This window comes from Oratosquilla oratoria, chromosome 12, assembly GCF_046742065.1.
Source record: "Oratosquilla oratoria isolate Oo_2021 chromosome 12, ASM4674206v1, whole genome shotgun sequence".
NCBI lineage: Eukaryota > Metazoa > Arthropoda > Malacostraca > Stomatopoda > Squillidae > Oratosquilla > Oratosquilla oratoria.
Window position 1 is genome coordinate 65,705,685 of NC_134788.1, and position 72,089 is coordinate 65,777,773.

Genomic DNA, 72,089 nt, shown 5'->3' on the forward strand with positions numbered 1-72,089 from the left:
AACTACAGATGCCATTAAATCCTTAAAGAATAATAAAGCGCCCGGCCCGGACGGCCTGCCCTCACAATTGTACAAAGAAGGCGGTTATTTCCTACATCTAAAGATACATGAGCTCATTTGGAACTCTGAAATAGTTCCAGCTGAATTTCTGAAATCAGACATCATAACAATACACAAAAAGAAAGGCGATCGAGCACATTGTGAAAACAGCAGAGGAATCTCTCTTTTGGTAGTAGCCTCCAAGATTTTGACAAGAATTATGATGATCAGATTATGCCAGTATATATCCGAGAGCACATTACCAGAAACACAATGCGGGTTTCGCAAAGATCGCAGCACATGCGACATGATATTCTGCGCAAGGCAACTACAGGAGAAATGCAACGAGCAAAATAAAGACCTATACATAGCTTTCATCCATCTCCAGGAAGCCTTTGACACCGCCAATAGGGAGTTGCTATGGACTGTTTTAGAAAAGTTTGGTACCCCTCCAAAATTTCTCTCAATACTAAAGAAACTACATGATAATATGTCAGCTACAGTGCTTGCCTCAGGAGAAAGATCCAGTAATTTTTAGTATTTTCATATCTACCATCACCATACTCAGTCAACGTGCAATTCCTATGGAGGATAAAGTCGCGATCCCATTCCGACTTGATGGAAGCCTTTTTAATCTAAGACTTCAAGCCCACACAAAAAATGTGACCAAACATATTTTGGAACTTCAGTATGCAGACGACTGTGCGTGGTCACACACACACCTCAAGCTCTACAAAGATCCCTCAATGTCGTAGCTGGCCTCTACGAAGCGATGGGTCTGAAAATGAACGTTAGTAAGACAGAAATACTAATTCAAAGAAAGAATCCAGAACCCCATCTCACATTCTACATCAATGGTGATGAAATTAAACAGGTAACAAACTTTAAATATTTAGGAAGCATCGTCTCCGAAAAACATAGTATAGACGAAAAGATGTGCAACAGAATAAACCAAGCCTCTGCAGCCTTTGGAAAACTGTCCTCAAGGGTCTTTTTTAATGATAACCTCAGACTAGACACGAAGATGGCAGTTTATACTGCTGTATGTATATCAACCCTACTTTACAGTGCCGAAACATGGACTGCTTACAGAAAGCATATAAAACAATTAGAAGCATTTCATATAAGCAGCCTGCAAAAGATCCTTCAACTATCATGGAAAGACAAGATTCCCCACACTGAAATCCTTCAACGTGCCAGCACAACCACAATTGAAACAATGCTAGCAAAAAGGCAATTGCGATGGTCAGGGCACATCATTCGCATGAGCGATGACAGACTACCCCGACAAATCTTATATGGCCAACTCCCCCAAGGACATCGTAAACAAGGGGCACCGATGAAACGTTATAAAGATCAAATAAAGACAACTCTAAAAAGATGTCAAATTGACCATCAAGCACTTGAAGGCAAAGCCAGTGATCGTCCAGCTTGGAGGTCAACATGTAAGGAAGTTCTGTCACACCTAGAGGAGCCCATCTTTAATGAGAGAGAGGCGAGAAGACAACGACGCCGCAATCCAACAGTTCAACAACCAAACAACCCTGGAATAGAATGTCATCTATGTAGAAGAGTGTGTGCATCACGCAAGTATATGTAAAAGTAAGTCCGGTACTAATTCTCAATTTTATGTCTACCTCCTAACTTCTTATTTCTCCTCTCTTTTGTTTTCGGCATTCACACACTCTTTATACACATCTAAATTAATTGAATTTCCATATAATTTGTAGCTTATATGAACTTATCCAAATGACATTCTCCTAAACAGTGTCTAAGTTTGTTTTTTATTCAATTCATTGGACTAAATCCTCACCCACAGTCTGCACTAGAGACAAGAAAGGCTCCTCCAATATCCATAAACTTTTCCAAGTCTCAGAACTTCATACTGAAGAGCAACTAATACCATTATTTTGTGTTAAATTTTAAATAATCTTGTATTGATTTGCAACATCAAACTAAATATTTCTGTAGCATCAGCAAGAAAATCATGATGGTTAAGACAAAGGGCAGTAACATGTCCACTACCAGATGAAAAATCACATTGACCATTTTTGTACCTCATCCTCAGGGAAACTGTCCTGTAAATGGGTGGAACATTTTTCATTATTTCATCCAGCCATTCACTTGCAGTTCTTTTTCACTTCACACCCTTTGCTTCATTTGAATCTGACAAAATCCACCAATTCTATGCAATTCTGTTATTTGTATATATTTTCTTAACATTTGTAAATCTAAAAATAGCTACAGATTACAGAATACAACCATGTCTGTGTGCACTACTTACCGAACATAGTTGTTGCCTTGTTTTGTTTCCTGTTGCTTACTTTTACTTTTCAATTGAAGTACAAAGTTGGGATGGATCTTTTATCTTAATTATTATGATTTTTGCTTTGGTATTGTTTCAATGTTCCTCTATTATTCCAATGACTTGTAGTAGCCATTTTTTTCATCAGTATATTCTTTGCTCCTTTTGTTATTCTTGAAATGTAGGTTTCTGCAGGAGATAACAGTGATTTTCTTTTCCAAATGGAATTTGAAACAAAAAAATACATTGAGATTGTGTCAAGTATTCAGACTTTTTAATTTGAGGGTACAAAACTGAGAACATCTTTCTAGATTTATTTCATTGGATTGAACTAGTACTGGTGATGTATAACTGCTGAACATACAAAAGATCTCAAAACTATGTGCAAAATTATGAAATTGTACACTTATATTTCAAAGGTCATTGACAGATTCTCAAAATCACATTAATTTTGTTTTGAATTCATTATCATGAAATTAAAGCATCAGTATCTTTAATTAAAATATTCTAATTTCATTTTCAAAACCTTATGCACACACTTTTTTTCCTTTGTACGCTAGTTGTGAAATGTGTGCACAAACACATGCACAAATCTTACAGGGTATATTTTTCATCACACAGCCGTCACACTGGAATGGCTTTTTTCCAGTATGAGTTACCATGTGATGATTGAGATACCTCTTTTGTGAGAGAGTAGAATCACCCAGATCACACTGTAAAGGCTACTGTCCTGTATTTACCTAATTGTATTTTATGGGAAGAGAGCTAAGCTCATAGTGACCCGCTTTTGTATCTTTCAGCATCCAGTTTGATTCTAAATTCTTCTGAATTTTTTTTGCACTCCCTGTTTCTTCATTCAGTTTATTTCAGATATCTATCACTCTGTGTGGGAAGCTATTCTTTTTCAGATCCCTTCTGTAACTATCCTTTTTAAGTTTCTTTTCATGTCCTCTGGTTTTTCTTCTATCCCACTTTAATGTCATCTCTATCAAGGACTTCTATCCCTTTCATAGTTCTGAATATGGTTAGCAGGTCTCCTCTTTCTCTTTTTTTGTTCCAGGGTATGAGGGAACCCTTTACTGAGAAAACAAAATTGCACAACTCACACTGGAAAGGCTGCCCATCTGCATGGGTTTTGTGTGAGAACCCTTTAATAAGAAACAAGGATTCACAAAGGTCATACTGGAAAGGCTTTTCTCCTGTGTGGATCATATGTTCTTTGAGGGGATTATTTTCTGAGAAAGCTGCATCGCACAGGTAGCATCACAACGGCTTCTCTCCAGTGTGGGTCCTCATCTCTTTTGTGAGAAACCAGAACCACACAGATCACATTGGAAAGTCTTCTCTCACGTGTGGGCCTCATATGCCTTGTGAGATAACCCTTTCATGAGAAAGCAGAATCATACATCATAAAGGAATTGTTTCATTCCTGTGGATCGTCACATGATATTTGAGGTAATTCTTTTGTGAGAAAGCTTCTTCACAAAGGTCACACTGGAAAGGCTTCTCTAGTGTGGGTCCTCGTATGCTTTGTGAGATTAATCTTTTTTGAGAAAGCAGAATTGCACAGGTTACACTGAAATGGCTTCTCTCCTGTGTGGGCCCTCATATGTTTTACGAGATGACCCTTATGTGAGAAAGCAGAATTACAGAGGTCACACTGAATAGATTTCTCTCCTGAGTGTGTTTGAGATTACCCTTATGTAAGAAATCAAATCCACACAGGTCACACTGGATAGGTTTCTCTTCTGTGTGGATCATCATATGTTATATTACCATTTTCTGAGAAAACAGAATCCCAAATGTCGCACTAGAAAGGCTTCTCTCCTGTGTGGTTCTTCATATGCTGTATGAGATTACTCTTATATGAGAAAACAGAACCACAAAGGTCACACTGGAAAGGCTTCTCTCCTGTGTGGATCCTCATATGCTGTTTGATAGAACCCTTTCGTGAGAAAGCAGAATCACAAAGGTCACACTGGAAAGGCTTCTCTCCTGTGTGGGTCTTCATATGCTGTGTGAGAGCACTCTTTTGTGAGAAAGCAGAATCACACAGGCCACACTGGAAAGGCTTCTCTCCTGTGTGGGTCCTTATATGCTCTGTGAGATGACCCTTTTGTGAGAAAGCAGTTTCACACAGGTCACACTGGAAAGGCTTCTCTCCTGTGTGGGTCATTATATGCTTAGTGAGAGAACCCTTCTGTGAGAAAGCAGAATCACACAGGCTACACCGGAAAGGCTTTTCTCCTGTGTGGGTCCTCATATGACGTGCAAGAGAATGCTTTTTTGAGAAAGCAGAATCACACAGGCCACACTGGAAAGGCTTCTTTCCTGTGTGAGTCCTCATATGACATGCAAGAGAATGCTTTTCTGAGAAAACAGAATCACACAGGTCACACTGGAAAGGCTTCTCTCCCGTGTGGCTCGTCATATGCCGTGTGAGAGCACCCTTATGTGAGAAAGCAGAACCACAGAGGTCACACTGGAAAGGCTTCTCTCTTGTGTGGGTCCTCATATGCCGTGCAAGAGAATGCTCTTGTGAGAAGGCAGAATCACACAGGCCACACTGGAAAGGCTTCTCTCCTGTGTGGGTCCTCATATGCTGTGTGAGATGACCCTTTTTTGAGAAAGCAGAATCACACAGACCACACTGGAAAGGCTTCTCTCCTGTGTGGGTCCTCATATGCTCTGTGAGGTGACCCTTTTCCCAGAAAGCAGAAACACATAGGTCACACTGGAAAGGCTTCTCTCTTGTGTGCCTCCTTGCATGCTTTATGAGAGCATCATTTTTTGATGGCTTCTCTTCTGTGTGGGCCATCAAGTGATTTTTAAGGTGACAGTTTTGTGTGAAAGCTTTATCACACAGGTCACACTGGAATGGCTTTTCTCCAATGTGGGTTATCATATGAAATTTGAAGATGTCACACTTGTTTCTTTTCATCGTACGACAAGTATGAAATCTTTAGATAGCTCTTCCAAAGAAGTGATGATATTTACCCTCATCCTGAAAAAAATTAATTATATTATTGACATCTATCTCTGAATGTGTGCAATACATTCTAATAGGACACTGGAAGTTTTGTGCACAAACTCTTTCATACTCAAGTTTGTACCTAAACCAACCATTCATACATGCCATGACCTATCATAAAATAGGGTGAAACACTAACAAATATGGAGCTATCATATATTCCATTCTACTTTTTCATTACAAATATGAAAATCATCATATAGCTACATGCATACTCATTCCCCCACACTCAAATAAGTTATACAAGTCACAGACAAGAATTTAAGAACAAACTAAAGGCTGCGGGATACAAAGAGAGGTCACTACAAGTATAGTTCCCCTTCCCGTATAATACAACTAGGTAAATAAATACACTGGTAGGTAGTGTACCTGTGTTATTAGTCTGAACAAAATGTGATATTGATCTAGGAAACTGTAGGGGTATTATCCATATCTTTTCTTGTCACATTTAATAAAATACCTGTTTGTATAAAACACTTTTACCCCACAGGTCATTTAAACATAGAAGAATTATACATACATACCTGGTTGTCTTTCAGGAAGCCTGTGACATCTCCATTTCTGGTTGTGACACTTGTGATAATAAAGGGGAAGGAAAAAATCCTAATTCTATTTGTGGAACTTTTATTTGATATTAGTACTATCTCAGTTTAGGTGTCCCTGCCCATTAACATTAATCAATGTCAAGTTGGGTGTTCTGCAAGCTTTGCTCTAATTAGAGCTTATCACTGCTCAAATGGACACTTCACACATGAACACTTTATACAAAAACATAATAACAGTACAGCAGATGTACTATCATCAGCACTTATATTTGGTACACTGGTTGGACAGTGGCTTGTGTCAGAGACTTGGTCTGGCTACCATATGTCTGTTTACATTGTAGTGAAAAATATGAATGGGTTCAAGCACCCACCATTATAATGACCAATTGACCATTTTCGGAATTCCCAATACATTTATGAAGTTGATATGTATTTACCTAGTTGTATTTTGTGGGAGAAGAGCTATGCTCATAGTGACCTACAGTTGTATCTTTCCAGATCTAGCTCTTTCCTAAAATCATGTATAGTTTTAGCACTCACTGTTTTCTCTTTCAATTTGTTCCATGTATCTATTACTCTGTGTGGAAAGCTGTCTTTTTTCAGATCTCTTCTGTAATTGTCTTTCTTAATTTTCATCTCATGTCCTCTTGTATTTCCTCTGTCCCATTTAAGTAGGTCATCCCTATCAAGGATTTCCATCCCTTACATAATTCTGTAGATGGTTATCAAATTGCCTCTTTCTATTCTTTGTTCCAGAGTTGATAAGTTTAGTTTGTCCAATCTTTGTTCGTTTGTCAACTTGCTAAGTGTTGGTGCCATCTTTATCATCGCTCTTTGAATTCTTTCTAGTTTATGTTTTTTTTTCTTTTCTTCTCTTTTCTTTTTACTAGGTGTCCATAGTGATACTGCATATTCTAATTTTGGTCTTACCAGTGTAACTAGTATCTTCTTCACCATTTCCTCATCCATGAAGTCAAAGGCCACTTTCATTGATTTTATTAAATGGTAAATTTCTCCAACTATTTTGTTTACAGGTTTGTCTGGTGTCATGTGGTTTGAGATAAACTCCTGGGTCCCTTTCTGAGTTTACTTTTGTAACTTCCTTTGTACCAATTTTGTATTGACCCGATATTCTATTTTTGCTTTTTCCAAATTCCATTATACATTTGTTAATGTTGAAATTCACTTCGTTCTATATACTCCATTTCCAGACTTTGTCCAGGCCTTCTTGAAAAGATTTGTAATCTTCATGTGTACTTTCTTCAATAGTTTCACATCATCTGCAAAGAAATTCATATAACATTCGACACCTTCGTCCATGTCGTTTATATAATCAGCAAGCATTATCGGATCCAATACAGAGCCTTGGGGGACTCCGCTTATCATATTTAGCCAAGTTGAGTTCTTTTCTCTTAGTACCACTCATTTTTCTTCCATTCAAGAAGTCTTTCATCCATTCCAATAATTTTCCTTGTATTCCACCTATTGTTTCAATTTTTCTTAGAAGCTTTTTGTGTGGTACTTTGTCAAAAGCCTTTAGTAAGTCCAAGAAGGCACAGTCTGCCCAACCATCTCTTTCTTGTATTATTTCTATTAATCTTGAGTAAAAGCATATTAAGCTTGTAGTACATGGTCTTCCACTTCTAAATCCAAATTGTTTGGGGTAACATGTTGTTCTCTTCCGAGCGTTTAGTCCATTTATTTTTAATAACTCTTTTGCATCTTTTTGCTACTGTGATTGTAAGGGATAACGGTCTATAGTTTGTTGGATTTTCTTTATCTTCTCCCTTGTATATTGGTGCAATGTTTGCATTTTTCCAATTTTGTGGTACTTTTCCTTCTGTGAGTTCATCTACACATTCTTTTAACATCCAGTACGCTATTCTGTCGGGCCCATATGACTTTCTGATGTCAAGTTTCTTTATTTGGTTCCTTATTTCTTTCTGTGTCACTGTTATTTCTTTCATTTTGGGGGATCCTTCTCGCTATCCTTCATCCCACATTTCAATTGTAGATACAGACCTAAAATGTCTGGTCATTACTTCAGCCATTTCTACATCTATATATTCTTTGTTTCCTTCATGCAGTTTCACTATCTTATGTTTCCCTTTTAGATCAAACACTTGGAAGAGAATAGAATAGTAAACCCTTCTTGAAGAAGGCTTTTGACAAAGTACCACATAAAAACCTATTAAGAAAAATTGAAATAATAGGAGGAATACACAGTGGCGGCGCCAGGGGGGGGGGGCTTGGAGGGGCTTTAGCCCCCCCCCATAAAGTGGCCAGCCCCCCCCCCAACTGAAATGAGCAAATTGAAAATTTAAAACACTCATTGAAATAATTTCATTAAGTGAAAATTTTAATTGCCAGGGCTAAAGATGTGTCAGCCATCAGTGCTAGCCCAACCATTAACCCCCTCCCCTTCTGAAATGAGGATAATATATGTGTATTATCATATTACTATTAGCCCCCCAAAAAAATTGCTCAGCCCCCCCACCCCCCCTTAGCCTCCCCAACTAAAAATTCCTGGCGCCGCCGCTGGAAAACAAGGTAAGCTATTGGAATGGATGAAGGATGTCTTGAGTGGGAGGAAAATGAGAGTGGTACTTAGAGACAAAAATTCGAACTGGGAAGATGTGGTAAGTGGCATACCGCAAGCCTCTGTATTGGCTCCTTTAATGTTTGCCATATATATAAATGATATGGGAGAGGGAGTGATTGATTGATTGATTTATGGAATTTTTGGCTCGAAGGCCAAGCGCCGGAGCCGGTAGGCCATTCAGCGCATATTTATCTTTTAGATAAAAATTCAAGTAAAACAGTAAAAACAATAAACATTCACGAACACACATCAACAACATACACTCACAAGCATTCATATACACAATTTTATATTTCATAAAATAAATTTATGCCTTTTAAACAAAACTTTAAAACATTCTTCACACGAGCTTCCTCCCCTAAAAATTTCTTTAAAAGATAAATCTGTTAAAAATTTTGCCCTGCGCTTATTAGAGAATGCAGGGCACTGAATTAAAATGTGTCTTATTGTCAAAACTACTTGGCAAGTGGGACATTGGGGGGCCAGCCTCTCTGCTCCACTTGCCATTAAAAATTTATGAGTAATGTAGGAATGGCCAATTCTCAGTCTTGTCAAGACAATGCTTGACCTTCTGTCCAAAGGAAGACACTTCCAAGGGTTCACTAAGCGGTGAATCTCTTTTAATTTATAACTACCGTCCAGCCTTGTCCATTGCTCTTGTCACTTCTCCATTGTATAACAATGGATCACTTGTTTCAAGTCCGTATGTGGGACTTTTCGGTCTGTTATATGGCTGAGCCTAGTGGCGGCTTTGGCTGCAGCATCGGCCTTTTCATTTCTAGTGACACCCACATGGGACGGCACCCAGCAAAAGTTTACTTTTATCTTCTTTCTGTTGTTGATGAGAATCAAGCATTCCTGTATTTCTTGGACTAAAAAATGATGAGGCAACAAATTATTTACAGAGGATAGAACGCTCATGGAATCCGTAAAAACAACAACGTTCCTACCACACGGAACAGAATTAAAAACAAACTTGAGGGCGTTGCTCACTGCCAGCAGTTCAGCAGTAAAAACAGAGCTAAAATCAGGCAACTTTCTCTTTAAAACTGTGCTATCAGATACAACAGCACAACCAACACCATCTTGGGATTTTGATCCATCTGTATAAATAAAAGTTGAAGCAGCATCTACTGATAAATATTCTAAAAATTCACTTTTTAGCTCTGCAGCAGTTCTATTTTTCTTCTTTTTAAGAGGACATATTTCAGTGGGGCATCGGTTCCAAGGAGGGAATTTGGGAGGAATGATCTCAGCAATTGTGTTACGAACAAGTCCTACCTTCTCTGTCCCAACTTCACATCTCACTTCTAAAGGTTTCGGCAGAGTACTTTTCCTTGGAGCTCTGGCTACCGGCTGCTTTACAAATTTGAAGTTTGGATTCTGTTTTGATGTCAAGACACGAGATATATATCTAAAGCTTAATGCCTCCCTGCGAATATATAGGGGAGGAATTCCTGCGTCCACATACAAGCTATCCACTGGAGATGTTCTATAGGCTCCCGAACAGATCTGCAAAGCCATATTGTGGACTATATCAAGCTTCTTCAGTGAACTTTTACATGCCCATCCATAAATTTGACATCCGTAATCCATTTTGCTAAGGCACAATGTTTGGTAAAGCCTTATTAAAGTTACACGATCTGCTCCCCAGTTGAAACGAGACACTACCTTTAGTATATTAAGTCACTGTTTAACAGTGTATACAACCTCGTTTATGTGATTTGTGAATGTCAACCTTTTATCCAAAACCAGACCCAAGTATTTTACTTGATCTTCATACGGTAATAGGACACCCTCTAAGAATAGTGTTGGTATCTCTTCCTTGCGTCTTAGTCTGGAAAACCTTATGTTTTATTTTTTTTTCAGCAGAGAATCTGAAGCCCCTGCAATTAGCCCATGCTGTTGCTAAGTTAATAACCTCTTGAATCTTTTGGCCTGTTTCTAATGTTGTCGATTTGCTGCACACAATAGCGAAGTCATCAGCATAAGCCAATCCATGAACTCCTGTGGGAACTTGTTCTAACAAACTATTAATGGCTATGCTGAAGAGTGTAGAACTCAGAACACTTCCTTGGGAAATCCCTTCCTCTTGGAGATATGCACAAGAGAAAGAAGAGCCCACTCGGACTTTTAGATAATGGTCAGGCAAGAAATCCTTTACAAAGGATTACAAAGGCGGAGCATGCCGACAGGAGACCTTTTGATCCATATCTAGGTCGGATGCGAAAAAATCATAATAATAAAATAATAAATAAAAACTATAATAATGTAAATAACAAATAAAATACATAAATAAATGCATAGGTATAGTTAAATGATAAACAAATAGGTAAATAGTAAATAATGATAAATTGACATAACTAATAATAAATGAAAATCAAACAGACAAATGATAACAAAACAAAAACAAATAATACAAAATAAATTATAATCGTTACAGCATCTTGCTTAGGTGTTTATCTAAATGAATCTTAAAGCCTTGAACTGAACTACATTGCACTACCTGTGCAGGAAGTTTATTCCATTCATTAACTACACGGTTGGCAAAGTTGTTTCTACCTGCTTCTAAATTGAATCTATTTCCGGACAGTTTGAGACCATTGTTTCTTGTCTGATTCTCATTCAATGTGAAAATTTTGTCACTTTTGATGTTGTCAATTCCCTTTAAAATCTTAAAGACCTGTATCAAGTCACCTCTGAGTCTACGCTTTTTTAGGGAAAACACATTACCCCTGATACCCCACTCTGCAACTTGCTTCAGAGTGCCTCCCCGCCAGGTACTATCGTAGGCACTTTTCAAGTCAAAAAACACACCAATGCTCGAGTTCTCAATTGCGAAGGCATTCTTTATCTCACGAGTGTTAAACAGTAAGGGGTCCAGAGTGCACTTATTTCTTCTAAATCCAAACTGTCTGTTAGATAGCAGATTTTTAGATTCCAAAAACCAAACTAAACGCATATTAACCATTCTTTCATAGATCTTACAAATGCAGCTAGTGAGAGCAATAGGTCTGTAACTTTGTGGGTCATGAGAGTATTTTCCTGCCTTTAAGATTCCTATGATGATTGAAGTCTTCCAAGATTTAGAAGATTCAGAAGAGCAAACTTTGTTCAGCACATTTAAAAGGAATTTCTTCGACGATATGGATAAGTGACCAACCATGGAATAAAGTATGTCATCCTCTCCAGGAGATGTTGGGGGAGGACAAAGATAAAGCATGATCCATTTCTTCCAAGGTGAAAAGAAGATTATATGCCTCCGAGTTCGTATTGGTAGGAGGAATAATCGTGGTCTTGGCTCTAATTCTTCTGAAATCATGTGAATAATGTAGTGGGCTTGAAATATCAGCATAATGTCTTCCAAAAGCCTCTGCTACTTCTCTTGTATCTGATATTAAAGAGTCATTTATCTTCAGAATAGGTAAAGGAGATGGAGTAAACTTTCCTTGTAATTTTCGAATCCTATTCCATACTAAGGTAGGGAAAGTCATATTTCAATTCGCTAATATATTTAATGAAGGATTCCCTCCTTGTTTTCTTGATGATTTTCTTCTGCTTTGCTCGAGCTCTTCTGTACGTTATCTTATTGACTAAACGAGGGTATCTCCGATATCTCTTATAGCAAGTTCTTGTAATCTTTCTGCTTAAAGCACATTCATCGCTCCACCAGGGGACTATTGGGCGTTGAGGTTTACCAGCTGCCCTAGGAATGGAAGAGAAAGCACCAGAAAGTATCATGTCTACCAGGTAGTCATATGCATCACAGTTACTACCAAAATCGCTAGTCTTATAATTAATCTCTGTGAATATCCTAAATAATTCCCAATTAGCTTCTCCTGTCTTCCATTTAGGTAAGCAAGAGGAGGGAGTGTTCTTTAAATATTTGATACGGATAGGCCAGTGGTCGCTACCATGTAGATCTTCATCTATTGACCAACTGTAGTCTAATCTTAAGGCTGATGAACAAATAGTTAGGTCTATGGCAGAACTTGAGTTGTGAAAGACATCAAACCTAATTTTGGAACAGTCATTCATCAAAATGACATCGTTATTATCAATAAATTCTTCAATTATATTGCCCCAGGGGTCACACCTTGATTCACCCCATAGAGGATGCTTGGCGTTAGAGTCACCCATTAGAATAAAAGGCTCAGGGAGCTGGTCAACCAAAGATTGTAGGTCATTTAACTCAAACTGACGGGGGTGGTTATATATGTCTAGGAGTCGATCTTCCAGTTCAGGTTCCAAATACAAAGAACATAAAGTGATCCGTTTAGTGGTAAAGATTTGTACTGCATAAGCCTGCAACACCGAATGTAGGTTGACACTTCTGTGGTTTACAGATTTCTTAACAATGATACCAGTACCTCCATGGGCACGGCCCCCAATCATAGATCTGTAAAATTCATAATTAAATCCAACATTAGGGGATAAATTGCCAAGCATAGTTTCTTGCAGACAAAAAAACAGACATGTTCTTTAAAGAAAATCCGAACCTGCTCTCGATGAGAATTAAAACCTAGAACATTCCATTGAATTATGGACATTATACTGTTTTCTTTTTCGTTTTTGGGTCTACTGGTCTGGGAAGAGAAGTCTGGGAGAGAGAGGGTCTACAAGATGGGTTCTTTTCTAATTTTTTTTGCTTTCGCGGGTGGCATCCTCCTCTCTGACAATGGTCCGACCGACGATGTAGAGTCTGGGTTATTAGTTCCTTTCTTAGATTGCTTATCACGATTTGGGGAAGAAGATGGAGATGAGGGTGGACTGTGGAGTCTTTTACTGCACACAGCTTCAGACTCCATAGCTTTGCTTCTGTGCGCCTCAACTGAGTGAGGCACATCAGTCCGTGATCCCTTTATTGGGGAGCCCTCCAAGTTTGGAAGGCTGACTGATTGAGAGGAGGCTTTATTAGAGGAACCCTGTGGGGTTTCAGCAATGGGAACTTTAGGTGCCCCTCTAGATGGGGCAGGAGACATTCCCTCAACTGGGGATGGGAGAACCTCCGCAGAGGAGGGTTCAGGAGTACTACAATTTCCAAGTTGTGGAGAAGAACGATTTGGTCTAGTAGTGACTCTTTCATGTTGAGGCTTGGGTTCAGCATTTGGTTGATCCTCATTGCTTCTGTGCACCTCTACCAAGTGAGGCACGCTAGTCAGCAATCCCTCTACTGGGGAGTCCCCCAAGTCTGGAAGAGAGATTGCCTGAGAGGAGGCTTCATTAGAAGAAGCCTGTGAGGTTTCTACAATAGAAACCTTAGGTGCCCCTCCAGATGGGGCAGGGGACACCCCTTCAACATGGGGTGGGGAAAACTCCGCAGAGGAGGGTTCAGAAGTATTACAAATTCCTAGTTGAGAAGAAAGACGATTAGGTTTCATAGTAACAGTTTTACACTGAGGCTTAGTTCAGTGTTAACAGAAGAATTCATATTAGCATTTCTATTTCTATTGCCTTCTACAGTTGGCTGATCCACTTTACTATTCGTTTTAACAACATCACTGTATCTTTTGGAATTACTTAATAGTCTTTTAGCATGTCCTACACTTATATGTTCTGCATGAGCTTTTAGTAGTATTTCCTGTTCCTTCTTATAAATTACACAGTTCTTATCTCTGGCATCATGCTCTTCTTTACAATTTATACAAACTGTTGGACGGGAACAATCCCCATGCTCAGGCTGAGCACATATCAAACATACTTTGTCCCTTGCACATCTGCGGGAAGGATGGCCAAAACCATAGCAGTTAAAGCACTGAAGGGGACGGGGCTTAAACTGCTTCACATAAACAATCTCTTTTTTCATCTCTACATAATGAGGTAGATCTTCACCACAAAAACTTAGGATAATCATAGAAGAACGAGGGATTTTAGCAACCTTCCAAACATTAGTTGGGTACATTTCTAAAATTTCTTCTTCATCAAAGTCATACAGATCTCTATTAAGAATTACCCCTTTGGCATAACTAAAGGTATAGTGGGGTTTAACTTCCTTAATGTCGGATTTGTTTCAAGTTAAGCACCATGGCAGCTTGTTCATAAGATTTTACATGAATTAGGAAGGAATTTCTTCCAAATCGTGATACCTGCGAGTTAGTCAAATTACCAGAGCCAAGGTGACTCTTCAAGAATCTTCTAAACTCGAACAAGTTAGCACGTTCTTTTGCAAGAATGACAATAAGCCACTCAGCTGGATTGGGAGGCCTCTGCACACTTTCCTTCCTTTCCTCTACCGGCTTTTCTGGATAAAAGATATCCAGGTTAGGTGGCGCTCTAGCAACAAGTTGGGCCGAAGATTCATTCTCATTGCAATTATTATAATCCAAGCAGGCAGCAGCTGCATCCTGATTAGAAAGAAATGAGATCCACACTAGCCAAGCTTTAAAGTTGTCAGTTAAACTCTGATCTCTTTAATTTGTCCAAATTTACGGAACTTTTCATACAAGTCTGTATAACTCTTATCAAGGGAGACATATTCTAAATGTAAGATTCTATGACTATTAGGGGCAGTATTTGATTGATTGATTTTACCTTAGTCCTTTTTCAAGCCGGAGTCATCAACTGGGGTTTTTATTTTTGCTGAGTCAATAGCATCAACATTAGGATTGGCAATATTAGCAGAGGGATCGGGGGGTTTAGGAGGAGGATCAGGTAGTGGTGGGGGTTTAGAATAGTCAGTTTGAACAAACGCCATGATCGTGTATATGAGGCCACACCATATATTAAGAAAGAATGGGAAATGCATAGGAGATACTGCAGTTGCCTGATGCCTCAAGCAATAAAAGAAAAGTCTCTGCAGAGTCGGGAAGTTTCAGAAACGACTATTTACACATGCAGGGCCTCAGAGGTGAGTTAAAGACTTTGTCAACCCGGGGTTTGTCCTCTTTTGTTTTGTCCCATTTAGGATGGGTCCGGCGTAGTCACTCTGCATGTGTACTGGATAGGGAGAAAGGAAGTCGGTAGCCTAGTACCTGCCTCGCAAACATGCATTCCCCAGTCGGTGAGCTTTCGGCCCTCGCAGGGAGTAGCGATCTCGCGGTATACATCCCCACTTGACTGGGTTCAGACATGTAGCTTGGGAGGCACCAAGATACCAGAACCTTCCTTAACAAGTATTAGAGAAAGATGGTGAAAAAGGAGAGTAGGGTAGCAAATATGAAGAATAGGGATAGGGGAGTTCACAAAGCAAAAGGGTGAGGGACCCCCTATCTATTCACTACACCCCCCCAAAAAAAAAATATATTTTGGCTCAGTTTTCGTCTGGTAGCTTGGGGCTGACCTCTCCAGTATGGTTGCATCTGGCTGGCACAGCTCAGCCTGTCCTTACTACACAGAAGCCCCCCCCCACTACATCAAAGTACTGGGCCTCGGGGGAGGTGGGGGAAGGGAGTGAAGTGTTGTATGAACTTCTTTGCTGACGATGCCAAATCACTCAAGAAAGTAAGCACAGAAGAAGATTGCAGATCGCTACAAGAAGACCTGGACAAAATATGGGAATGGAGTCAGAGGTGTGAAATGAACTTTAACATTAAGAAATGTAGTATAATGGAATTTGTAAAGAGCAAAAATAGAATATTGGGTCAATATAAAATTGGTAACAAGGAAGTCAAAAAAACTGACTCAGAAAGGGACCTAGGAGTTATTACCTCAAGTGACTTAACACCTGATAAACATGTCAATAAATAAGTTGGAGATACTTTTAACTTATTAAGATTAATGAAAGTGGCCTTCGACTACATGGATGAAGAATTGGTAAAGAAAATAGTGGTTGCACTAATAAGACCTAAACTAAAGTATGCTGCAACACTATGGGCACCTAGCACAAAAAAAAACAGCAAAAATGGCACATACACTGTCAAATTTGACATATGAACAAAGATTGGAGAAATTACATCTATCAACACTGGAACAGAGAAGAGAAAGAGGCAATTTGTTGACCATTTACAGAATTATGAAAGGGATGGAAATTCTTGATAGAGACAACTTATTAAAATGGGACAGAAGAGAAACAGGAGGACATGAAAAGAAGCTAAAGGACAGTTACAGAAGAGATTTGAAAAATAATAGCTTCCCACATAGAGTGATTGATATCTGGAACAAACTAAATGGAGAAACAGTGAGTGCCAAAACTATACAAGATTTTAAGAACAAACTGGCTCCGGAGACATACGAAAATGGGTCACTACAAGCATAGCTCTCATCCTGTAAAATACAACTAGGTAAATATATCATGTCAACTTCATAGAGTGGAAGTTCTGGAAATGACTGGTCATTATAATGGTGTATGCTCCAACCCATTCATACGGTTTTACTACAATGTAAACACACAGTTGCCAGATCAACTCCAACATGAGCCACTTTTCAACCAATGTACCAGTTATAAGTGCTGGCAACAGTACATACAAATAGGCCTTTTTTTCCTCCTATTAGGGAGGTGGCAGTCAAAGCATACACCTATCCAACACCCTTTCATTAGTCTTGCATTCACCTAGTTGTCCCCCTGCAATGGGAACCACTTTGTCATGGTGGTGGTGGGTGGGTGTGTGTGGGTGTGGGGAGCCTTGCACATCCCAATGACCTGGTAAGGAAGGCTGTAGGGGCTTCAGCCCCAGATCTTCCTTACTTACGGGTAGAGGACCACCCATGCTGAGTTGCAGTTGAGGGAACTAGGCTGCCCATATGGGCCAAAGGTGCTGCCCACTACAAGGGCCACCTTATGAGGTCATCCTGGGCTGGATGGATTACAAAGGATTACAAAGGCAAAGCATGCCGACAGGAGACCTTTTGATCCATATCTAGGTCGGATGCAAAAAAAAAAAAAAAAAAAAAAAAAAAAAAAAAAAATCATATTAATAATAAATTAAAACTATAACAATGTAAATAACAATTAAAATACATAAATAAATGCATTGGTATAGTTGAATAATAAACAAACAGGTAAATAGTAAATGATAATAAATTGACATATAACTAATAATAAATGAAAATCAGACAGACAAATTATAACAAAACAAAAACAAATAATATAACATAAATTATAATAATTACAGCATCTTACTTAGGTATTTATCTAAATGATTCTTAAAGCTTCGAACTGAACTACATTGCACTACCTGTGCAGGAAGTTTATTCCATTCATTAACTACACGGTTGGCAAAGTTGTTTCTACCTACTTCCAAATTGAATCTATTTCCGGACAGTTTGAGACCATTGTTTCTTGTCTGATTCTCATTCAATGTGAAAATTTTGTCACTTTTGATGTTGTCAATTCCCTTTAAAATCTTAAAGACCTGTATCAAGTCACCTCTGAGTCTACGCTTTTTTAGGGAAAACAGATTCATGTGCTTAAGTCGATTTTCGTATGATTTATTTTTGATATTTGGAATCAGTTTTGTGGCTCGCCGTTGTACCTTTTCCAGTCTGTCAATGTCTTTAATGAGATTCGGTGACCATACGGAAACAGCATATTCCAAATGTGGACGAACTAACGATTTATATAGCTTGTTAATGAGTGATGGACTTTTGAAATCAAAAGATCGCGCAATCAATCCCAGAATCTTATTTGCTTTCTCAGAGGCTGAAATACACTGCTTGGATGATTTGAGGTCGTTACTGATAATTACGCCGAGATCTTTTTCACTATCCACTTTTGTTAACGAATTTCCAAATAACTTGTAATCGTACTTACTGTTATTTTTACCTATGTGCATTACCTTGCATTTACTTGTGTTAAATTTCATTAGCCACTTTTCAGACCATTGCTGTAATTGATCTAAATCTTCTTGAATATCTAATTGGTTTGAGTGATCATTTGCCACTCCGCACAGTTTTGTATCATCAGCAAATTTGGAAACAGTAGATTTTAGTCCATTGTCTATATCATTTATATATACTATGAATAGAAGTGGCCCAAGAACGGAACCCTGAGGAACTCCACTTGCAACATTTTTCCATCCAGAAGTTTTTCCATTTAAAACAACTCTCTGTTTTCGACCTTTCAACCAATTACTAGTCCAACCTAATAGGCTACCACTTATTCCATGCAAAGCTAATTTAGTAAGTAGTCTTTCGTGTGGGACGGTATCAAAAGCTTTTGCAAAGTCTAGATATATTAAATCTATATTGTTTCTTTTGTCATAATTCGAGATAACTGTGTTGTAGAATTCGAGTAAGTTAGTCACGCAAGAACGTTTCCGTCTGAAACCATGCTGGCTATCATTTATCAAACGGTTACTTTCTAAATGATATTCGATATCATCTCTGATGATAGTTTCCATTATTTTTCCTACGATCGAAGTCAAACTTATAGGCCTATAGTTATTTGGTTTCTTTTTGTCACCTTTTTTGAATATGGGAGTAACGTTAGCTAGCTTCCATTCTCTTGGGACATCTCCGGATATGATGGATTTCTTGAAAATAATTTCTAATGGAACAACAATCTCATTTTTCATTTCCTTTAAGATTCTTGGATGCCAACCGTCAGGCCCTGGTGTTTTGTTAACTTTGAGTTTGTCTATACACCTTTTAATTTTTTCTTTTGTTATATTTACCGTAGTGAGTAAGTTTACCCCAGACTTTTCACAGGTTTCAGTTTGGAATTCACTTTGAGGTGTTTCGTTTACGAATACCGAGCTAAAATAATTGTTTAAGAGATTACACGTTCCTTCATTTGAATATTCAAGTTGACCGTCAGCAGATAATAGTGGACCAATGTGATTCCTAACAACCTTTTTATCTCTAATGTAACTATAGAATTCTTTGGGATTCTCTTTGGATTTCTCAGCGATGTTCATTTCGTATTGTCGTTTTCTTTTTCTTATTGTCTTTTTTAAATCTCTCTGTATTGATACATAACTTTCATAGTCATTAGATGCACCCGAGCACTTATATTTCTTATAAGCCTGTCTCTTTTTAGCAATACTTTTTTCAGTTTCTTTGTCGAGCCACTTTGGGCGAGCCTGATTTGGGGGACGTCTGTCCTTAAAAGGAATGTAAGTTTGAATCATCTTAGTGAGCGTATTTTGAAATATTTCCCACATCTGATCTACAGGCCTTTCGTTTAATTTTTCCTCCCAATCTGTAAGCTGAAGCTCCTGACGTAGTTCTATGAACTGAGCTTTACTGAAATCGGGTATTTTAGAAGCACAAGTATCTATTCTAAAATTGTTTAGGAGTTTGAATCTGACTAAGTTGTGATCACTATTTGCAACAGATTCACCGACTTCTACATCAGTTGCCATGCTTTCGCGGCTAGTGATCAATAAATCGAGTATGTTTCCATATCTTGTGGGCTCTTTTACATGCTGAATTAAGTAATTGTCACCAAGAAAATCAATCAAGCGACTACCTATATGGCCATGTTCAAGGGTCATCCAATCAATGTCAGTAAAATTGAAATCACCCATTATCAATAAATCCCGGATGGGTGTATGGGTTGAGATTAGTTGTGGGGGGGAGGTATTAGCTCTGTTATGAGCAAACTTTCAAATCATGAGGAACAACTTTTTAAAATAAGTGACTCCATGGGGACAAGATACCCCATTTATGATGGCCAGTTCTTACTCCCTTCGTAGTTCTAATAAATGGTTCCCCTTGGCTCCTGGAGCCAGTTATATCACAAAATATCTCTATGACACTTTAAAAATCCTCTGGTCCTCATTGGGCCGTTGACCAAGCCCTTGAGTTGTCACTCTCTGGTCATACTGGTGATTCTACATATGTGCAGGCTGGAGCTTGTACTCACCCTGCCACTGTTTCATGCTAGAAGACCCTGCAGGTCATCTGCTGAGTCCTGTACTGGCATCCTTCAGATAATCAATATATACACAACTTTATCTCACTATGCTATCCACTCTGGTCTCAAGCCTTTCGCAACAGTTCTCCCTATCCTTCTCAAATACAACGGTGACTTTCTAATTAATTCTATGTGACATTTACATCTGATGATGCTGCCAAAACCATACAAGGCAATAAATTCCCTACATCTTATAGATGATAACCTAATTGCTGAGATCATTCAATCAAACAATGTAGCTGACAGAATGAATACTGTTCCAACCTCTCTGATGATGCTGAACAATGCAAAGCTCCCAAAGCTCACCACTCCCCTATACTACATCTTACTGGTTTGTGGCATACTATGAGGAAAACCAAGGTAACTTTTTCCATGCTGCTAAGTATCTTGAAAGAGAGACTGGCTTACTCCCCACAAATAGCCTCAAGAAATATGGTCAAGTTGGTCCAAGCTAGGGATTTAACACAGGCCATAATGCTCCTCCATCTACCTTGCCCTTCAGATGGAATTCTAGAATAAATCAAAACACACCAATTAGCCAATTATTGCAATGGTGTGTATCTACAACCAAGACCTATATGAATTCTCACAAATATCAATTATAACCAGATAATGTTCAACAAGTGACACAACTAACAGAAAATAGTAACATGATCATCCTCACATTTTATGGTTTATATTTCCCTGTACAAGTAAATATTGGTCTTCTTTCTCTCACAGTAAAAGCTTTCATTGACCATCCTTTACAGTGTTACCAGTGTTATGAGTTCAGTCATGGAAGGAAGAAATGTACAAATGGTCCTCAATGTCATCACTGCTCTGTCCATAACTCACACCCTACTCTTGACTGTCAATCAGAATGTTATTGCTTCCATTGCAGAGAAGCTCACCCAGTTATATTTTCGCGGGCTGTGGTGTCTACATGAATTGACATTTGGCAAATTTTATTTTTACGGCGTCAGTAATGAATGTGCTGCCAGTGTGAGAAGACTGAAATCCATGCTCTGCATTTGTATACAGCCTATGTAAGTTTTAGTGTATCCATATGGCACATGTCGGGTTATTACATTAGATTATTGAAGGAAAAAAAGTAATGTCATAATGTCTGTTTATGTGATGACTTATAAAAAGCTGTGCACTTCACACCACACAAGGAGCAGGAACCAACTGAGGTGGTGGTTCAGCCTCCAGCTGTCCCGTTGTCACAGCCTGCTAGACGTGCCCCCCTACACCTCCACCCCAAAACACAGGCGTCGTACTGTCCTTACTGATGAGCCCAGTGATGACTCTGACCCAGATTATACACCAGACGACTGGAATGAACCCCGACCCCACAGTTCTGATGATAGTGAATGCGACTGGCCCTCCCAGGATGCTCCACCAGCCGCAGCTGCACCACCTCCTTCTCACAACCCACCACCACCAGAGTCTACACGTCACACTTCACAACCAACACCATCCCCTGTCACACCCTCTAACAGTACTGATGATGCTAGCCGCTACCTCTTCAACCTGTCTGTTGGCCACACCTTACAAGCAAACCACAGCTACACAACCTGCTTGACCTTAAACACAAGGACTAAGAGCAAAGTCTAGGGATGCTATCTCTGCTAGGGACTTTTTTTCTGTCACAGAAGATATGGTGCATAATGTAATTTTCGCAGGAAAATTAATTTTTCCCTGATACAAACCTGAGGTACTCCTTACAATAGGATACTTCGCGTAGCGCAATATTTCTACCGCTAAATTAAAATCCTCACTCCGTGGGTCTGGGCAATGCTTATCCTCAGTAAGGGGCCCTATTGGGGCAAGGAGGGGGCCCTTTCCCTCCACCATAAGTCTCATACACTATACCACATTCTTTGAGCCAGGTATGAAATTAATGACAAGGTTTGTCACGCAAGGGAGAAGGAACTTTTAGAGGGGTGGTTGAGGAGGGCCATTAGAGGTAAGGAGTACCTCAGGTTTGTATCAGGGAAAAATTAATTTTCCTGCGAAAATGACATTTGTTCTGAAGAGTACAAACTCTTCGGTACTCCTTACAATAGGAGACTTGGACTTGGGAGGGAAGGAAGTTGTTATCTAGCCTGGCTAACCTCCATAAGGAAATTTTAGTGTGCTAAGACTACGTTGACCAGCCCCTATACATTCCCCTAAACTTTGAAGTGCACCCATTTCTGTTCCCAGAAGTGGAGACAGACAGGTTATACTCACTTTTGTACCACTGAAGGGCTTGAATTGATTCCCTTGGAATGCTTGAGAGCCCTCGGGTGAGGTAAGGGAATGTAGGAGTCTGAGAAGGAATTTGGAAAGTTATCTCCGCGTTTGCCGAGCCAGAACCTGGATGAGTTGTCAGGGTCGACTGTGTGCTATTGGGGATGGGTATATCATTTCAGGACTTCTTGGGCGGCCACTATGGGACCCAAAGAGAAGTTCCCTAAAGATTCCCACATGACTTCTTTGAGGTAAAAGGAAGTGAACGTATTCTGGCTCTTCCATATACCTGCTTGAAGAACCTGGTTGACTGACAGATTCTTTCTGAAGACTAGGAAGGTCCCCACTGCCCTCAGGTCATGGGCTTTCGCTTTAGGGCAATCTGTGTGATTCATTTCGTAGGCTCTGCAGATGACTTCCTTGATCCAGTGAGAAATTAAATTCTTAGTGATGGGCTTCACCTTACCTTTAGTAGAGACGAACAACCACTTTAATTCTGGTCTAAGATGTTCAGTTCTCTTGAGGTAGGTCCTGATGGCTCATACCGGGCATAGTACTGTTACCGTCTGTTCTCCCCCTACAAATTCGTCTAAGGACGGAACACTAAAGGACCAGAATCTTGGGTTGGATTTGGCAGGATCTTGGTTTTTGGTAATGAATTGAGGCATGAAAGTGAAGAACTCTTTCCATCCTCTTGAATGGGCGACTCTATAGGTGATGGCGTGTAACTCCCATACTCTCTTGGAAGATGCTAGGGCTAGCAGAAAAACTGTCTTCAAGGTGAGGTCCTTCAGATGTGCCTCTCGTACGGGTTCGTAAGGGGGACTCCTCAGAGAGTTCAGGACTAATGCCACATCCCACGGAGGAGGACTGATTTCGGGCATGGAAATTTCAGGTGAAAGGGCTAGGTCCATTCCCTTCAGAGAAAACACCTGATTTAGCGCTGCCATATAGCCTTGCACTGCCAAGAGGGAGATCTTCTTGGACTTCCTGAGGAAGTGGAAGGAGGCAATCTCAGGAATGGTGGCATGATCTGGGACTATTTTCTCCTTGTCTTTTTCCTTTTCTGCATGAGGGGATGAGAGGGGGGGGATTCCTGATTTAATGAAGCAGACTTGCTGTGGATGTGCTGTCATACGACACTGCTTCTGATCCAAGGCAGTGGGTGAGATGCAGGGATGACCCATCATCCAGGAAGTGCAAGATACGAGGGAGGGAAGGGGGTGTAAGGCTCTTTTAGTATTTCTTTTTTTATTATATTTTCTTTGCTCATGTTATTCCTTAACAGTAGGTCCTTGTGGGAAATTCTATTGATTTTTTCTCTTTTCCAAATAGAATTTGATATATTAGGTAAATAATAAACACTGAAATTGTATCAAGTATTCAAATTTATTAGGCCAACAAGAACTATTTGAGGGGGGGAATTGATAAGATACTTATTATTTTATTTCACTAGTTGTAAAATGTGTGTGCACGCACGCAGGCGCAGATTAGAAGGAACAGGGTTCATCATACAAATCACACTGGATTTGATTCTCATCAACGTGAGTCACCATGTGACATTTGAAAGACCTGAGTGAGTCCTCAAATACTTTGTGCGACTCCTTTTGTGAGAAAGCTGCATCACAATGGCTAGGACCCTTGTAAAGAGCGAGAAAAAAAGGTGGACACAGATGGATGTCACAGAGGTCATGGGAGACTACCAGGTAAAATTCTTAATGAATCTGATATCAACATTAAATATTAATAATTAGAAGGATAGACCCAAGCTGTTGAATAATGAGAAAAACAATGGGAGGGGGTTGGAAGAAATAACGCTAACAATCCTCTAAGGCTGTTTGATTGGGATACTACAGAAACGAAACAGCTACAAGGTTATCACTGGACAGTCAATCTGCTGTTCCACCGTGATTCCAGGAACAACTACTGCCATGACCATACAGTCTTCTGCTGGCATGGTTACTGCCACAACTATGTGGTCCTCTGCTGGAACTGGTACACTGCAAGTGCTGTAACACACAGCCACAACTATGTGGACTTCCTTCACTGCATGGCTGCTACACATTTCACGAGGTTTGTCAAAGATAACCTAATTGCTACACTTGCTCAACGGCTTCTACCTTCATCAAACAACTACAACTGGAAATGAACAACTGGGACAACTACAAATTAGACTGCAACTGGGGCAACTACAAACTGGGGTGCAAACAGAAGTAAACTGGCCAAACTGTACTATGTATCAAACCCAACTGGCTACAAGTAAATCTATACAGCAACATGGTCAGTGAACAGATCTGAATAGATGAGGTGAAGAGCGCCATCTATGACTACTTAGTCGTCCACATACATGGACTGCAAAATGATTCAGGTACTCATGCCTCATGGGATCAAACAGCTTGGGTCTTTACCAGGAGAACAATTAACATTTTTTGTACATAAACAGAGAACAAATTCCTTATAAATTGAACTGTAAGAATGAATTTTGTTCACTCTTGAATGACCCTACAGGTAAAACAAAGGTAATGCCATGCTGGATTCTAAGTGTGTAGGTATCAATTGTGTAATTGCCTTTCTGCTGGCTTAATCCAAGACATCAGAAAAGTGTGAGCTTTTCATCATATAGGTCATACAGTAATGGCTTCTCTCCAATGTCCATCCTATGTCTTGTGAGAGAAGTCTTATGTGAAAAACCAGAATCAAAGAGGTCACACTGGAAAGGCTTCTCTACTGTGTGAGCTGCACAGGTCACACTAAAAAGCCTCTCCTGTGTGGCTCCTCATATGGTTTGTGAGAGAATTCTTTCTTGGGAAAGCTGCATTGCACAGGCCACACTGGAAAGGCTTCTCTCCTGTGTGGGTCCTCATATGTCTTGTGAGAGCACCCTTTTGTGAGAAAGCAGAATCACACAGGTCACATTGGAAAGGCTTCTCTCCGGTGTGGGTCAGTGTATGAAATTTAAGTTGATCCTTTCGTGAAAAAGCTGCATTGCACAGATCACACTGGAAAGGCTTTTCTCCTGTGTGGGTCCTCTTATGGATTTTGAGATGAACCTTTTGTGAAAAAGCAGAATTGCACAGGTCACACTGGAAAGGTTTCTCTCCTGTGTGGGTCCTCATATGTTTTGTGAGACCACTCTTTCGTGAGAAAGCAGAATCACACAGGTCACATTGGAAAGGCTTCTCTCCGGTGTGGAGCATTGTATGATATTTAAGATAACTCTTTTGTGAAAAAGCTGCACTGCACAGAACACACTGGAAAGGCTTTTCTCCTGTGTGGGTCCTCACATGGTTTGTGAGATCACCTTTTTGTGAGAAAGCAGAATTGCACAGGTCACACTGGAATGGCTTCTCCCCAGTGTGGGTCCTCGTATGCTGTATGAGATGCCTCTTTTCTGAGAAAGCAGAATCACAGAGGTCACATTGGAAAGGCTTCTCTCCTGTGTGGGTCCTCATATGTTTTGTGAGAGCACTCTTTTTTGAGAAACCAGAATCACACAGGTCACATTGGAAAGGCTTCTCTCCTGTGTGGGTCATGATATGTATTGTGAGTTGACAATTTAGTGAGAAAGTAGAATCACACAGACCACACTGGAAAGGCTTCTCTCCTGTGTGGGTCCTCCTATGCTGTGTGAGATATTGCTTTCGTGAAAAAGCAGAATCACACAGGTCACACTGAAAAGGCTTCTCTCCTGTGTGAGTCCTTGTATGCTGTGCGAGAACATATTTTGTTGTGAAAGCAGAATCACACTGGTCACACTGGAAAGGCTTCTCTCCTGTGTGGGTCTTCTTATGCTCTATGAGATTACGCTTTCGTGAAAAAGCAGAATCGCACTGGTCACATTGGAAAGGCTTCTCTCCTGTGTGGGTCCTCATATGCATTGTGAGAGAACTCTTTAGTGAGAAAGCAGAATCACACAGGACACATTGGAAAGGCTTCTCTCCTGTGTGGGTCCTCCTATGCTGTACGAGACGTTGCTTTTGTGAAAAAGCAGAATTACACAGGTCACACTGGAAAGGCTTCTCTCCTGTGTGGGTCCTCATGTGCATTGTGAGACCACTCTTTAGTGAGAAAGCAGAATCACACTGGTCACACTGGAAAGGCTTCTCTCCTGTGTGGGTCCTTGTATGCTTTGTGAGATCATACTTTGTAAAGAAAGCATAATCACACTGGTCACACTGGAAAGGCTTCTCTCCTGTGTGGGTCTTCTTATGCCGTGTGAGACATTTCTTTTGTGAAAAAGCAGAATCGCACTGGTCACATTGGAAAGGCTTCTCTCCTGTGTGGGACATCATATGGCTTGTGAGAGAGCTCTTTAGTGAGAAAGCAGAATCACACAGGACACATTGGAAAGGCTTCTCTCCTGAGTGGGTCCTCATATGCTGTATAAGATGTTCATTTCGTGAAAAAGCAGAATCACACAGGTCACACTGGAAAGGCTTCTCTCCTGTAAGAATCCCTGTATGCTTTGTGAGATCACCCTTTTGTGAGAAACCAGAATTGTACAGGTCACACTGGAAAGGATTCTCTAATGCGTGGGTCATCATGTGATCTTTGTGGAAACACTTTTGTGTGAAAGTTTTATTGCACAGGCCAACCTGGAATGGCTTCTCTCCAGTGTGGGTGGTCACATGAAATTTGAGATGATTCTTTCATAAGAAAGTTGCATTGCACAGGTCACATTGGTAAGGCTACTGTGTGGGTTCTGATATACTGTGTGAGAGAACCCTTTTGTGAGAAAGTAGAACTGCACAGGTCACATTGGAAAGTCTTATTCCTGTGAGGGTCCTCACATGATCTTTGAAGTGACTTTTGTACCATTTGAGATCATGTTTTTGTGAGGAAGCAGAATTGCAAAGATTACACTAGAAGCGCTTCTCTACACTGTGGATCATCACGTGATATCTAAGATAATTCATCATATAGCTGTGTTGTAGATGTCACACCAGATCCTCTTCATCATGTCACACACATGGATTCTATGGATAGCTCTTCCAAAGGAATGGTGATAGTTACCCTCTTCCTGGAAAAAAAGTAATCATATGTTTGACATCTCTTTGAAATTGTGTAATACACTATAATAGGATTGTGAATGTTGTGTACACAAACCATTTAATATTCAAGTCCCTTTGTACCTAAACAGACCCTTTGTACTTGCTATAACATAAAATAGATACAAATACTAACAGATGAGCTGTTATTATATATTGCATTCTACTTTTTTTTTTATCAGAAATGTTCTGAAAACCATCCAGTAGCCATAAGCATACTCCACCAATAACAACTGGAATGACTCAAATTTTTCAACCTACAGAGGCATTATATACACAAAACCTGGCCATCTTCCAAGAAGCCTGTGACTCCCTTACTAGTTGTGACACTTGTGTCATAATGCTGTCAAAAAATGAACAGATAAAATTAAATTAAACAAGTTCTCTTTGTGGAACCTTTATATTTTTCCACTTTTCCGCATCTTACTTTTCACTGTATTCCATCCATGCTCATCACTAATTTTGTCTTCCATGTTTTGGGCCTTTGAGCGGAGAATTCAATTCTCCTCTTTAACCACTTCACTACGGGACTTAAATCTCGCGGGCAGCAGCCAATGCCAGCCGTACGACGTGTTGTAATAATACTCGCATCATAAAATATAGTCACCGCTTATATCGATCGTTCTCTCTTTCACCCGCAAATTTTGAAAACCACAGAGAATGGGATTCAGGGCACATTTGGGAGAATGTAAAAACACAGGGGCGACTACAATAAATATAATCAAGACGCCGATATGGCAGCGTCGCGAATCCACTTGCTCCTCATGACGCCTACATAGGTGGCACCGTATGGAAGGGGTTAAGGCACTTAACAGCATCCTCCAAGGCTTCAATTCTACTAAGTAGAGATTGTACCTCTTTGGCGCTGGACACAGTAACACAATCACTCGCCATATCACTAACTGAAGCAGCTACCCGGTTGACCTGACCTGTGTGGCGACTATTGCTCAACTACACGACGTTCACCTCTTGCATTTCACTTGTCTTAGGGAGGCAGCTGTTCTCTATGACTAAGTTGGATGTCCTTCTTGTCTTATAGTAAATGACGAATGTCGATTTTTGAAGCCAGGTTGGTGGGTGTGACATTCTTATAAATTATATTTTTGAGGGTTTTCTCGTCATCCTTGTAGGCTGAAGACATAGGACCACTATAGAAGAGTTTTATGTTTTGTGTAACTGGTTGTTGTTCTTGTTGGTGCATAAAGGTGTCCAGTCGATACAATATAACTCTATTTATTTCTTGCATGGGATAATTGTTGTTGCTGAGAAGCTGGGTGATTCTCTTAAGCTCTGCGTTTGTGGCAGTCCATGTTGAGCAGTGGGTGAGGGCTCTTTTGACGAAGGCATTGATGACACTGCATCGATACCGCTCAGGACATTCACTTGCACCATTAAGGCAGAATCCAAGATTGGCGGATTTGGTATAAACTTCTGTTGAAAATGAAGCGGCTTCACGACGGACCAAAATGTTGAGGAAAGGGAGCTTGCTGTGTTGTTCTCGGTACATTGGCGTCACCACTACAACACTGTCAAAGAGGATTTCAGCACATCTGCAGGACAGCGCCATAGGAAGACACTACCTGTACAAGCATGGACTTGCACCTAAGAGGCACCACCACCATCATTGAAAGAAATAATGACACCAGAAGATTAAAGATGACAGAAGCAGTACTAATTTACAATCAAAAACCTGTTATCAATATCCAGCAGCAGCCTGAAACGTAGTTACCAACCAGAAGACAGAGAATGCATCCCGCGCACTGATTGGCAGGCGGATGTTTCAGCTCTCCGCCGATATCTACCAACATACGACCAAACTGAGTCATTCTTTGTCAACAATTTGACCAGTCAACACCTGAAGATGGCCAGTTAAGGCCAAAAGACATCTAGAGGAAAATACCATGGACTTCAGTACTCTACTCAGAAATCTGCATCCAGACGACCACACATTGGTGTGTAACATAGAAAAAAATTCTATAAACAGAATAATGCTATCACAGCTGTTGACTTTAACAATGCGCACACACACACACACCATGGGCTTTTTCCCCCTTATAAGGGAGGCAGCTAAGTCAAAATGTTCACACCCATTCCACTCCCATCCACCACCATTTCCTCCCTCTCACCTTAGCTCATTATGAATGAGGAGTCATCCCTGTATCCCTCCCACTGCTCTGGGTCAGAAGCGATGCAGCAAGACACAGTACATCCATGGCAAAGATGCTTCACTGAATGGGTGACACCCCTTCTCCATCACCCTCATACAGAAAAAGAGAAGACCTTAAATCAGGCTTACACTGTCATACAATGTATTAGGAGACTTGCTCAATTTTGGGCCAATCAGGAGACTAAATTTCATTTGGAGGAAAGTCTTATACTAGTGGTCACACCTGGTCAAGATTGAGGGAAGACAAAGAGAACACAAATCAGAGGCCTCACCTACCCAAGCTGAACATGATCTGGACATATAGGTCACATGACCTTCATCCAGTACCTATGTACGACTGCTTAAAGAAAGGTATAACTGCTCATATTATAATGCAATGACTTCTAATTGATATGACATGGACATGTGGAGTGAAAATAAAGAAATATTTTACTCACAAAAATACCATAATCAGTGCACACTGAATTGCAACTGAACTTTATGAATTCTTTATTTTCCTACTGTATGAAGGAGTGATTGTGCCAACAGCACTGTATGGGGCAGAAACATGGAACATAAAAGAGGAAGAGAGAAGGAGTTTGAATGTGTTTGAGATGAACTGTCTGAGAAGTATGATGGGGGTTACTAGGCTAGATAGAGTGAGAAATGAGGAGGAGAACAGGGGTGGAAAGGGAGTTGGGAGATAGGGTTGATGAAAGAGTATTAGGATGGTTTGGACACATGGAAAGAATGAGTGAAGAAAGACTAGTAAAAGAGGTATGGAAGGCAGATGTGGAGGGAGTGAACATGAGGGGATGTCCTAGGATGAGATGGATGGATGGGGTGAAGGGGGCTTTGGAGAAGAGGGGAATGTCTGTTGAGGAAGGATGGGAGAGGACAGAAGATAGGGGTGAATGGAGAATGGTTGTATATGGATGATGTTGTGACACATGAGGTGGAATGGGTGGAGGAATGGGTGGTGAGGTAGTATGTGTGAGCAAAATTTGATGCAGCCCGAAGGGATTTCTCCCCGTCTTCTCCTTTTATGCATGGGGGGACAGAGGGGGGGGGGGGGGGGGGTCGCCGATTTAATGAAGCGGCCTTGCTGTGGATGTGCTGTGCCTTGTGACACTGCCTCTGACCCAGGGCAGTGGACAAGGTGCAGGGATGACCCGTCATCCAGGAGGTGCTAAGATGGGAGGGAGGGTGGAGGGGAGTGTATTTAGGGATAGAATGATTTTATGCCTTTTTTTTTTGGCTACCTCCCTTGTAAGGGGGAAAAAAACCTTGGTATATGTATGTACTATATGTGATTTTCCTACTGAGGAGGACTGAATGGAGCTCCATCCCCAAGAACAATGTAAGTAAATAGAATACACACATTGATAAACATAAAGATACTGGCCAATCTCAACTTTTTAATTGCTGCCAATGTTAATATATTAACCTCTTCACTCTGGGGCACATCGCACGTCTGGCAGCATTAGCTGCCCGACGTGCGATGTTGCGTCATAATAATCGCATTATAATAAAATAAAGTCAGTGCTCAATCATTCGTTCTCTTTCACTTGTGTATTTTGATAATCATAGAAAATTGATGAAGCCAGTTTAGAGAGAATGAAAATTACGTAGGTACAACTACAATAAATATAATCAAAATGCCGACGTCGGCATCATCGAGTACCCACTTGCTCCTCATGCCGCCTACGTAGGCGTCACCATATGGAAGTGGTTAAGCTCAAAATGCTCACAATGATTACAGCTAGCCAACGATAAAGCTCAAGTTTGCAACTGTGAGACTGACACATATAGGTATGGGCACAAAATAAAAAATAATAATAACAACCCTTAAATTCTTGTTGCATATGAAAGGCCATTCCATTAGAAACAAAACACTTTTTAAATTTTTGAAATAGCTTGAAAAATAAGGAAGATACAATTTTTTAAATTATTTTTCTATTCTGATTTTTTGGCTAGATTTTACCATAACAAAGTGCAAGAATTAAGGGTGGCAATTTGTAAAGATTTTGGTAAAGAAATATGCATAAACTCTAAACCACCCATCCAATTTTATTGAAATTTGGATTACTCGGGGGTTTTATAGGTCAACAAATCACCTGAGTATGTCAAAAGTAATGTGGAACATCTCCATCATACCAAAATTGCCTTTTCATGGCAACTATCAAGTTGTCAATTTAGATATGATCAGTATAACCAAAACTTCTGCCCTAATTGACATACAACTTGGCATGTGACGGTTTCATGGGTCAACAAACCACCTGAGCATGTCAAAAACAATGTAGGACCTTCCTTTTATACTATTCTTACTAACACCTACCATGTAACATGTTCCATCAATGTAATATATGCGGAGCCAAAAAAAACTCTACCATTACATTTAAAAAGTGCATATATAGGTGCCTTAGCCCTTACCCTTAGATTGCCTCTCGGAACACTAACCAGTCAGTACTGCAACTATCCTAAGACCTAACTTAAATTTACATTGAAATCAGTGAATTGTTTTTTACATCAATTTACTGAAATAGAAAAATTAATAAAGTCTTTTTAATTTCAAAGGAGTTATTTTGTTTAATCATGTTATCTATAATCATGACAATCTGAATACACAGCCTTATTTCAACAGCTCATATCTGTTATCCCCATGAAACCAAAAGGAAAATTTTAATGATTGATTTATGAAATTTTTGGCTCGAAGGCCAAGCGCCGGAGCTGGTAGGCCATTCAGCGCATATGTATCTCATATAGATAAAAATTCAAGTAAAACAGTAAAAACAATAAACATTCACAAAAACACATCACAACAACATACACTCATAAGCACTCATACACACAATCTTAAATCTCATAAAATAAACCGATAACTTTCAAAAACCTTACAACATTCTTCACTTGAGCTTCCTCCCCTAAAATTTGTTTAATAGATAAATTTGTTAAAAAATTTGCCCTGCGCTCACTAGAGAATGCAGGGCACCGAATTAAAATGTGTTTCACTGTCAAAACTACTTGGCAAGTGGGACATTGGGGGGCCAGCCTCTCTGCTCCACTTGCCATAAAAAATTTATGGGTAATGTAGGAAAGGCCAATTCTCAATCTTGTTAGAACAATACTTCACCTTCTGTCTAAAGAAGGACACTTCCAAGGGTTCACCAAGGGGTGAATCTCTTTTAACTTGTAAGTACCATCCAGCCTTGTCCATTGTTCTTGCCACTTTTCCATTGCATAATGATTAATTACTTGCTTGAAGTCTGTATGTGGGATCTTTTGGTCTGTTATATGGTTGAGCCTAGTGGCGGCTTTGGCTGCAGCATCGGCCTGCTCATTTCTAGTGATACCCACATGGGACGACAACCAGCAAAAGTTTACTTTTATTTTCTTTCTGTTGTTAATGAGAATCAACCAGTCCTGTATTTCTTGGACTAAAAAGTGACGAGGTAATAATGTATGTAGAGAGGATACAATGCTCATGGAGTCTGTGAAAATAACGACGTTCTTATTACATGGAACAGAATTAAAAACAAATTTGAGGGTGTTGCTGACTACCAGCAGTTCAGCAGTAAAAACAGAGCTAAAATCAAGCAACTTTCTCTTTAAAACTGTGCTATCAGATACAACAGCACAACTAACACCATCAAGGGATTTTGATCCATCTGTATAAATAAAAATTGAAGCAGCATGTAGTGATAAATGTTCTAAAAATTCGCTTTTTAGCTCTACAGCAGTTCTATTTTTCTTGTTTTTAAGAGGACATATTACAGTGGGGCATTGGTTCCGAGGAGGGAATTTGGGAAGCGTGATCTCAGCAATTGTATTAGGAACAAGTCCTACCTTCTCTGTCCCAACTTCACATCTCACTTTAAGGGTTCGGCAGAGTACTTTTCCTTGGAGCTCTGGCTACCGGCTGCTTTACATATTTGAAGTTTGGATTCTGTTTGGATGTCAAGACACGAGATATATATCTAAGGCTTAATTCCTCCCTGCGAATATAGAGGGGAGGAACTCCTGCGTCCACATACAAGCTATCCACTGCAGATGGACTATATCAAGCTTCTTTAATGAAGTTTTACATGCCGATCCATGAATTTGACTTCCATAATCGATTTTGCTAAGGCACAATGTTTGGTAAAGCCTTATTAAAGTTATATGATCTGCTCCCCAGTTGAAATGACACTACCTTTAGTATATTAACCCCTTCCATACGGTGCCGCACACGTAGGCGTCATGGACTTAGATCTCGGTGGCAGCAGCCAATGCCAGCCGTACGACGTGTCGTAATAATACTCGCATCATAAAATATAGTCACCGCTTATATCGATTGTTCTCTCTTCACCCGTGAATTTTGATAACCATAGAAAATGCGATTACAAAAGAATTAGAAAGAATGTCAATATGGAGGGGCGACTACAATAAATATAATCAAGACGCCAATATGGCAGCCTCGCGAATACACTCGCTCCCCATGACGCCTACGTGTGCGGCACCGTATGGAAGGGGTTAAGTCGCTGTTTAACAGTGTATACAACCTCGTTTATGTGATGAGTGAATGTCAACCTTTTGTACAAAACCAGACCCAAGTATTTTACTTGATCTTCATATGGTAATATGACACCCTCTAAGAATAGTGTTGGTATCTCTTCCTTGTGTCTTAGTCTGGAAAACCTTATGGTTTTTGTTTTTTCAGCAGAGAATCTGAAGCCCCTGCTATTAGCCCATGCTGTTGCTAAGTTAATAACCTCTTGAATCTTTTGGCCTGTTTCTAATGTTGTCGATTTGCTGCACACAATAGCGAAGTCATCAGCATAAGCCAATCCATGAACTCCTGTGGGAACTTGTTCTAACAAACTATTAATGGCTATGCTGAAGAGTGTAGGACTCAGAACACTTCCTTGGGGAATCCCTTCCTCTTGAAGATATGCAGAAGAGAAAGAAGAGCCCACTCTGACTTTTAGATAACGGTCAGACAAGAAATCCTTTAAACAATTGAACATATTACCCCTGATACCCCACTCTGCAACTTGCTTCAGAATGCCTCCCCGCCAGGTACTATCGTAGGCATTTTTCAAGTAAAAAAACACAGCGATGCTCGAGTTCTGAATTGCAAAGGCATTCTGAATCTCACGAGTGATAAAAAGTAAGGGGTCCAGAGTGCACTTATTTCTTCTAAATCCAAACTGTTGGTTAGATAGGAGATTTTTAGATTCCAAAAACCAAACTAAACGCATATTAACCATTCTTTCATAGATCTTACAAATGCAGCTAGTGAGAGCAATAGGTCTGTAACTTTGTGGGTCATGAGTCTTTTCCTGCCTTTAAGATTCCCATGATAACACAGGGGAACACTTTTTCAGTAACTTTGAGTTGCATTGGATATTCTAACGGATTTTGAAAGAGTTTTAGGCGCTGATTTCAAATCTGAAATTAGTTTTTCTCTACAAGCTCTAGTTTGTATGCAATTTGAGGTTAATGAAATTGTACATATGTGAACTTGCGTAAACCATGTATAAGCATTTTAACGTCCATATATATAGATAGCTTCTAATATTTTGATCATTCTTCTTTTGTTTCAGTTCAAACATGGCTTCCAGAATGAGACATCATTGCAGAAACAAGCCTGATGCCTTCTGCTACATATGTGGATGCTACACACTCAATCGTCAGAGACGTAACATATCCTCGTTCGTCAAGCGTGCCTTCAAGGCATATTTTGAAGTTCATCTTGGTGATCAAGACAAGCAATGGGCTCCTCATGTTGTGTGCCACAATTGTGAGGAAATGCTTCGAGACTTGACCAAAGGAAAACGAACCCACCAACCATGTAACTGACTGTTATTTCTGCATGGTAAACACAACGGGTGTTGGGAAGAAAAACCGACATAAGATTACGTATCCGAACATTCCCTCAGCTATTCGGCCTGTTCCGCACTCTGAAGAAGTACCTGTTCCAGTTTTCAAAGGCTTGCCTTCATTGGACGATAAAGACATTGGACATGATACAAGCCAGCAAGACAGCTGTGACAGTGAATTGTCAGAAAAGTGTTCACAATCAGAGGACTGTTCTTCAGACACTGAACCTTTCCCCGTCCCTAAGCCTCTTCCCCAGGCTGAACTGAATGATTTAGTGCGGGATTTAGGTCTTTCAAAGAAAACAGCAGAGCTTTTGGCATCAAGATTACAAGGCAGAAATCTTGTTGATCACTCTGTTAAAGTATCATATTTCAGAAAGCGTGACCAGCTTTTTGTGACCTTCTTTTCAAAAGACAGACAGTTTGTTTACTGCCATGACATCCCAGGGCTTCTCAAAGAATTGGGTGTACCTTACTATAGTCCTGCTGAATGGAGACTCTTTTTAGACAGTTCAAAACGCAGTCTAAAGTGTGTTCTTTTACATAATGGCAATGTTTATGGAGCAGTACCTGTCGGTCACTCAGTGCATTTGCGGGAAGACTATGATGATATGAGAATGGTCATGGACTTATTAAAGTATCATGAGCACAATTGGATAATTTGTGTAGACTTAAAGATGGTCAACTTTCTTCTTGGACAACAGAAAGGTTTCACCAAGTTTCCATGTTTCCTCTGTATGTGGGACAGCCGAGCACGAGACAGACATTGGGTCCAGAAGGACTGGCCTATTCGTGACACCCTTGAAGCAGGCATGCCAAATATCATACAAGACCCAATTGTAAACAGAGATAAGATCATCTTTCCTCCTCTTCACATCAAATTAGGTTTGATGAAACAATTTGTCAAGGCACTGGAAACCGAAGGTGAATGTTTCCAACACATCATCACAGCTTTACCAGGGTTATCATTTGAGAAGATCAAAGCAGGCGTGTTTGATGGCCCACAGATTCGAACCCTAATTCGTGATGATCAGTTTGTTGCTAAGATGACCGCTTTAGAAAGGGCAGCATGGTTATCCTTTGTGGCAGTCGTTCAGAACTTCCTTGGAAACAATAAGGCGGAGAACTACAGTGAACTTGTGAACAGAATGCTCCTCGCTTTTCGTGATCTCGGGTGCAACATGAGCATCAAGCTTCATTTTTTGAACAGCCACCTTGATCAGTTCCCTGACAACCTGGGGGCTGTGAGTGACGAACAAGGAGAATGATTCCACCAAGACCTAAAGATCATGGAAGAACGCTACCAAGGGCGCTGGGTCAAAAGTATGTTGGCTGACTACTGCTGGAGCATTAAACGAAATTGCCCAGATGAAATGCACAAACGCAAAAGTTACAAACGCAAATTCCTGCCTGAAAAAAATACACAAAGAAATTGATAAGCTTCCATCAGCTGTGGTGATGTTCTGAAGGATGCTAATCTAACTTTGGGATAGATGTTCTGTTAATGTTCTGTTTCTTTTGCCTTAATAAATGTACAGAAATGGCTTTCATCCTGTTTTAAGATTCAAGTGAACAAAAGAATTGTGGCTGATATTGCAATTTCCTATAATAACGAAAATTTAAAAAATAAATAAAAATGTCAAATTGCATAAAATCTGTAGCTTGCAGACAAAACCCGACTTCAGATTTGAAATCAGCACACTCAAGTTGACTATAGAAAAGTCTTTTTTTAAATGCAACAAAATGAGTGTTCCCCAGTGTAATTGAAGTCTTCCAAGATTTTGGAGAAGATCCAGAAGACCAAAATTTTTTCAGCACATTTAAAAGGAATTTCTTCGACGATATGGATAAGTAACCAACCATGGAATAAAGAATGTCGTCCTCTCCAGGAGAGGTTGGGAAGGATAAAGATAAAGCATGATCCATTTCATCCAAGGTGAAAAGAAGATTATATGCCTCCGAGTTCGTATTGGTAGGAGGAATAATCGTGGTCTTGGCTCTAATTCTTCTGAAATCATGTGAATAATGTAGTGGACTTGAAATATCAGCATAATGTCTTCCAAAAGCCTCTGCTATTTCTCTTGTATCTGATATAAAAGAGTCATTTATCTTCAGAATGGGTAAAGGAGATGGAGTAAACTTTCCTTGTAATTTTCAAATCCTATTCCGTACTAAGGTAGGGGAAGAGTCATATTTCAATCCGCTAATATATTTAATGAAGGATTCCCTCCTTGCTTTCTTGAAGATTTTCTTCTGCTTTGCTCGAGCTCTTCTGTACGTTATCTTATTGACTAAACAAGGGTATCTCCGATATCTCTTATAGCAAGTTCTTGTAATCTTTCTGCTTAAAGCACATTCATCGCTCCACCAGGGGACTACTGGGCGTTGAGGTTTACCAGCTGCCCTAGGAATGGAAGAGAAAGCACCAGAAAGTATCATGTCTACCAGGTAGTCATATGCATCACAGTTACTACCAAAATCGCTAGTCTTATAATTAATCTCTGTGGATCTCCTAAATAATTCCCAATTAGCCTCTCCTGTCTTCCATTTAGGTAAGCAAGAGGAGGGAGTGTTCATTAAATATTTCATATGGATAGGCCAGTGGTCGCTGCTATGTAGATCTTCATCTATTGACCAACTGTAGTCTAATCTTAAGGATGATGAACAAATAGTTAGGTCTATAGCAGAACTTGAGTTGTGAAAGACATCAAACCTAATTTTGGAACAGTCATTCATCAAAATGACATCGTTATTATCAATAAATTCTTCAATTATATTGCCCCAGGGGTCACACCTTGATTCACCCCATAGAGGATGCTTGGCGTTAAAGTCACCCATTAAAATAAAAGACTCAGGGATCTGGTCAACCAAAGATTGTAGGTCATTTAACTCAAACTGACGGGGGTGGTTATATATGTCTAGGAGTCGATCTTCCAGTTCAGGTTCCAAATACAAAGAACATAAAGTGATCCATTTAGTGGTAAAGATTTGTACTGCACAAGCCTGCAACGCCGAATGTAGGTGGACACTTCTGTGGTTTACAGATTTCTTAACAATGATACCAGTACCTCCATGGGCACGGCCCCCAATCATAGATCTGTAAAATTTATAATTAAGTCCAACATTAGGGGATAAATCGCCAAGCATAGTTTCTTGGAGACAAATAGCAGACACATCATGTTCTTTAAAGAGAATCCGAACCTGCTCTCGATGAGAATTAAAACCTTGAATATTCCATTGAATTATGGACATTATACTGTTTTCTTTTTCGTTTTTGGGTCTACTGGTCTGGGAAGAGAAGTCTGGGAGAGAGAGGGTCTACAAGATGGGTTCTTTTCTAATTTTTTTTGCTTTCGCGGGTGGCATCCTCCTCTCTGACAATGGTCCGACCGACGATGTAGAGTCTGGGTTATTAGTTCCTTTCTTAGATTGCTTATCACGATTTGGGGAAGAAGATGGAGATGAGGGTGGACTGTGGAGTCTTTTACTGCACACAGCTTCAGACTCCATAGCTTTGCTTCTGTGCGCCTCAACTGAGTGAGGCACATCAGTCCGTGATCCCTTTATTGGGGAGCCCTCCAAGTTTGGAAGGCTGACTGATTGAGAGGAGGCTTTATTAGAGGAACCCTGTGGGGTTTCAGCAATGGGAACTTTAGGTGCCCCTCTAGATGGGGCAGGAGACATTCCCTCAACTGGGGATGGGAGAACCTCCGCAGAGGAGGGTTCAGGAGTACTACAATTTCCACGTTGTGGAGCAGAACGATTAGGTCTAGTAGTGACTCTTTCACGTTGAGGCTTGGGTTCAGCATTTGGTTGATCCTCATTGCTTCTGTGCACCTCTACCAAGTGAGGCACACTAGTCAGCAATCCCTCTACTGGGGAGTCCCCCAGGTCTGGAAGAGAGATTGCCTGAGAGGAGGCTTCATTAGAAGAAGCCTGTGAGGTTTCTACAATAGAAACCTTAGGTGCCCCTCCAGATGGGGCAGGGGACACCCCTTCAACAAGGGGTGAGGAAACCTCCGCAGAGGAGGGTTCAGAAGTATTAGAAATTCCTAGTTGAGAAGAAAGACGGTTAGATTTCATAGTAACAATTTTACACTGAGGCTTGGGTTCAGTGTTAACAGAAGAATTCATATTGGCATTTTTATTTCTATTGCCTTCTACAGTTGGCTGATCCACTTTACTATTTGTTTTAACAACATCACTGTATCTTTTGGAATTACTTAATAGTCTTTTAGCATGTCCTACACTTATATGTTCTGCATGAGCTTTTAGTAGTATTTCCTGTTCCTTCTTATAAATTACACAGTTCTTATCTCTGGCATCATGCTCTTCTTTACAATTTATACAAACTGTTGGGCGGGAACAATCCCCATGTTCAGGCTGAGCACATATCAAACATAGTTTGTCCCTTGCACATCTGTGGGAAGGATGGCCAAAACCATAGCAGTTAAAGCACTGAAGGGGACAGGGCTTAAATGGCTTCACATAAACAATCTCTTTTTCTATCTCTACATAATGAGGTAGATCTTCACCACAAAAACTTAGGATAATCATAGAAGAACGAGGGATTTTAGCAACCTTCCAAACAGTTGGGCACATTTCTAAAATTTCTTCTTCATCAAAGTCATACAGATCTCTATTAAAAATTACCCCTTTGGCATAACTAAAGGTATAGTAGGGTTTAACTTCCTTAATGTCGGAGGCTTCTGCACACCTTCCTTCCTTTCCTCTACCGGCTTTTCTGGATAAAAGATATCCAGGTTAGGTGGCACTCTAGCAACAAGTTGGGCCAAAGATTCATTTTCATTGCAATCATTATAATCCAAGCAGGCAGCAGCTGCATCCTGATTAGAAAGAAACGAGATCCAGACTAGCCAAGCTTTAAAGTTGTCAGTTAGTTTAACTCAGATCTCTTTAATTTGTTCAAATTTATGGAACTTTTCATATAAGTCTGTATGACTCTTATCAAGAGAAACATATTTTAGATGTAAGATTCTATGACTATTTGGGGCAGTATTTGAGCTATTTATTGGTTTGAGTATCTAAAGATGTTTTCATAACTTCAGAATCCATTCTAGTTGTAAGTTTCTGGGCTACAGAATTATCTGTCAATGAAGTCTTAGTATTTTTACCAAAGTCCTTTTTCAAGCCGGAGTCATCAACTGGGGGTTTTACTTTTGCTGAGTCAATAGCGTCAACATAAGGATGGGCAATATTAGGAGAGGGATTGGGGGGTTTAGGAGGAGGATCAGGTAGTGGTGGAGGTTTAGAATATTCAGTTTGAACAGCTGCCATGATCGTGTATATTTATGAGGCCACACCATCTATTAGGAAAGAAAGATAAATGCATAGAAGATACTGCAGTTGCCTGATGCCTCAAGCAATAAAAGAAAAGTCTCTGCACAGTCGGGAAGTTTCAGAAACGACTATTTACACATGCAGGGCCTCAGAGGTGAGTTAGAGACTTTGTCAACCCGGGGTTTGTCCTCTTTTGTTTTGTCCCATTTAGGATGGGTCCGGCGTAGTCACTGCATGTGTACTGGATAGGGAGAAAGGAAGTCGGCAGCCTAGTACCTACCTCACAAACATGCATTCCCCAGTCGGTGGGCTTTCGGCCCTCGCAGGGAGTAGTGACCTCGCGGTATACATCCCCACTTGACTGGGTTCAGACATGTAGCTTGGGAGGCACCAAGATACCAGAACCTTCCTAAACAAGTATTAAAGATGGTGAAAAAGGAGAGTTGGGTAGCAAATATGAAGGGTAGGGATAGGGAAATTCACAAAAGAAAAGGGCGAGGGACCCCCTATCTATTCACTACCCCCCCCCCCAAAAAAAAAAAAAAAAAGGCTCGGTTTTCATCTGGTAGCTTAGGGCTGACCTCTCCAGTATGGTTGCACCTGGCTGGCACAGCTCAGTCCATCCTTGCTACATGGAAGCCCCCCCCACTACATTAAAGTACTGGGCCTCGGGGGGGAGGAAAATTTGAGTCTAACCTCTACTAGTCTTGAGACTTCTCATGGTCATGGACATGGTCCATGACATGGAATACTGACCATATTACTAATAGTTATTTCATATGCTTGCTATCATAGCCACAGCTGGCTATATAATAGGTACAGCATAGCCTCTCTGTCTTAAAATTCATAACATAACAATTTAAGTATTATTTGTGAACAACACCCTCTACGACTACTACATGTAGTATCTCTGACATGTCATGCATTACCAAACATGACTAAGTATCGGAGAACATGCCTACACATTGATGATTGAGGCACAGCTGTTTCATTACCAATGATCTTAAAATTTTTCTTAGTGATGGGCTTCGGTTTACCTTTAGTAGAGACAAACAACCTCTTTAATTCTGGTCTAAGATGTTCAGTTCTCTTGAGGTAGGTCCAGATGGCTCATACTGGGCATAGTACTGTTTCAGTCTGTTCTCCCCCTACAAATTCGTCTAAGGACGGAACACTAAAGGACCAGAATCTAGGGTCGGATTTGGCAGGATCTTGGTTTTTGGCAATGAATTGAGGCATGAAAGTGAAGGAGACCTCTTTCCATCTTTTTGAATGGGCGACTCTATAAGAGATGGCGTGTAACTCCCCTACTCTCTTGGAAGATGCCAGGGCTAGCAGAAAAACTGTCTTCAAGGTGAGGTCCTTCAGATGTGCCTCTCGGAGGGGTTCATAAGGGGGACCCCTCAGAGAGTTCAGGACTGGAGGAGAAGTGATTTCCCTGGGGGGGCATGATCTTTTGAAGTGCCTGAAGAGCATGGAAATTTCTGGTGAAGTCCCCTTCCCTGATAGACGCCCTTATGGACTCTGGCGTGTCCATTCGGAACTTCATCAGGGAAAGGAACTTGTTGAGTGGAGACAAATCGATGCCTGGTCTCCACCCCCCTGTTGCCTTTTCTATGAGGAATAGCCTTGAGTAGAACCCTGGGTCTGGAGTCGAGACTTTCTCTAAAGCTCCTTTTTGGAGCAGAATGGAGATTTCCTCCGCTAGGGCCCGCCTGCGAGCCAAGTCCGAGTGGTAGCTGCTAACTTGGATGGGATAGGGGGAGAGGTTTGGGACATTGTGAAAGGGAAGATGATAGCCTGTCTTGATGACTTGGAGGATCCAGTCTTCTGCCCCGGCCTCTTCCCATGCTCTCCAGTAGAGGGAGAGGCAACCCCCTATCTTGTGCGGACGGGCTGGCGAATTCCTAGAATTTCCTGTGGGGGGGGGGAGCCTCTATAATGTTTGCGTCTAGGTTCTCTAGTCGGAAAGGGGCGGGGCTTTTCTGTCTGCATTTTCGACTTGGAGTGGAGGGGTGGCCTTTCTTCTTTCTTAGAGTGAGGAAACGGCTGTCTTTGCGTCTGAGGGGTCCTCGGGGCTGATGGGGGGGTTGGCCTTGGCCTCGAGGTAGGGACGGCTACTCTCTCGATGGCTCTGTTATGCATCAGTTGGTTTTTGCTTGTGATTGCTGAATCCACCATGTCCAGGGGAATCAGCATGTGGGTTAGAAGGGGGGCCCTCTTCAATGGAGCATAAATTTCTCTGAGGAGGGGGTCACTGGGGTCCCCTAGGGTGGTGTCTCTCCTGCGTGACTCGATGTTGGCCCGAGACGTTGAGAGGCAGGCAGCTTGATGCTTCAGGGCTCTGCTCGAGCTTTCCAATAGAGCCTGGAGGTTGCATTCCTCCTGGGGTTGCAGCTCAGGTAAAAACTCCCTTACTGAAGCCAAGACGCGTTCCAGCCAGGAGTTCACCGCGAGAGAGAGAGCCAGGACCTGAATGAGGTCCCTGGATTCTCTGCCAGAAAGGATGACGTTTCTTCCGAGTAGTGAATCCACGTCCGCTTTGACAAGCTCTGGTAACCTAACTGGGATCAAGGCTTCTTTAAGGTTTGTTTCAGATGGGATGTAGAAGCGTTTTTGCTGTTCCACTGGAACAGAGCGTCAGCACTGTTTCTCGGTTGTCTGGTTTGTGAGTGCATCGGAGGCCTGGTTCATGGCTCTTACCGTCTGTGTACTCCATGGGAGTTGGATTGGAGGTGGTTTTGGTGTTTGAGAATTGCCAGTCCTGAAGATTTCCGACTCGAACGTGGCTTCCTCTTTTTGTGGAGGGCTCAGTTGATTAGCTCTCCTAACTTTAGAGAGGATCTCTGAGAAGGAGGGTTTAACAACCATCGGGGATTCCGACTGGGAATCCTGCGAAGTTTGGTAACTTGCCCTCTCATCCCTGGTGCTGTGGACGTTGTCGTCGTCGTAGCTGGCGTCTGTCCGGTCAGCGAGAAACACCGTGTCTTCATCCTCGTCCCTGATCGGTTTGGGGGGGGTTCTGATCAGCTGGAACATGTTCTAGGGGGGCTCTTGTGGGTGTTGAATCCTTTCGAACTTCCGAGTTCAACAGGAACTTTTCTTGAGTTGCCCGGATGAATTTGTGTTGTTCATCCATCATCTGTTCTTTCATTGTGTGAAAGAGGGAATATATAGTGGGGAGAAGTTCCTGGAAATGCCCGCTTGAGAGTTGCGATTAGGTTCAGATGGTCCAGGGGACCGTAAGGAGAGGCTCTCTCTTCTGGTAGAGGTGGGTTTACCCGCAAGTAATGTGCGCGTAGGTTCACCTCTGTCCTCGTCATCAAAGGGCATGGAAAGGTCTCCATTGATCACCCAGCTCTTCCTAGGATGGGTTTTATGCGTCCTGCGGGATTCCTGAGTAGAAGAGGCTGAGGGGCTCTTTGTATTTGAACCCAGGTTCTTTGTCCGTGTCGGCGTCGAGTTTCTGGTAAGGGTTGAGGGCAAGCCGCAAGCGACCTCATCCAGGAAAAAGTTCATACAGGAGCGGTAGCTAGAGGTGGCCGGAGGCGCATGTCCATCTAAGCTAACCGCCCTGGTTGAAGGAATAGAGGACAACTTGACCTGAGAATGACTCGAGGTGGACGTTGTACAACTTTCCTGTCTACTACGCTTTGGAGGAGGGAGAGAATTGATCATCTCCTCTGAAGTCGTAGTCTGCCTTCTCTTGTTTTTGGGGGGTGAAGGTGGAAGCCATTTTCTATGCTTGCGCACATTTTTTCCTGCATGCGCTTTCTTGTGAACATGAAAGTACACTGACCACTGACTATCATCCCACTGAGTGCACGTCTCACACGGGGATGAAAGTGAACACTTGAGAGCTCTCCACTTTAACCCCTTCCATACGGTGCCGCACACGTACGCGTCATGGGGAGCGAGTGTATTCGCGAGGCTGCCATATCGGCGTCTTGATTATATTTATTGTAGTCGCCCCTCCATAATGACATTCTTTCTAATTCTTTTGTAATCGCATTTTCTATGGTTATCAAAATTCACGGGTGAAGAGAGAACGATCGATATAAGCGGTGACTATATTTTATGATGCGAGTATTATTACGACACGTCGTACGGCTGGCATTGGCTGCTGCCACCGAGATCTAAGTCCATGACGCCTACGTGTGCGGCACCGTATGGAAGGGGTTAAACACCAAATATGAGAGTCCACTTGTGCTAGCGGTAACGATGTTAGACAAGGGTATCTCCCTTCGGTGAAGGCACACAACCTATCTTGAACAACAACAATACTGGAACCAGATTCCATACTTACAGTGAAGGGTAGGATACCCGGTGGCGGTTAGGGGAATAATACAGGAAAGGGAGAGGGCACTCAAGAAATTCAAGGACACAGGATGTCGTAGGTAAACCCCAATGAAATTGAAGGATGACAAACTCCTTAGCGTCCTGGAAGTGAGCAGGCGACGATCAAAGCGGATTGCTTGATTTTCGGCACACAACTTAAATATTGAACCGTTGATTAATTAACCCCTTCCATACGGTGCCGCACACGTAGGCGTCATGAGGAGCAAGTGGATTCGCGACGCTGCCATATCGGCGTCTTGATTATATTTATTGTAGTCGCCCCTGTGTTTTTACATTCTCCCAAATGCGCCCTTAATCCCATTCTCTGTGGTTTTCAAAATTCGCGGGTGAAAGAGAGAACGATCGATATAAGCGGCGACTATATTTTATGATGCGAATATTATTTCGTTACGTCGTACGGCTGGCATTGGCTGCTGCCCGCGAGATTTAAGTCCCGTATTGAAGTGGTTAACAGTTCGCTGCCGTGCTAATAAGGGATTTTGACTTAAAATCCCTCTCATCTGAGCATCAGGAGGTGCTCAGATGAGAGGGAGGGTGGGAGGGGTGTGGAGTGTATTTAGGGATGAAATGGGTGGGAGTGTTTTTTTGCCTTTCCCTTTTTGGCTACCTCCCTTGAAAGGGGGAAAAAGCCTTGGTATATGTATGTATGTATGACTTAAAATCGGCCCAATATGGGGAAACCGATATAAACTAAATAGGAGCAGGTATAGTTGAGAGATGTTGACCCGTTGACTACGGCGAAGAGAATGGAGTATAGTGTTCGAGACTTGTGGTGGAGGGCAAGGGCCCCCCCTTATCCCAATAGGGCCCCTTACTGAGGATAAGCATTGCCCAGACCCACAGAGTGAGGATTTTAATTTAGCGGTAGAAATAGTTGCACTACGCGAAGTATCCTATTGTAAGGAGTACCGAAGAGTTTGTATTCCTCGGAACAAATGTTTGCCAGTCTCAATTTTCTAAAAATTGCTGCCAAAATAAATATTAATTTGCACTACTTATAGATAGGGTTCACAATATTCAATGATTAATGCTAGCCGATAGAGGTAAGAATTGCACATGTGAAACCTAACATAACCTAATCTAACCCCTTGGCAGCAATGTGCACATCCGCGGGCAGTGCCACCATCGTGGACGGAACATTTCCACTGACAGTTTTAGCAACCCATTCGAATGGGTTCTCCTCAGTTTGAGCCTTGTTAGCATTCAACTCCTATGCGGGTAATTCAAAATATCTTCCTGTCCTAGAAGTTTAGATGGTTTCCAAAAAACTGATGGAGTTTCACCGATTTAAAAAAATTTGGATCACAGCAGTGGCAATTTAGTATTCCAAGTGGAAATCTAAAGGGAAACGATATAATAACTTTTTAATGTGACATTTGTGTTTTTTAGCTTGCTTTTCCCAGAAATGAGTGACTTCAAGATTGTTGTTCATGATGCAGCTGTACATTTGCCGCTGGAAAACAAGTTTTGGATTGTCAGGTTTGGCCGGTAGATGCCATCTAGCAGCAATCCTTCCATTTTTGAAGAACTGAATCTAAACTTTTCGAACAGGAAAACATTTTGAACCACCTACACATGCATCAAACACTACCGAGGTCAAACTCAGGAGAACCTAGTTGAATAAGTTGCTCAAAATTGCAGCGGCAATATTCAAAATTCCAACTACAATGGTAATGCTGCCCCTGGACTCATGTGTACAGTCTTAATTATTGCCATAGCAACATGATCGGTGTTAGTAAGAATAGCATAAAAGGAAGGTCCTACATTGTTTTTAAGATTCTCAGGTGATTTGTTGACCCATAAAATCTTCATATGCCAAGTTGCACGTCAGTTGAGCCAACGGTTTGGATTTAGGAATGATTATCTCTAAATTGACAATAGTTGCCATTGCAACATGATAGGCATTAGTAAGAATAGTATAAAAGGAAGGTCCTACATTATTTATGACATGCTCAGATGCTTTGTTGATCCATAAAACCTTCACATGCCAAGTTGCATGTCAATTGAGCCAGTGGTTTGGATTTTATTGATGATAATCTCTAAGTTGAGAACATAATATAGGTACCCCGGAATCCGCGCGCTGCGCCACTGTCGACCATGTAATGTTTACGTCGCCATTTCTTGCGGACCACCAGCTTCTGTTTAGTTAATTTGAATGCTTCCCGCGTTCAGCGGATGCACAAGATATTAAAATCACCTTGTTGTTTTGCAAGTATATGCCCAATTCTTTAAATAGAAAATGTCTTCAGCGATTAGAACGAAAATTTGGTTATCAAACTCGGCAACATAGTTTTCCGAGTAAAAATATTAAGGTAAGGTATCACTAAATATTATTTAAATATACATAAACGTGTTTATCAACCTATTTTCTCCTGGATATAAGAAGCTTAAGAGCGTTGATCACTTAATGTTTGAGCTTAGGGTCATCACATATAGGCATATCACCCATGAGTCTTATGCGTCCAGTTCATATTTGATTTTGTTTACACATCACCATTGACGACCAAAACCACACAATGACGGTTTTTGCTCAAATGCATAATTTATATATAGAAAATAGCACATGGTTGCATTATTTGACCTATTTTCTTCAAAATGTGTGATTTCCATGTAAAATGATCAAAGAGAAGTTACGCTTTTATCCTCTGCAAAATTACTAACCGGCAACCAAGGCCGACTAAACCAAAACACTGGCTTTTGCTCAAATGTATAATTTTAAATAAAAATTAGCATATGGTTGTATTGTCTGACCTATTTTCTTTAAAATGTGTGACTTCCATGTAAAATCATCAAAGAGAAGTTACGTTTTTATCCTCTACAAAATTACCAACCGCCAACTGCCGACCAAAGCCAAAACCACGCAATGACGGTTTTTGCCCAAATGCATAATTTATATATAAAAAATAGCATATGATTGCATTATTTGACCTATTTTCTTTAAAATGTGTGATTTCCATGTAAAATCATCAAAGAGAAGTTACGTTTTTGTCATGCAAAAGCCGTCATTGTTTGGGTTTGGTCGGCGTTGGTTGCCGGTTGGTAATTTTACAGAGGATAAAAGCGTAACTTCTCTTTGATCATTTTACATGGAAATCACACATTTTAAAGAAAATAGGACAAATAATGCAACCATATGCTATTTTTTATATATAAATTATGCATTTGAGCAAAAACCGTTATTGTGTGGTTTTGGCCAGCGTTGGTCGACTTCGGTCGTCGTTTAGCGAGAACCACCATTGACAGCTTCATGATTGCCATGAAAAGGCAAATATGGTATGATGGAGATGTCTCACATTATTTTTGACATGCTCATGCGATTTGTTAATCCATAAAACCCTAGTATTCCGAATTTTAATTAAATTGGACCAGTGGTTTAGAGTTAATGTGTATTTCTTTACCGAAATCTTTACAAAATACCACCCTTAATTCTAACACTTTGTTATGGTAAAGTCTAGCCAAAAATGCGGGCTAAAAAAATAATTTAAAAAATCGTATCTCCCTTATTTTTTAAGCTATTTCAAAAATTTAAAAAGCCTTTTGTTTCTAATAAAGTTGTCTTTCATACGCAACAATAATTCAAGGGTTATTTGTTTTTTGAAAATTTTGTGGGGGTACCTACATAATAGTTGCCATGAAAAGACAAATTTGGTATGATAATGTCCCAAATTGTTTTTGACATGCTCAAGTGATTTGTTGACACTTAAAAAACAAGTATTCCAAATTTCAATAAAACTGGACCACTGGCTTAGAATTTATGTGCATTTCTTTACCAAAATCTTTACAAATTGGCACCCTCAATTCTTGCACTTTGGTTTGGCAAAATCTAGCCAAAATTCGGGCACTGAGTAATCTTACCCCTATATCATTGCACTTACGAATTCAAGAAGAAGGTACACTTGTTTATCCTGTACAGAGCACAGCCACGAAAACAAGTTCTTTAAATAACTGATCGAGTGCAACTCAATGCTAGACGGCTATGGCGTCATATGTAAACACAAGGCATAAGATGATAAGGGTGGAGGTGGAAGTTTTCTGTACATCCCTATTTTAATTTTCTGTTTCATATTTTATATCTATTTTTTCAGATTATGTTTCGCATTTTCTATTTTTCATATCTATTTCATATATGTATATTTTCTTATTTCTATTTCATATTTTCATTTTCTATTTATATTATATATATATTTGTTTCATATTCGTATTTTCTATTATTTTTGTTTATATTATTATTTTGATTGCTATTTCTATTTTTAATTCTAAATCTATGTTTTATTTCTATCTTCCATTTCTATTTTCTATCTCTACACATTTTTTCTATAATTCTATGATGCAATTGTGATTGCTGAGTCCTGGGTTGCCAGATTGGCCTTTTTCAGGCCAAAAACCTCAATTTTGGCTTCTTTTTCAAGCATTTGGCCTAAATTACTAAATCTTTTTTTTTTTTTTTTTTAGAATGTGGCTTAAATATATTCCATTCTGGTTTCAGTAAGCTCATCTGATAATAGTGAGTTGAATACGGAGTTCCTTCGCCACCTCCTAAGACAAAACTAATCCAAGTAAGAGTGAGAATCAACACCGTGTGAGATCGAAACCTTTATTGGTACGATGTTTCGCTTGTTACAGCTTTTTCAAGTACAGACATATAGCAAACACTTTGAGTACATATAGGCCGACGGGGAAGGAACTGGGAGAGGTCATCAGGGAGGGGTGGGTGGTAGGTGGAGGGGCGGAGGGGGGGTGTGTGAGAAGGGGGACGGGTGGGACTTGGTGGAGATAAAGGAGGACATTTCGGACAGTTTGTTGAAGTGGACTAAGGGGGACATTTCATACATTTGTATAATGCGGGTAACAGATGGATGATAGGAGGGGCGATGTTGAACATGCCTCTGTTCTGCTTAATGGTTATGAAGCTTTGAATGGCGGCCGCTTCGAGGCATTTCCTCCTCACCCTGTCTGGTTCACTAAAAAGAAGCTCTGCGTTATTCCAATCCATCAGGTGGTCGTTGGTGTTCCGGTGGATAACACAGGCGTTGGTGGTGATGTTGTTCCGGGAATCGTAGCGATGCTCCCGGATCCGGGTCTTCAAGTCACGGGAGGTCTCGCCGATATATACTTTATCACATCCAGCACAGGGTATGCGGTAGACACCAGCGTTTTTCTCCACATCTCGTCCTGACTGCCACTCCTTCTAGAGAGCTCTTTGATAGTCCTGCTGGACTGGCTCACTACCTGAATGTTGCAACGCCCAAGTGTCCGGGCGTTTGGACCCGAATACAGCAGGAGTCTCCAGATTGTGTGCAAGTAAAATGTATTTGTCACTCTCTAGCACTGTGCGTGAAGCATGCATTTGAGAAGTTGCCTTCATGCTTGGGATTTTTAATTTCAGAAATACCAAAATGGTTTTCCAAGAGTACAGTAAGGAGGGCAGCTTACAAACAACTGTTTAGCATAATGGACCCAACTGAAGAAAGGACAGGAACCTCGCTGCCATTTCAGCAAGCTTCTCAGACCAGATGGCTAGTGCGCGGGAAAGTAATGTACAGCATCTTGATGAACTGGGAAGAAATGAAGGCATGTTTCATGTGTGCTGAGCAGGCTAGTGGAGCCGATGTCAGGTATAAAGCCACGTCCACACGGTCGAGCTGTGCCTGGCAGGGCAAAGTCTGCAGTCTATGCCCGCGTAAGATGTCCACACAGCTGTCTGTGGTGGTTGGAGGGCAGTCGGACGCCAGCAGTTGTTGTGAGCGAGTGGTTCATTACGGTAATATCACCATGGTGCGCTCCATACTTCGAAAGAAGATAGCACTATATTCTATCATAATTGGTGCCTGCATTAAAAAGAAATACAAGAGACCACAGAGACGTGTCTGGTGCCGGGAGTGGTTGCAGAGACGTGAAAGAATGGGTAGCTCTGTGACAATCCTACGTGAATTGCATGAGGAAAATGAAACTTTGTTCCGCAATTACGTGCGGATGGACATAAACAGTTTTTATATTCTTGTATCGAAAGTGGAGAGCTATATTCAGAGGCAAGAGACAAATATGAGGCAAAGCATTACACCAGCAGCACGTTTGTCTCTATTTCTGTAATCAAAACACCTTACATTCCACAGACATTCATGTGATTTATATATATATCAATCGAAGTTATAGTGTCTTGTCGTGACCAATATGCACTAGCACTCGGTGTGGACATGGTGTACTAATAACGTGGTAGTCAGTGGATCTGCCTACACCTTACCTCGTGCGTTTGGCAGTGACGGAAGACCTCCATCCACTGCGGCACTGCCCTCTATTGGCGCCGGGAGCGGACAGTTTGATGGTTTGCCCGCTGAAAATGCTCGTACAAGGGCAAAGCCTTCGTGCCCGACGGACACTGCTCGACCGTGTGGACGTGGCTTAAGGAAATAAAAAGATAGTAGTGTATAAAAGAGGGCTTTTGCCATTGGGCGATTGAGCGAGCGATTAATTGGCGGTCTGTACTGAGCGGGTTTGCTAACTTTGCTCGCACCTCACCTCGTACGTTTGGCAGCGATGTCAGCCCTCCATCCCTCCACTGCCCGCAAATGGTGCCGGGAACGGACAGTTTGATGGTTTGCCCGATGAAATTGCCCGTTGTCGAGCAAAGCCCTCGTGCCCGGCGGGCAGTGCTCGACCGTGTGGACGTGGCTTAAGGCACGTATGATTTCTGACATCCTAAATGACCCAATCAACTATTGGTATTTTCACTGTGTCACACCCATTGTTATGGAGTTTGAACGCGTCAACTCATATTTTCAAGCCACGGATGCCGATCCTCAGAGCATGGAAAGTGAGCTTGCTCAACATCATCATAGTCTACGGGCAAGAGTTTTCAGCCCAGATGGAAGTGAATTAGTTATATCCGAAATAGATTTTGAAGTTCGCTTTGCCATGGAAGTGGAGAGGTATATCGAGATGCATCAAGTTAGTGGTGAAACAAAAGTTCAGGACGTCAAGGCTCGATGTTAAGCCACGTCCACACGGTCGAGCACTGTCCGCCGGGCACGAGGGCTTTGCTCGACAACGGGCAATTTCATCGGGCAAACCATCAAACTTTTCCGTTCCCGGCGCCATTTGCGGGCAGTGGATGGAGGGCTGACATCGCTGCCAAACGCACGAGGTGAGGTGCGAGCAAAGTTAGCAAACCCGCTCAGTACAGACCGAAGTTACCTTTACCACCATGTCCGCACATAGTGCTGGTGTGTACTGGTCTCGACAAGACGTGCTATTGGTGCTATGCTTTTCCTCATATTTGTCTCTTGCCTTTGTATATATGGCTCCACTTTCGAAAGGAGAACAGAAAAGCTGCTTATGTTCATTCTCATACAATAGCAGAACAGTTGTTCATTTTCATCCTGCAATTCACGTAGGATTGTCACTGAGCTTCCCATTAAATCACGTCTTTGTAACCACTCCCGGCACCAGACATGTCTCCGTGATTTCTTCTTTTTCTTTTTAATGCAGGCAGCAATTATAATGCTGTAAAGTGCTGCTACCTTCTTTCCAAGTATGGCGGGAACCATGGTTATCGTACCGCACTGAACCACTCCCTCCCAACCTCTGCTTGCGGCCAACTAACCTCCAACCACCATCGTCAGCCGTGTGGACACTTCACGGGCAGAGTCTGCGGACTTTGCCCGGTAGGGGCAAAGTCTGCCAGGCACAGCTCGACCGTGTGGACGCGGCATTACAGCTTTCTCGTGGAGGCCATCAAGCAAGTTGAGAAACGTCTGCCTCTTACGAGGAACATATACAAGGGTCTCAGTAGTCTTCACCCATCAAAATTTTTAAGTCAAACAGCAAGGGTGCCATATAAGGATCTACCATTCCCTACCTTACGAGCACATAAATATAATGCCTTTGAACAGCAGTATAGGAATGTATTACATGTAAACTGGGTTGAAGAGGCAGTATTTGACAACAAAATACCAGATGACTCTGTTCAGTTCTGGATAGGAATAGGTAATCGCTATGATACACATGGTAACAAATCTTTTATAGACCTAGCAACATATGCATTGTCCTGTCTTGTCACACCAGTTAGCAATGCTGTTGTTGAACGTATATTTTCTCATGCTACAATAGTTAAAACAAAATTAAGAAACAGACTGAGTACAAGAACCCTAGATGCCATTATTCGCATCAGAACCCATCTGCACTTCAGAGGTTTGTGTTGCAGGAGTTTTGTGGTCACACCTGATATGTACCGCTTATTTTCATCTGCAAATATGTATGGAGATGAATATGATGTATGTGATGATGTGATTGACTATGTTTGAAAACTGGTTATGTTTCCTTGGTTACCAAAGTCTGGTGCTATAATGCAGAATATAATTTTGACTTGTTTTTTTTTTGTTGCTCATGAAAAGGATTATACTTTTTTATATTGTTTTTTGAAAAAGTGACCATGAAACTTGCATGCTGCAAAAAACTACAATTTTAATTTGATTTTTGTTTCTCATTAAAAAGGATTATGAAACAAATTATCATACTTTTGAGTTACTTTTTATACTGTTTATAAAAAATAAAGAACCATTAATTCATTGTATGCGTATGATCTTTTACTTGGTACCACTGAGATATATAGAACATCTAAGTTCGTACGCAATATAATCATAGGGGGTCCAATATGGCGGCCACTGCATCACCCGTTGCCCAGGCGGAGGACTGACGAACTACGTAGCGCTTGTATACACAGATCGCCACTCCAGTAGACCACTATATCTCAGTGCTCAGTACATATCGTATAGTATTTGGTGAATTGAGAAGTGTGATAATTAGGTTTGGCATTTTTACTGCATATTTTTGGCCTTTTTCTGTAGTGCATTTGGCCTTTTTGGTTCATTTTTTGTTGCCTTTGGCTTTTTTCTGCTTCAGTAATCTGGCAACCCTGTTGCTGGCACGACAGAGCAGGAGACCTCAACACACTTTCCCATGTAGCCCACACTTATGTATTGCTGTCCTGTAGCCTCCTGGAAACCAATTCAACATTGAATAAAATCAGTTGGCATTCACTAAACACCACTAGTTTTTAATTTGAGGTCTCCTTAGGAGACCATGGACCACAGGTAACCACGGCGATAGAGACGGAACACGGGACTAGAAAGAAATTGTCTAAAAATGAACAAAAACAAAACTGAAGTGATGTATGTAGGACGCACAAAACGAGGGTATAAATATCACAGCAGGAATACTTAAATGGAGGGTGACACATGATTTTATGAATGATGTCAAATATTATTCTCAACTTCGAGCTTTTGTTGTGGTTAGGTTCGCCGGACGAGCCAAGGAAATGAAACTAAGGCACACAAGATGTAACGCATGCATGAATTAAATGTATACTACAGGGCTAGAAGGTCCGGCCGGGTGGAGCCTGCGAGTGTCGTGTTGGGGGGCTGGGAACGAAGGGCCACTTGAAGCTTGGAAATTCTTATTTACCGTGTCACACGGATCTTCAAGTTCATTATAAGTGCTTTTTTTTTATCTTTAATAGATCAATTACTTTATCAATTTTATCCATAATAACTAAGGTGTTGCTTTTATCAGATTTACTTATGTGTAGAGATGTGCCTTCCTTTAAAGTTAACATGGCTTTAACAAAAAGATTTTTGCCAAAGGAAAGAACCTACACGAAAGAAATGTAATAGAACCTTGCTTAATATCAGGCACTTTTGATAGAAAATATAAACTTAGGCTATGGGTATTTTAAATTTGATCAATTGGTAACCCAAATGGTGACCAAGATGTTTCCGCCAGATTGAACCATATGTGTTGGTCAGGTCGATGGAGGTAAGGTCAACCCCCCACCCCACCCCACCCGCCTTGTATTGTCTCCCCCCTACGGTTGCTACCTGATACACTTAAACACAACTCTGTATCTCTTTCAATTAGTCTGAAGATGTAATATACGAAAGTACTTACTGTCTACAAGTTTCTCTTCTGCTGTGGTTATTTTGCTTCACACCACACGGTCCCTATGCTATTTTTCCTACCGTCTAACTTGTAACATAGCCAAACCGCGTCCCTCCTTCATTCCACGCACACACACATGCACACACCCGTGGCCCTCACTACACGGCCCACGCGCACCGACCCGCGGGCAGTCCCCCCCCCCCTCTCTTGGGGTCACCAACTCCTCGTGCCCTTTGACCCCCACCCGGGGGTGCCAACCGCGCGTCCCAGTCTGTGCTACATTCACCTTCCCCCCACCTTGATCTCGAGATTAATTTATTCCTCGTCTCCTCCATCTCCTACTTCATAGTCCTGCAGCCATCTCGGAGGACGCGCGTCGCGGTAGGTAGGGTCTCCGCGACACCGTCCCCTCATTCACCACCAAGTTATGACTTTTCCTCATCTTCTCCGTCATTGACCACACGACAAAGATCCAAAATATGTCACGGCACTCCCTCGACAGAGACGTTGTTCCGTGAATTCACCTCCGTTACGATCCCTCACCCTTATCCTCAAGCCAAACTCGTCTATTAACTCCCTCAGGATCCCAAGACGGCATTCCACAAGGACCTCTTCAGCTCCCTTCGTGCGTACTCTCGTCTCAGCCGTTAGCACTGAGTTCATCAAACCCCACTACTGTGGCCGAATCAGTCCTGATTTCGATGTCACGCAGCTCCCATTTCAGCGCAAATTTGACTCCCTTTATAGCCGCGTCCAATACGTTGATGTGATGATAGTTATCCTTTTTTTTTTTTCGCTGACACGCTCCATCTTCGTCTACCACGCCTCCTATCTCCAAGACGACGCCCGTTGCTATGCTACTAGCTCCATCGTACCACACTACGCCTGGAGCCTGTTGTGGTGCGCTCCACTGTTCTCTCACTGGATCATCATGATCATTCGATATAACCTCACCTCCGTCCTCAACCCCATTGAACCCCTTCCAATACCACTAAACCCTCCCAAACCTCTTTCCATTTCCTTAACCCATTCAACTCCGATGACAAGATGTCTTGTCATTTGGTCAAATAAAACAAAAAATCATAAAACACCAAAATGTTTGATCAAACACCAGAAAAATATGACGTCAGTCCTCGCTTCGCTGCGAGCGAAGCGAGGACTGACGTCATATTTTTCTGGTGTTTGATCAAACATTTTGGTGTTTTATGATTTTTTGTTTTATTTGACCAAATGACAAGACATCTTGTCATCGGAGTTGAATGGGTTAAACCCACAGGACTATGTAGCCCTACTAAACACCACCCAATCAAATATAATGGACACGCTGCAATTCACCACCCCCACACTCCCATCAATCGCTATATCCCTCAGTTCCTTCACCCTCCTAGCTCTGCTCCTACTCATTTGTAGATTGGTGGATGTATGTGCATTAAAATGCACCGGCTAGAAGATCTGAACCCCATATACTGTAATATATCTTAACCATAAAATTATAATCCATAAGTAACTTTACGACAATAACCCATCAAAGGATGTTAGAACCTTTCATACATTTGACCTTATTACCACTCCAATTATCCGACTCCCAGAAACGAGTCATAACCCAGAAAACTACTTCCCAATATCTTAACTAAAGGGAAGAACCCCTTTACTCCTTGATGACCCAAAAGTGCAACTCACAGAAATGACCCCTTTTATTCACCAGTGACAATAGACAAAATCCAGTCACAGAACTGACACATAAAGATCTCCCAGAAAAGAGAGAAGTGTAAAGTGGTGAAACTGAGTGTACAAACAAAAAAAAAAGGGAAGAGAAAGAACGGAGTGGTTAACCCAGTCTATTAACTAACACCCTTTGATGAACAATGAGTATGCCATGATACCTATTAAACCACACCCAACAAACAATGACAATTTAACCCCCCCCTCAACACCTATTAAGGTTCAAAACAGGTATCATGTCATACTTGCCATATCTATATATATGTATATATCTATGTATGAAAACTTAACAAACCCCCTCGCCGCTCCTTATTCCAGGTGACAGGAGTCACCTCTCGCCGGAGGGGGGTATTATGTAACCATAATCTCACGGATTACAACACAATGGAAAACTACACAGCAACACACATACGAACATACATACACACACACCACCAACCTCTTCCTTCACGTGACCAAACCGTGAAGTACCCGATTCCTAAGAACAATATACTATGTAACCTAGATTAATAACCATATATTAATGAGCAGAAATAACTAAACATTCTAACCATTGTAAAATAAAATAGTATCCAAAACTTGTAACACTATAATAAATGTAGAAATATTAGAAACTGTACACCATTCATTATTGCTGATGCAGGAACTTTGCAGATGTACCCCATGGGACAGAGAGGAGAGCTGTCAGTCTTGAGGTGGTGGGAAAGCAGACAAGGAAGGTCTGCCAGTGTAATCATTTTTGTAATAGACTTTTAGAAAGGTCTTGAGATTTTCATTTACCCACCAAGAAAGGCTAAAACATTTACAACCTTCATGCCTAGTGCACTTGTCACATAAGAATATAAGAATGAAGGAGACTGCAAGAGACCATGAAGCCTACACTAGGCAGTTCCATGTCTAATACCACCTGTCATCCTGTGGGTGGGAAAGGTGATTTACTTACTTGTTTTCCATAGAAATCCCATTCCTGTGGTTGCTTCTGCGTCAGCCCTTAATTCTCCTTGGATACACACAGCACAGCCCCTATGATAATTTTCCTACCGTCTAACTTCTAACACGACCCTCTGCACATCTCCCACCTTCGTCCACTCACACACACATCCACACACCCATGGCCCTTGCCACCCACAGCGACGCACAGGCATTCCTTACTTCTGGGTTCACCGAATGTCTCTTTTACAATCAGGCCATCCTTCTAAAATAAATATTCTAAGTGTTTGAAATACACTTAGTATTGTCTTTCAGAAACTAAATTACCTGCAGCATCTAGCTGTTCATTTGTTACAAAATTTATTTGAACCTCTAAATCTTCATTTTGCATTTCTTCAGCACAGCTAACTCTATTCAGAGCATCAGCCATGTACAGTACATACCTTTGCCTTTCTTATATTGTACTTGCAGTGAATATTTCTGAAGTTTTAGAAGCATTTTCTGTAACCTCAGAGGGACTGAAGACAGGGATTTCTTAAAAATACTCTCTGAGGGTCAGTTTCTACAATTACAGTACCTTACTTCTGCCATACAGATAAGAATGAAATTTTTCTGCTCCCAAATCTATAGCTAGGAGTTCTTTCTCTATTTTGGGCACAATTTCTCTGGGTCTTGGTTAGGGACATGGCAGCATAGGCTGGGATGATCTTCTTGTAAAACACATGCCGTTACAGTATATCTCAATGCATCAATGATCAAAGTGACTGGCTTACAAATATCACATCTCAAAACTGGTGCTTCACTGACCATGTTTTCAAGTTTTTGAAAACATGTCTCTTGAGCTCCTTCCCACTTGAAATCTCCCTTCTCCAGCAAACCTCTCAGAGGTTCATTGATATCAGCCATATTTGGAATAAACTTTCCTAAGTAATTAATCATTCCCAGAAATCTTAGTAGTTCTTGCTTATCTCGAGGGACTGAAAACTCCTTAATGGACTTTACCTTTTTGGGGTCTGGTCTTAACCCATCAGCTGTTAATATAAGACCAATGTACTCTGCCTATGAATACAGTATTAAGAGGTTCTCTTGTAACTGTCCAGCCTCCACTTTAGTTGATACTGTCCCAAATGTATGAGTATCATCAGCAAGAGAAACCCCAACCAAAGTTTCACTTGTTCATTAATGTCTGCTATATGAATGAGAAAAAGTAGAGGGCAGTATACCGAGCTTTGTGGCACTCCATTGGTGACGAAGGTTCAATGACAATTTTAATGTTTTTATCCTTTTTATGAACATGATTTCCAAAAATACAATACTGGGTTGTAAGGGGAATTTAATATAATAATTTGTTCTATATTTGTACAGAAAATCCTTAAGCTTAATGGGTAGTATGACAAAAATTATTATTCACTTTGGAGGGCTCATCTTTGAACTAACCTGCCGGTCCATTCAATTTTCCCGACAAAACGAATAAAGATACACAGAAAAAATGTATATGCACTTCAAATTAAGATATCACCAAATCATCAGTCAACAACTATTGACCACACCGTGTCTCGTACGGGTTTAGTTTCTGATTAAACTAACTAAAGTCATAGCATTGGGCTTAGGTGAGGTTTGGAAATGTATTACACCAAACATGGTACACCTCACTTGAAAAAAAATGTCCCCCCTTGTAGGTCTAGGTATGGTGAGTAGGGATTCAATTTAACAGACACATGGAGCAATATCTATGGGCCTATTGAACTGTACGGTCTGGCTTGAAGTCTATATAACAACCCCCCCCACACACACACATGACAAGGTTCCCGTAAGGGTGTTCTACTTTAGAAGCCTGAACTAAACTTCAATGGGTAACAATGTTAAATCTCCCACAACTGGGAAATCCTGTTCACTCTGACTGGCCAAACCCCATGAAGAAGAAAGCTCCACTGAAAAAAGGGTTAAGAGCCCCCACCACTGGGGAGTCCTCATGAAGTAGCTCCACTGGGGATTCCCCATTAAGAACCAACACTGAGGCAACCTTGATGAGAACTCCCTATGTGTACATTTGGTTCATGTGTATCCTTAGTATACATTCATGTACTGTAAGTTTCAATTTGGGATTTCTATACAATTTGGCAGTTGTCAAAAAGTCTATCTAAAGGAACACCATGTGAAGACAGAGCATTTATTAAGACAGCTTTATCAAGTACCAATTGGACAGGAACACTTTCTGATTTTTCCTCTTTTTGTTGGTACTTGATATTGCTGTAACAAGTGAAACATCATACTCACAAAGACTCCATCCTTATATGCTGTTTTTTTTTTTATAAACCTGGAATCTATCCTTATAATTCAATCATAGTACATAGATTTAAGTTGTTATATGGATCCAGATTAGGCTATATTGTGAGTGTCAGGTAATAAAGTCACAGAAAAAGTCACCATTCTGGCTAGGAAAAAAGGTCACAATTATTATATGGTGGCCAGTAATAAAGTCACATGAAAAGCTATAATTTTGGCTATGAAAGCAGGTGATTATTTGAAAATATCCAAGTATGCCCTATATTAGTCTTCTTCACTGTGACAAACTGCTATGCTCAGTGTACCCCAATGCATTTTCTCTCACCTGCTTTTATTTCTACTGAGCACAATGTGACAGATTTCCTTTGCAACTGGTTATTTTCTGTGGGAACTTGAGAGAATAAACTATCCAAATTTGTTAACATATGTAGCTATTTTCACCCCCTACCACACATCCTGTTTTCATTTGTGTCTTCATAATAGCAAGTCACAATCTCTTTTCATACACTAGAAAGAAGAGTCCCTTTCTTCTGTGCTCACATTATCACTTAACAAAATTAGTAATACAATGAAGAACACAATGACTCAGTGGATAGAGGAAGTGACCTGGATAAGAGGAACTGACATTCCCACAAGGTATCTTCCCCATCTGGGGTATTGGCTGCATGTTGCTATGGCAAAGTAGCAGGCAGTTAATACTTTAGGGTCTATATGGGGCACCCCTATGGACCAGAGCCACACATCATTTTGTCTGTGATAGAGGAAAACTCTGCTCACAGAGAAATGATGAAACTTTCATTACTGCTACTGTCCCTCTGCTATGGTGTCCCCCAACCCCTTGTTGCTGTCCTGTACCATTTCTCTGAATTTCATTTCCTTGCTTTGCCCATGTGGTGGAGGTAAAACAATACTACCACCAAGTATTTCCACTTAGATCATAAGAGGCGAGAAAAACGGGACGGGAATTGGGACCAGGCATCCTTCTCCCTGTTGCCCCACAGGGGACATTCCTAAAAAAAAGTAAAGGTCTAAGAGGGTCTAGAAGTTTTCCAACCAGCACCCTAAGGTTTGGGTCTTTTAATGTGCGTGGATGTGGTATAGATGAGAGTAAAAGGGAAGAGATAGGTGGTATGTTTGTGAGAAGATGGATGTGTTGGCTTTGAGTGAAACCAAGTTGTGAGGGAGGGGCAAGTGTGAGTTTGGGAGTGTAATTGGGAGGTTATCAGGAGTAAAGAGAGAGCAAGGGAGAGAAGGGGTGGCTATTCTAGTAAGTAGATAGGTAAACGGGTAGTGGAGTGGAAGGAGGTTTCCTCAAGGATAATGTGGATGACAGTAAAACTGGGAAAGGAGATGTGGGTTTTTGTAAGTGCATATAGACCTGGCAGTGAGAAGAGTGTAGAAGAAAGGGAGGCCTTTTGGATAGATTTAAACGAGTGCATGGAGGGATTAGGGAGAAATGTCAATGTACTAGTACTGGGAGACCTTAATACTAGGGTAGGAAATGAACCAATTGACAAAGTGGTTGGGGAATGTGGAGTTCCAGGAAAGAATTGTAGTGGAGAGTTGATGGTGATGTGTATAGAGAGTTGATGATAGCAAATACAGTGTTTTGGAAGAAAGTCAAGCATAAGTACACATGGGAGAGGGTGGTGGATGGAAGGGTGGTAGATAGAGCGTTGATGGATTATGTAGTAAATGGGATTATGATAGGAAGAGTTAAGGATGTGCATGTGCTAAGGGGAGAGAGTGGGGGAATATCTGATCAATTTTTGGTGGAAGGTAAATTGAGAGTGGAGGATAGATGGAGAAAGAGGAAAAGGACAAAAGGTAGGGAGATACTTAGAGCGAACTCTTTAAATGAAAAGGAAAAGGAGATGGAGTACAAGAAGAAGCTGAGAGAGGAGTGGGAGGGAGTGAAGGATAGAGTAGAGCTAGGAGTGAAGGAGGAATGGGGATGGTTCAAAGAGGGAGTCACAAAGTGTGCAAAGATGGTGTGTGGAACAAGAAGGACAGGAGGAAATAGAAGGAAGAGTAGTGAATGGTGGGATAAGGAAACAAAGAAGGTTGCAGAAGAGAAGCGAGCTTTCACAGATTGGTTACAAAATAGGATGAGGGAATCATATGAGAGATACAAAGAAAAGAAAAGCACATGGTAAAGGAGGCAAAGAGGAGAGCAGATGTGAAATTGGATTAGAGTATGACAGAAAATTTTGAAAGTAATAAAAAGATGTTTTGGAAAGAAATTAAGAGAGGAAGAGGAGGAGAATCAAGTAGAGAAGAAAAGGTAAAAGGTGCAGATGGAGATGATAATGGAAGAGAAGGCAGTAAGGGGAAGATGGGTAGAGTATTTTGGGGAGTTGCTTAATGTGAAGGATAGATAGGAAAAGATAGTTGCAGTGGGATGTGCTAAGAAAATGACAGTGATGAGTGAGGAAAATGGAGGAGAAATAAGGAAGGATGAAGTGAAGGCAGTTGTTAAGATGATGAGAGCAGGTAAGGCACCTGGTCTAGATGGATGCCATGCCGAATGTCTAAAAAACGGAGGTACCGTGATGGACTGGCTGGTGAGGTTATTTAATGTTTGCTGGAGAGAGGTTAGAGTGCCAGAGAACTGGAGGAGTGCTTGCATAGTTCCACTTTACAAGGGAAAAGGGGACAAGTGTGAGTGTAGTAGTTTCTGAGGGATTAGCTTGTTAAGTGTAGTTGGGAAGGCTTATGGGAGGATCTTGATTGAGATCAGATTTTTGTAGTAAGACAGATATGTGAGAAAGCTATAGGAAAAGATAAGGATGTCTTTTGGGTTTTTATGGATCTGGAAAAGGCTTATGACAGGGTAGACAGAAAAACACTATGGGAGGTCTTGCAGATAGCTTCTAGGAGCTGTCAAGAGTTTTGATGAGAGTAGTAGAGCATGTGTCAGGATTAGAAATGGAGAGAGTGAGTGGTTCGAGGTAAAGGTGGGACTTCATCAGGGATGTGTTATGTCGCCCTGGCTGTTCAACTTGTACATGGATGGGGTGGTGCGAGAGGTAAATGTAAGGGTGGTGGGTCATGGATTGGAGATATTTAAAGAAAATGGAGTAAAGTGGGAGGTGAGCCAGCTGTTGTTTGCAGACGACACTGCACTTGTAGCAGGATCAGAGGAGAGATTGAGGAAGTTGGTGACAGAGTTTGGGAGAGTGTGTGAAAGAAGAAAGCTAAAGATAAATGTGGGTAAAAGTAAGGTGATGAGATGTACATGGGGTGAAAGTGGCAGCAGACTGGAAGTGAACATTAAAGGAAAGCAACTGGAGGAAGTGGATAGCTTTAGATACTTGGGTGCAAATGTGGCAGGAAAGGGTGAAGTGGAGGTGGAGGTAGAATGTAGATTGAGAAAAGTGAGTAAATGCCTTGGTGGATTAAAAAGTGTAATGAGGAATAGACATTTGGGAATGGATGCTAAGAGGAGACTGTATGAAGGAGTGATTGTGCCAACAGCACTGTATGGGGGCAGAAATATGGAACATGAGAGAGGAAGAGAGGAGTTTGAATGTGTTTGAGATGAGGTGTCTGAGAAGTATGATGGGGGATACCAGGCTGGATAGAGAAATGAGGAGGTGAGGAGGAGAACAGGGGAGGTAAGGGAGTTGGGAGACAGGGTTGATGAAAGAGTATTAGGATGGTTTGGGCACATGGAAAGAATGAGTAAAATAAGATGAGTAAAAGAGGTATGGAAGGCAGATGTGGAGGGGGTGAAGGGGGCTTTGGGGAAAAGGGGAATGTCTGTTGAGGAAGGACGGGAGAGGACAGAAGATTGGGGAGAGTGGAGAATGGTTATACATATGTGGATGATGTGATGTATGAGGTGGAATGGGTGGAGGGATGGGTGGTGAGGGAGTATGTGTGAGAAAAAATTGACGGAGCACGAAGGGATTTCTCCCCGTCTTCTCCTTTTCTGCAGGGGGGGACGGAGAGTGGGGTCACTGATTTAATAAAGCAGCCTTGCTGTGGATGTGCTGTATCTTGCGACACTGCCTCTGACACAGGGCAGTGGACAAGGTGCAGGGATGACCTGTCATCCAGGAGGTGCCCAGGTAAGAGGGAGGGTGGAGGGTGGACGGGAGTGGAGTGTGTTTAGGGATGAAATGGGTGAGATTAGTTTTTATGCCTTTTTCTTTTTGGCTACCTCCCTTGTAAGGGGGGAAAAAGCCTTGGTACATGTATGATGTACTAAGCAAAGAAGCAGACATCATCAATTCCTTGAACTATCTTTGCCCCATTGGAAAAAGTGGCCATGAAAATTTGAGTCAAAAGTAGTAAGTGAACTTTAACACCCAAGAAATGTAGTGTAATGGAGTTTGGAAAAAGTAAAAATATAACATCAAGGAATTATAAAATTGGTGAAGAACAAGTCAAAAAGTGAGCTCAGAAAAGGATCTAGGAGTAATAATCAGCCAAAACATGTCACCAGACAAACATATCATCATCACCACCAAAACAAGATGCACCCCAGCTGGCCACAGACACACTTACACCAATTACAAGAGAGCTAACTGGGAAGCTTTTACTGAAGAGACAGAACAACATTTTGAAACACTTAACAGTACACCAATCACAAACATAAACAATGCTGTGCATGCTTTTAATACAATCATACAAAACGCAGACAAGAGATACATCCCTAGAGGCAACAGAAAATCACACAACCCCAACTTCACACCAGAAATCCAAGGCCTCATCAGACAACGTGACACACTTAAACACGATACCCCCACACCTATCCCTCAAAACATAGCAGACCAAATACAAACACTAAACACTGTGATTGCCAATAAAATACATGAACAAAAAACACAAAATTGGCAAAACTTTATCAATACACTTGATCACAAAACAAACACCAGCAAATTGTACAAAACACTCAAACAGTACACTATCCAACAGTAACACTACACGCTCTCACGCAGCAATAATCACAACAACAGATAATCTACCCTCAAACAGACAACAAGCAAACGCACTCATACGTCATTTTGCACAGACGAGCCATCTTACATCTCACCCTGACGACCGACGCACCATTCGACGTAAGAAAGACTTCCCCACAGACTACACCCTTCATAGACAGTCAGACAAAACTCATAATGCATAATCTCAAGCACTCATCTGCCTGTGGCCCTGATAACATAAGCAACATCCACCTAAAACACATTGGACCACAAGGTATACACGCACTCACAAACATTGCAAACTACAGCTATTCACACAACACTATACCCGACATCTGGAAGCATGGTAAAATAATCACCATTCCACCCCAAAAACCCAACAATCCACCACATCGCACCGCCAATCACACTTCTCCACACCCCTCTAAAGTCATTGAACGCCTAATACTTGTCACACCATATATTCCCCTTGCTGACTCACAACACGGTTTTAGGCCACTACACTCCACAAACACTCTTCTGACAAACCTCACACAAAGAATTTTAGATGGCATCAATTCAGATAGGCCCCACCACAGAACACTTCTTATAACATTGGACATTAGTAAAGCTTTTGATGCTATCCCCCGCCACAACCTAACAAATAAAATATATAACACAGACATGCACAATAACACCAAAAGATGGCTGGCCAATTATCTGGCAGGCAGGAATGCTCATGTGTCATATAATGGCCAATCATCGCACATCAGAAACATTAAGAACGGAGTACCACAGGGCTCAGTTCTATCCCCCACATTATTTAATCTATACATGCATGACTTACCCACATCAGACACAGAAATACAACAAATTCTCCTACGCAGATGACATAACATAACAATGCACACATGTATAAACACAGACAAAGCTGCAGAAATAATCCAGCCTTACCTTGACACACTCAATACATGGTTCATCACAAACAGACTCAAAATAGCTCCAACCAAATCTACAGCAACACTTCTCACCAACTGGACAAAAGAACACAAATACATACCTCATCTCTACATCAACAACGCTCTAATACCACACACAAACACACCAAAAATTCTTGGTGTAACATACGATACATCCATGTCTTTCAAACAACACATCACAAACATAAAAAACAAATGCACACCTAGACTTGACGCACTTAAGTCAATCACTGGAACAAACATTTGGACAAAACAAAGAAACTAATATAACAAAAACAATGCATACGCTCAGTGATGAATTATATGCGATCCTGCCGTCCTGGCTCCTAATCTCAGTGAGACACACCACAACACCCTTCAAATCATACAAAACAAAGCCCTAAAAACAATTACAGGCTGCACAAATACAACACCTACAGACCATTTACACCATGAAACAAAAGTCCACAAAGTCAAGGACCACCTCGACATGAGAGGCACACAAACACTTGCTGCAGCCACCACAAACACATCACACCCGCTACACTACATAGCAGAACACCCACACACACCAAGAAACATTAAAACTACACCCAAAGACCTTTATTACGCACAGATAATCTCTTCTCTTCCTCCACAACCACCAAATACCAGCCTCCGGAAACATATTCATAATCATATCACTCACCGCTCCATTAACACACTGAAAGACAACACACTGCTGCATGCCAGACCCCCTGATATCCACCCTTCTGAATCCTCTCTCCCACGAAAGGACAGAGTCCACTTGGCCAGACTGCGATGCGGTCACCACCCAGCACTTCTAAGCTACCAGAAGAGGCTGGACGACCGTGTTGTGAACAGCTGCCCAGGATGTAACACTTCACCCCATACCATACAACACATAATGGAAGACTGCATTATACACAATCATGCACGCAAACAACACAACATACACTCTATAAAGGATTTGTGGGAAAACCCAGTTTCGGCTGTGGCCTTCCTTGGGGAGACGGGACTGCTCGGACAGACAGTCTAGGGAACGACAACAACAACAACAAAATAGTTGGAGAAACCTTCAACCTACTAAGGTTGATGAAACTGGCATTTGACTATTTGGATGAGGAAATGGTCAAGAAAATATTAGTTACCAAAATTGAAGTATGCTGCAACACTATGGACACCCAGAACTAAAAACAATATAAAGAAATTAGAAAGAATACAGAGAGCAACAACAAAGATGCCAACACTCTCCAAATTGACATACAAAGATTGTCCAAATTGGAACTACCAACTCTGGAACAAAGAAGAGAAAGATGAGATTTACCAACTATAAAATCATGAAAGGAATGGAAATCTTAGAGCGAGATGATCTATTAAAGTGGGAAAATAGAAAAACAAGAGGACATGAAAAGAAACTAAAAAAGGATAATTAAAGAGAAGAGATCTGAAAAAGAATAGCTTCCCACACAGAGTGGTGGATACCTGGAATAAATTAAATAAGGCAACAATGTGTGCAAATACTATTCAAGAATTTAAGAACAAACTTGATGCTGATTGATACAAACAAGGGTCACTATTTGCATAGCTCCCTTCCTGTATAATACAAGTAGGTAAATACAACTAGGTAAAAATACACTGGTCTCCAGCCTGCCAGATAAACCATATTAGGCATTTAAAATAGAAAGGGGAAAATGCTGGCATCATGCATAAGCCATATTGTCTCCTAAGATCAAGCATTCTAAGAACCATATTTCATACTGAGGGATGTGGCATTTTCCCCTTTCAATACTAGACATTTCATATGAGGAAAGATTAATAAAAGCACTGGCTCTGTCAACTTTGAAAATTAACAGAAGAGATCTCTTAAGGTTAGGATGGCTTAAAGAGGTCATGAGAACAAATTATGAAAGACTACATGTCTAAAGGATGTGAAGAAATAGTTTTCCATATGGATGCATAAATACTTGCAATAGCTTAGGTGATATAGCCCAAGCTGGAATAAAACTTGAATTCAAATCAAAATATGATTATTGCAAGTCAAAAATATACACCAAGTTAGCATTGTATATGAATTTGAGGTTGGGTATGATAAGCTTAAGTCAATGATGTTATCCAACAACTATTGGTTCCTTTCTATACACTACAATTAGTTAAAGTCATTTGTGTGTTTCATGTCATGGTTATGGATTGAAACAACATGGGACAAGGTCAGTGTGGCCTGTAAGACATACATTTAGTCATTCTAACACAATTGTATTTCAGTTTTGTCTTATTTATTGTGGTTTCACAATACTGATTAATACTACAATCATTTATTTACTTATTTAATTTGTTTTGTACAAATCAAGTAGGAATCCACTGTTTCTATAACATATTAGTTCAAACTTAAATTAGACCATTTCCAACACATATAAGTTGAGACGATGAACAGGTTTGAGATATTCTGGTCCTATAAAACATTCACTACAACTACTTTACTAGTATAAGTTCACCACAGCATCATTAAATAAATCACAACAATTTCATACAGAACTTTGTAGCCAGGTATATATTTTTTTTCCCAAGAAGTACATAGGGGTTGTGTAGATCAGATTTTTGTGGTATGACAGATATGTGAGAAAGCTGTAGAAAAAGGTAAGGATGCTTTTTGGGCTTCATGGATTTGGAAAAGACTTACGACAGGGTAGACAGGAAGGCTCTGTGGGAGGTACTGCAGATATATGGGATAGGAGGAAAGCTGTTAAGAGCAGTCAGGAGTTTTTACGATAGTAGTAGAGCTTGCGTTAGGATTAGAAATGGAGAGAGTGAATGGTATGAGGTAAAGGTGGGACTTCATCAGGGGTGTGTTATGTTGCCCTGGCTGTTCAATCTTTACATGGATTGGCTGGTGCGAGAGGTGAATGCAAGGGTAGTGGGTCAGGGATTGGAGATGATTGAAGAAAATGGAGAAAAGTGGGAGGTGAGCCAGCTGTTGTTTGCAGACGGCACTGTGCTTGTAGCAGGATCAGAGGAGGGATTGAGGAAGTTAGTGACAGAGTTTGAGAAGGTGTGTGAAAGAAGGAAGCTGAAGATAAATGTGGGTAAAGGTAAGGTGATGAGATGTACAAGGGGAGAGAGTGACAGTAGGCTGGAAGTGAGCATTAAGGGTGAGAAACTGGAGGAAGTGGATAGTTTTAGATACTTGGGTACGAATGTGACAGGAAAGGGAGGAGTGGGGGTGGAGGTAGAATGTAGATTGAGAGAAGTGAGCAAATGTCTTGGTGTATTAAAAAGTGTAATGAGAAATAGACATTTGGGAATGGATGCTAAGAGGAGGTTATATGAAGGAGTGATTGTGCCGATAGCACTGTATGGGGCAGAAACATGGAGCATAAGAGAGGAAGAGAGGAGTTTGAATGTGTTTGAGATGAAATGTCTGAGAAGTATGATAGGGGTTACTAGGCTAGATAGTGAGAAATGAGGAGGTGAGGAGGAGAACAGGGGTGGAAAGGGAGTTGAGAGGGGAGCACGACTTTTCGTCGCCGTCTTTTCGTCGCCGGACTTTTCGTCGCCGACGTTTCGTCGCCGCGACTTTTCGTCGCCGGACGTTTCGTCGCCGGACGTTTCGTCGCCGCGACATTTCGTCGCCGGACTTTTCGTCGCCGGACTTTTCGTCGCCCCAAGCATAAATTGTATGCAAAGAGTGACAATTGGAAATATATGATTTAATGTCATACTTGTACTTATATTCCTACTCCCAATGCAATAATATGAGTGTGGCAAATAGCTATACATCTCAGTGCCGTATAAACCATACATCATTATTACTAGAAAGAAAGTGACTGGACAGACCCTACTACCAATAATCTCATCAAGATCAATCAGAAGAAGTATATTAAATTTGGCATTAAATCATATCTTTCCAATTTTATATTTCAATTATTCTATATTTCAAATATTGTCAATCTTTGCATACAATTTATGCTTGGGGCGACGAAAAGTCCGGCGACGCATTACAAATTTAAAATTTAACAACTAGATAATCATTGATAGTCTTATAATTCCGTAAGAATTTTCACTATCAATAGTATTAGCTGACCAATGTAATAATAATAAATAATAGGATTATGTGATTATTACTAGAAAGAAAGTGACTGGACAGACCCTACTACCAATAATCTCATCAAGATCAATCAGAAGAAGTATATTAAATTTGGCATTAAATCATATCTTTCCAATTTTATATTTCAATTATTCTATATTTCAAATATTGTCAATCTTTGCATACAATTTATGCTTGGGGCGACGAAAAGTCCGGCGACGCATTACAAATTAAAAATTTAACAACTAGTTAATCATTGATAGTCTTATAATTCCGTAAGAATTTTCACTATCAATAGTATTAGGTGACCAATGTAATAATAATAAATAATAGGATTATGTGATTATTACTAGAAAGAAAGTGACTGGACAGACCCTACTACCAATAATCACATCAAGATCAATCAGAAGAAGTATATTAAATTTGGCATTAAATCATATCTTTCCAATTTTATATTTCAATTATTCTATATTTCAAATATTGTCAATCTTTGCATACAATTTATGCTTGGGGCGACGAAAAGTCCGGCGACGCATTACAAATTTAAAATTTAACAACTAGATAATCATTGATAGTCTTATAATTCCGTAAGAATTTTCACTATCAATAGTATTAGCTGACCAATGTAATAATAATAAATAATAGGATTATGTGATTATTACTAGAAAGAAAGTGACTGGACAGACCCTACTACCAATAATCTCATCAAGATCAATCAGAAGAAGTATATTAAATTTGGCATTAAATCATATCTTTCCAATTTTATATTTCAATTATTTTATATTTCAAATATTGTCAATCTTTGCATACAATTTATGCTTGGGGCGACGAAAAGTCCGGCGACGAAAAGTCCGGCGACGAAATGTCGCGGCGACGAAATGTCGCGGCGACGAAACGTCCGGCGACGAAACGTCCGGCGACGAAAAGTCGCGGCGACGAAACGTCGGCGACGAAAAGTCCGGCGACGAAAAGACGGCGACGAAAAGTCATGGACCCGGGAGGGGAGCACGACTTTTCGTCGCCGTCTTTTCGTCGCCGGACTTTTCGTCGCCCCAAGCATAAATTGTATGCAAAGATTGACAATATTTGAAATATAAAATAATTGAAATATAAAATTGGAAATATATGATTTAATGCCAAATTCAATATACTTCTTCTGATTGATCTTGAAAAGTTTCTATCTTGTGTGGGTTATCATGTGACTTTTGAAAACATCTTACAAGAAAACTGCATCATACAAGTAGCAGTAGATAGGCATCTCTCCTGTGCCCATCATCATATTCCATTTGATATTACTCCTTCATGAGAAAGCTACATTGCACAAATTGCAGTGGAAAGGCTTCTTCCCACATGAGACATCACATGCTATTTCAAATTTCCCTTTGGTGAGAAGGCTTCATGTTACAGGTCATGCTGCTGGAGAGGCATTTCTCCAGTGTGGGTTATCACATGATATTTGATAATCCTTTTATGAGAAAGCTGTATCACACGAGTCACACTAGAAAGGCTACTCTCTGGAGTGGATGGGCAAATGACGTTTGAGATGAATATTCTAGAATGGTTTCTCTCCTATGTGGGTCATCATGTGACATTAGAGACCACTCTTCTGTGAGAAAATCACATCACACAGATGACACTGGAATGGCCTCTCTCCAGTGTGTCAGCCACAATATGAAGTTTGGTGACACTTTGTACAAAAGATGCATCACACCAGTGACACTTGAATATGGTCCTCTCAAGTGTGGGTCATCTTGTGACATTTGAGAGCACTCTTTCCTGAGAAGGTTAGGTTAGGTTAGTTGCTGGCAGCCTTTGCATTAGGTAAAGTGTAGTACTCAGCAGTTTTTCAATGGAAGGAAAATGACAGAACAACTGGAGCAGTGCTACTGCATCAAATTTTGCCAGAAACTGGACGACAGCCAGGCGGAAACCATTGGGAAGATTCAAACGGCTTTTGGTGACGATGCTATGGGCATCACAGAGATTAAGGAGTGGTACAACCAGTTTAAAGATGGCTGCACAA

General features: G+C 40.9%; 2 protein-coding genes across 3 annotated transcripts; both read right to left on the reverse strand.

Moving 5' to 3' along the window:
• Positions 1 to 2,576: 2,576 nt before the first annotated feature.
• LOC143031949 (uncharacterized) lies at positions 2,577 to 49,273 on the reverse strand. The gene is made up of 2 exons (XM_076196337.1): positions 49,121 to 49,273; positions 2,577 to 5,348 (listed from the first exon to the last, which is right to left on the reverse strand). The coding sequence occupies exon 2, from the start codon at positions 5,283 to 5,285 to the stop codon at positions 4,155 to 4,157; it is 1,131 nt and encodes a 376-aa protein (XP_076052452.1). The 5' UTR covers positions 5,286 to 5,348; positions 49,121 to 49,273; the 3' UTR covers positions 2,577 to 4,154.
• On the reverse strand, positions 23,908 to 49,213 carry LOC143031948 (uncharacterized). 2 transcript variants are annotated; one of them, XM_076196335.1, is made up of 2 exons: positions 49,101 to 49,213; positions 23,908 to 27,550 (listed from the first exon to the last, which is right to left on the reverse strand). In XM_076196335.1, the coding sequence occupies exon 2, from the start codon at positions 27,072 to 27,074 to the stop codon at positions 25,281 to 25,283; it is 1,794 nt and encodes a 597-aa protein (XP_076052450.1). In that variant the 5' UTR covers positions 27,075 to 27,550; positions 49,101 to 49,213; the 3' UTR covers positions 23,908 to 25,280. The 2 variants fall into 2 exon arrangements, with proteins under 2 accessions (XP_076052450.1, XP_076052451.1); XM_076196336.1 differs by lacking the exon at positions 49,101 to 49,213 and adding an exon at positions 29,705 to 30,027.
• Positions 49,274 to 72,089: the final 22,816 nt, after the last annotated feature.

Coding starts and splice junctions, on each gene's coding strand:
- LOC143031949 (XM_076196337.1), bottom strand. CDS start 5,285: ATGAAAAGAAACAAGTGTGACATCTTCAAATTTCATATGATAACCCAC.
- LOC143031948 (XM_076196335.1), bottom strand. CDS start 27,074: ATGATGACCCACGCATTAGAGAATCCTTTCCAGTGTGACCTGTACAAT.